General features: G+C 40.7%; 1 protein-coding gene across 1 annotated transcript; it reads left to right on the top strand.

Annotated features, from left to right (window-relative positions):
- Window positions 1-58,589: 58,589 nt before the first annotated feature.
- Window positions 58,590-62,205, top strand: LOC137085252 (uncharacterized). Its single transcript, XM_067451806.1, has 2 exons — window positions 58,590-59,020; window positions 60,275-62,205. The coding sequence occupies exons 1-2, from the start codon at window positions 58,957-58,959 to the stop codon at window positions 62,173-62,175; spliced, it is 1,965 nt and encodes a 654-aa protein (XP_067307907.1). The 5' UTR covers window positions 58,590-58,956; the 3' UTR covers window positions 62,176-62,205.
- Window positions 62,206-72,089: the final 9,884 nt, after the last annotated feature.

Here is a 72,089-nt window from a genome sequence, read left to right as displayed (position 1 = left end):
GAATGAGCTACCACCTGTATTCCTTTACAGTGTACTCAAGCTATAGCAACTCTCTCCCACATATTCTGCTAGTGTGAAAACACGCTACTGGCCTCTCTAAATAATCTTCCAATAGCAATCAAGTGTTTTTCCCCCAAAAAAGTCTCACTTTCTTGTAACTGCAATACAGGCCTCTGAGTAAACAACTAAGAATTGCCTACTTAAAGCATCCTTTAAGGACAATCGAGTGTTTCAAAAAGCAATATCCAATACATGTTACATCTGGGCTAGAACCCACTTAGTTTCGGTTGGAAGCCAGGCTTTGGTACTGTGACGCCACAGTACAACAGATATGTTCAGGCTTGATAAAACGGTCCATATGGAAAGGCAGCAAATTCTGAGGGGCTCAAAATGCCCCTCAGAATGAGCTACCATCTGTATTGCATTAGAGTGTACTCAAACTATAGCAACTTTCTCCCACATATTCTGCTAGTGTGAAAACACCCTATTTGCCTCACTAAATAATCTTCCAATAACAATCAAGTTAAAAAAAAAAAAGTCTCACTTTCATGTAACTGCAATACAAGCCTGTGAGTAAACAACTAAGACTGGCCTACCTAAAGCATCCATTAAAGACAATCGAGTGTTTCAAAAAGCAAAATTGAATTCCTGTCAGATCCGGGCTAGAACCTGCTTAGTTTCGGTGGAAAGACAGGCTTTGGTCATAGGACGCCACAGTAGAACATATATGTTTAGGCTTGATAAAACGGTCCATATGGAAAGGCAGCAAATTCTGAGGGGCTCAAAATGCCCCTCAGAATGAGCTACCACCTGTAATCCATTACAGTGTACTCAAGCTATAGCAACTCTCTCCCACATATTCTGCTAGTGTGAAAACACGCTACTGGCCTCTAAATAATCTTCCAATAGCAATCAAGTTTTTTTTCCCCAAAAAAGTCTCACTTTCTTGTAACTGCAATACAGGCCTCTGAGTAAACAACTAAGACTGGCCTACCTAAAGCATCCTTTAAAGACAATCGAGTGTTTCAAAAAGCAATATCCAATAAATGTTACAACTGGGCTAGAACCCACTTAGTTTTGTTTGGAAGCCAGGCTTTGGTACTGTGACGCCACAGTACAACAGATATGTTTAGGCTTGATAAAACGGTCCATATGGAAAGGCAGCAAATTCTGAGGGGCTCAAAATGCCCCTCAGAATGAGCTACCACCTGTATTCCATTACAGTGTACTCAAGCTATAGCAACTTTCTCCCACATATTCTGCTAGTGTGAAAACACCCTATTGGCCTCACTAAATAATCTTCCAATAACAATCAAGTAAAAAAAAAAAAAAGGTCTCACTTTCATGTAACTGCAATACAAGCCTGTGAGTAAACAACTAAGACTGGCCTACCTAAAGCATCCATTAAGGACAATCGAGTGTTTCAAAAAGCAATATTGAATTCCTGTCAGATCCGGGCTAGAACCTGCTGAGTTTTGGTGGGAAGCCAGGCTTTGGTACTGGGACGCCACAGTAGAACATATATGTTTAGGCTTGATAAGACGGTCCATATGGAAAGGCAGCAAATTCTGAGGGGCTCAAAATGCCCCTCAGAATGAGCTACCACCTGTATTCCATTACAGTGTACTCAAGCTATAGCAACTCTCTCCCACATATTCTGCTAGTGTGAAAACACGCTACTGGCCTCTAAATAATCTTCCTATACCAATCAAGTTTTTTTTTTTTTTTCCCAAAAAAGTCTCACTTTCTTGTAACTGCAATACAGGCCTCTGAGTAAACAACTAAGACTGGCCTACCTAAAGCACCCTTTAAAGACAATCGAGTGTTTCAAAAAGCAATATCCAATACAAGTTACAACTGGGCTAGAACCCACTTATTTTCGGTTGGTAGCCAGGCTTTGGTACTGTGACGCCACAGTACAACAGACATGTTTATGTTTGATAAAACGGTCCTTATGGAAAGGCAGCAAATTCTGAGGGGCTCAAAATGCCCCTCAGAATGAGCTACCATCTTTATTGCATTAGAGTGTACTCAAACTATAGCAACTTTCTCCCACATATTCTGCTAGTGTGAAAACACCCTACTGGCCTCACTAAATAATCTTCCAATAACAATCAAGTTTAAAAAAAAAAAGTCTCACTTTCAGGTAACTGCAATACAAGCCTGTGAGTAAACAACTAAGACTGGCCTACCTAAAGCATCCATTAAAGACAATCGAGTGTTTCAAAAAGCAAAATTGAATTCCTGTCAGATCCGGGCTAGAACTTGCTTAGTTTCGGTGGGAAGCCAGGCTTTGGTCCTAGGACGCCACAGTAGAACATATATGTTTAGGCATGATAAAACGGTCCATATGGAAAGGCAGCAAATTCTGAGGGGCTCAAAATGCCCCTCAGAATGAGCTACCACCTGTATTCCATTACAGCGTACTCAAGCTATAGCAACTCTCTCCCACATATTCTGCTAGTGTGAAAACACGCTACTGGCCTCTCTAAATAATCTTCCAATAGCAATCAAGTTTTTTTTCCCCAAAATAGTCTCACTTACTTGTAACTGCAATACAGGCCTCTGAGTAAACAACTAAGACTTGCCTACCTAAAGCATCCTTTAAGGACAATCGAGTGTTTCAAAAAGCAATATCTAATAGATGTTACAACTGGGCTAGAACCCACTTACTTTCAGTTGGAAGCCAAGCTTTGGTACTGTGACGCCACAGTACAAACAGATATGTTTAGGTTTGATAAAACGGTCCATATGGAAAGGCAGCAAATTCTGAGGGGCTCAAAATGCCCCTCAGAATGAGCTACCACCTGTATTGCATTAGAGTGTACTCAAACTATAGCAACTCTCTCCCACATATTCTGCTAGTGTGAAAACACCCTACTGGACTCACTAAATAATCTTCCAATAACAATCAAGTTTAAAAAAAAAAAAAATCTCACTTTCATGTAACTGCAATACAAGCCTGTGAGTAAACAACTAAGACTGGCCTACCTAAAGCATCCATTAAAGACAATCGAGTGTTTCAAAAAGCAATATTGAATTCCTGTCAGATCCGGGCTAGATCCTGCTTAGTTTCGGTGGGAAGCCAAGCTTTGGTCCTGGGACGCCACAGTAGAACATATGTTTAGGCTTGATAAAATGGTCCATATGGAAAGGCAGCAAATTCCGAGGGGCTCAAAATGCCCCTCAGAATGAGCTACCACCTGTATTCCATTACAGTGTACTCAAGCTATATCAACTCTCTCCCACATTTTCTGCTAGTGTGAAAACACGCTACTGGCCTCTTTAAATAATCTTCCAATAGCAATCAAGTTTTTTTTTTTTCCCAAAAAAGACTCACTTTCTTGTAACTGCAATACAGGCCTCTGAGTAAACAACTAAGACTGGCCTACCTAAAGCATCCTTTAAAGACAATCGAGTGTTTCAAAAAGCAATATCCAATAAATGTTACAACTGGGCTAGAACCCACTTAGTTTTGTTTGGAAGCCAGGCTTTGGTACTGTGACGCCACAGTACAACAGATATGTTTAGGCTTGATAAAACGGTCCATATGGAAAGGCAGCAAATTCTGAGGGGCTCAAAATGCCCCTCAGAATGAGCTACCACCTGTATTCCATTACAGTGTACTCAAGCTATAGCAACTTTCTCCCACATATTCTGCTAGTGTGAAAACACCCTATTGGCCTCACTAAATAATCTTCCAATAACAATCAAGTAAAAAAAAAAAAAAGGTCTCCCTTTCATGTAACTGCAATACAAGCCTGTGAGTAAACAACTAAGACTGGCCTACCTAAAGCATCCATTAAGGACAATCGAGTGTTTCAAAAAGCAATATTGAATTCCTGTCAGATCCGGGCTAGAACCTGCTGAGTTTTGGTGGGAAGCCAGGCTTTGGTACTGGGACGCCACAGTAGAACATATATGTTTAGGCTTGATAAGACGGTCCATATGGAAAGGCAGCAAATTCTGAGGGGCTCAAAATGCCCCTCAGAATGAGCTACCACCTGTATTCCTTTACAGTGTACTCAAGCTATAGCAACTCTCTCCCACATATTCTGCTAGTGTGAAAACACGCTACTGGCCTCTCTAAATAATCTTCCAATAGCAATCAAGTGTTTTTCCCCCAAAAAAGTCTCACTTTCTTGTAACTGCAATACAGGCCTCTGAGTAAACAACTAAGAATTGCCTACTTAAAGCATCCTTTAAGGACAATCGAGTGTTTCAAAAAGCAATATCCAATACATGTTACATCTGGGCTAGAACCCACTTAGTTTCGGTTGGAAGCCAGGCTTTGGTACTGTGACGCCACAGTACAACAGATATGTTCAGGCTTGATAAAACGGTCCATATGGAAAGGCAGCAAATTCTGAGGGGCTCAAAATGCCCCTCAGAATGAGCTACCATCTGTATTGCATTAGAGTGTACTCAAACTATAGCAACTTTCTCCCACATATTCTGCTAGTGTGAAAACACCCTATTTGCCTCACTAAATAATCTTCCAATAACAATCAAGTTAAAAAAAAAAAAGTCTCACTTTCATGTAACTGCAATACAAGCCTGTGAGTAAACAACTAAGACTGGCCTACCTAAAGCATCCATTAAAGACAATCGAGTGTTTCAAAAAGCAAAATTGAATTCCTGTCAGATCCGGGCTAGAACCTGCTTAGTTTCGGTGGGAAGACAGGCTTTGGTCATAGGACGCCACAGTAGAACATATATGTTTAGGCTTGATAAAACGGTCCATATGGAAAGGCAGCAAATTCTGAGGGGCTCAAAATGCCCCTCAGAATGAGCTACCACCTGTAATCCATTACAGTGTACTCAAGCTATAGCAACTCTCTCCCACATATTCTGCTAGTGTGAAAACACGCTACTGGCCTCTAAATAATCTTCCAATAGCAATCAAGTTTTTTTTCCCCAAAAAAGTCTCACTTTCTTGTAACTGCAATACAGGCCTCTGAGTAAACAACTAAGACTGGCCTACCTAAAGCATCCTTTAAAGACAATCGAGTGTTTCAAAAAGCAATATCCAATAAATGTTACAACTGGGCTAGAACCCACTTAGTTTTGTTTGGAAGCCAGGCTTTGGTACTGTGACGCCACAGTACAACAGATATGTTTAGGCTTGATAAAACGGTCCATATGGAAAGGCAGCAAATTCTGAGGGGCTCAAAATGCCCCTCAGAATGAGCTACCACCTGTATTCCATTACAGTGTACTCAAGCTATAGCAACTTTCTCCCACATATTCTGCTAGTGTGAAAACACCCTATTGGCCTCACTAAATAATCTTCCAATAACAATCAAGTAAAAAAAAAAAAAAGGTCTCACTTTCATGTAACTGCAATACAAGCCTGTGAGTAAACAACTAAGACTGGCCTACCTAAAGCATCCATTAAGGACAATCGAGTGTTTCAAAAAGCAATATTGAATTCCTGTCAGATCCGGGCTAGAACCTGCTGAGTTTTGGTGGGAAGCCAGGCTTTGGTACTGGGACGCCACAGTAGAACATATATGTTTAGGCTTGATAAGACGGTCCATATGGAAAGGCAGCAAATTCTGAGGGGCTCAAAATGCCCCTCAGAATGAGCTACCACCTGTATTCCATTACAGTGTACTCAAGCTATAGCAACTCTCTCCCACATATTCTGCTAGTGTGAAAACACGCTACTGGCCTCTCTAAATAATCTTCCAATAGCAATCAAGTGTTTTTCCCCCAAAAAAGTCTCACTTTCTTGTAACTGCAATACAGGCCTCTGAGTAAACAACTAAGAATTGCCTACTTAAAGCATCCTTTAAGGACAATCGAGTGTTTCAAAAAGCAATATCCAATACATGTTACATCTGGGCTAGAACCCACTTAGTTTCGGTTGGAAGCCAGGCTTTGGTACTGTGACGCCACAGTACAACAGATATGTTCAGGCTTGATAAAACGGTCCATATGGAAAGGCAGCAAATTCTGAGGGGCTCAAAATGCCCCTCAGAATGAGCTACCATCTGTATTGCATTAGAGTGTACTCAAACTATAGCAACTTTCTCCCACATATTCTGCTAGTGTGAAAACACCCTATTTGCCTCACTAAATAATCTTCCAATAACAATCAAGTTAAAAAAAAAAAAAGTCTCACTTTCATGTAACTGCAATACAAGCCTGTGAGTAAACAACTAAGACTGGCCTACCTAAAGCATCCATTAAAGACAATCGAGTGTTTCAAAAAGCAAAATTGAATTCCTGTCAGATCCGGGCTAGAACCTGCTTAGTTTCGGTGGGAAGCCAGGTTTTGGTCATAGGACGCCACAGTAGAACATATATGTTTAGGCTTGATAAAACGGTCCATATGGAAAGGCAGCAAATTCTGAGGGGCTCAAAATGCCCCTCAGAATTAGCTACCACCTGTAATCCATTACAGTGTACTCAAGCTATAGCAACTCTCTCCCACATATTCTGCTAGTGTGAAAACACGCTACTGGCCTCTAAATAATCTTCCTATACCAATCAAGTTTTTTTTTTTTTTTCCCAAAAAAGTCTCACTTTCTTGTAACTGCAATACAGGCCTCTGAGTAAACAACTAAGACTGGCCTACCTAAAGCACCCTTTAAAGACAATCGAGTGTTTCAAAAAGCAATATCCAATACAAGTTACAACTGGGCTAGAACCCACTTATTTTCGGTTGGTAGCCAGGCTTTGGTACTGTGACGCCACAGTACAACAGACATGTTTATGTTTGATAAAACGGTCCTTATGGAAAGGCAGCAAATTCTGAGGGGCTCAAAATGCCCCTCAGAATGAGCTACCATCTTTATTGCATTAGAGTGTACTCAAACTATAGCAACTTTCTCCCACATATTCTGCTAGTGTGAAAACACCCTACTGGCCTCACTAAATAATCTTCCAATAACAATCAAGTTTAAAAAAAAAAAGTCTCACTTTCAGGTAACTGCAATACAAGCCTGTGAGTAAACAACTAAGACTGGCCTACCTAAAGCATCCATTAAAGACAATCGAGTGTTTCAAAAAGCAAAATTGAATTCCTGTCAGATCCGGGCTAGAACTTGCTTAGTTTCGGTGGGAAGCCAGGCTTTGGTCCTAGGACGCCACAGTAGAACATATATGTTTAGGCATGATAAAACGGTCCATATGGAAAGGCAGCAAATTCTGAGGGGCTCAAAATGCCCCTCAGAATGAGCTACCACCTGTATTCCATTACAGCGTACTCAAGCTATAGCAACTCTCTCCCACATATTCTGCTAGTGTGAAAACACGCTACTGGCCTCTCTAAATAATCTTCCAATAGCAATCAAGTTTTTTTTCCCCAAAATAGTCTCACTTACTTGTAACTGCAATACAGGCCTCTGAGTAAACAACTAAGACTTGCCTACCTAAAGCATCCTTTAAGGACAATCGAGTGTTTCAAAAAGCAATATCTAATAGATGTTACAACTGGGCTAGAACCCACTTACTTTCAGTTGGAAGCCAAGCTTTGGTACTGTGACGCCACAGTACAAACAGATATGTTTAGGTTTGATAAAACGGTCCATATGGAAAGGCAGCAAATTCTGAGGGGCTCAAAATGCCCCTCAGAATGAGCTACCACCTGTATTGCATTAGAGTGTACTCAAACTATAGCAACTCTCTCCCACATATTCTGCTAGTGTGAAAACACCCTACTGGACTCACTAAATAATCTTCCAATAACAATCAAGTTTAAAAAAAAAAAAAATCTCACTTTCATGTAACTGCAATACAAGCCTGTGAGTAAACAACTAAGACTGGCCTACCTAAAGCATCCATTAAAGACAATCGAGTGTTTCAAAAAGCAATATTGAATTCCTGTCAGATCCGGGCTAGATCCTGCTTAGTTTCGGTGGGAAGCCAAGCTTTGGTCCTGGGACGCCACAGTAGAACATATGTTTAGGCTTGATAAAATGGTCCATATGGAAAGGCAGCAAATTCTGAGGGGCTCAAAATGCCCCTCAGAATGAGCTACCACCTGTATTCCATTACAGTGTACTCAAGCTATATCAACTCTCTCCCACATTTTCTGCTAGTGTGAAAACACGCTACTGGCCTCTTTAAATAATCTTCCAATAGCAATCAAGTTTTTTTTTTTTCCCAAAAAAGACTCACTTTCTTGTAACTGCAATACAGGCCTCTGAGTAAACAACTAAGACTGGCCTACCTAAAGCATCCTTTAAAGACAATCGAGTGTTTCAAAAAGCAATATCCAATAAATGTTACAACTGGGCTAGAACCCACTTAGTTTTGTTTGGAAGCCAGGCTTTGGTACTGTGACGCCACAGTACAACAGATATGTTTAGGCTTGATAAAACGGTCCATATGGAAAGGCAGCAAATTCTGAGGGGCTCAAAATGCCCCTCAGAATGAGCTACCACCTGTATTCCATTCCAGTGTACTCAAGCTATAGCAACTCTATCCCACATATTCTGCTAGTGTGAAAACACGCTACTGGCCTCTCTAAATAATCTTCCAATAGCAATCAAGTGTTTTTCCCCCAAAAAAGTCTCACTTTCTTGTAACTGCAATACAGGCCTCTGAGTAAACAACTAAGAATTGCCTACTTAAAGCATCCTTTAAGGACAATCGAGTGTTTCAAAAAGCAATATCCAATACATGTTACATCTGGGCTAGAACCCACTTAGTTTCGGTTGGAAGCCAGGCTTTGGTACTGTGACGCCACAGTACAACAGATATGTTCAGGCTTGATAAAACGGTCCATATGGAAAGGCAGCAAATTCTGAGGGGCTCAAAATGCCCCTCAGAATGAGCTACCATCTGTATTGCATTAGAGTGTACTCAAACTATAGCAACTTTCTCCCACATATTCTGCTAGTGTGAAAACACCCTATTTGCCTCACTAAATAATCTTCCAATAACAATCAAGTTAAAAAAAAAAAAGTCTCACTTTCATGTAACTGCAATACAAGCCTGTGAGTAAACAACTAAGACTGGCCTACCTAAAGCATCCATTAAAGACAATCGAGTGTTTCAAAAAGCAAAATTGAATTCCTGTCAGATCCGGGCTAGAACCTGCTTAGTTTCGGTGGGAAGCCAGGCTTTGGTCATAGGACGCCACAGTAGAACATATATGTTTAGGCTTGATAAAACGGTCCATATGGAAAGGCAGCAAATTCTGAGGGGCTCAAAATGCCCCTCAGAATGAGCTACCACCTGTAATCCATTACAGTGTACTCAAGCTATAGCAACTCTCTCCCACATATTCTGCTAGTGTGAAAACACGCTACTGGCCTCTAAATAATCTTCCAATACCAATCAAGTTTTTTTTTTTTTTTCCCAAAAAAGTCTCACTTTTTTGTAACTGCAATACAGGCCTCTGAGTAAACAACTAAGACTGGCCTACCTAAAGCACCCTTTAAAGACAATCGAGTGTTTCAAAAAGCAATATCCAATACAAGTTACAACTGGGCTAGAACCCACTTATTTTCGGTTGGTAGCCAGGCTTTGGTACTGTGACGCCACAGTACAACAGACATGTTTATGTTTGATAAAACGGTCCTTATGGAAAGGCAGCAAATTCTGAGGGGCTCAAAATGCCCCTCAGAATGAGCTACCACCTGTATTCCATTACAGTGTACTCAAGCTATAGCAACTTTCTCCCACATATTCTGCTAGTGTGAAAACACCCTATTGGCCTCACTAAATAATCTTCCAATAACAATCAAGTAAAAAAAAAAAAAAGGTCTCCCTTTCATGTAACTGCAATACAAGCCTGTGAGTAAACAACTAAGACTGGCCTACCTAAAGCATCCATTAAGGACAATCGAGTGTTTCAAAAAGCAATATTGAATTCCTGTCAGATCCGGGCTAGAACCTGCTGAGTTTTGGTGGGAAGCCAGGCTTTGGTACTGGGACGCCACAGTAGAACATATATGTTTAGGCTTGATAAGACGGTCCATATGGAAAGGCAGCAAATTCTGAGGGGCTCAAAATGCCCCTCAGAATGAGCTACCACCTGTATTCCTTTACAGTGTACTCAAGCTATAGCAACTCTCTCCCACATATTCTGCTAGTGTGAAAACACGCTACTGGCCTCTCTAAATAATCTTCCAATAGCAATCAAGTGTTTTTCCCCCAAAAAAGTCTCACTTTCTTGTAACTGCAATACAGGCCTCTGAGTAAACAACTAAGAATTGCCTACTTAAAGCATCCTTTAAGGACAATCGAGTGTTTCAAAAAGCAATATCCAATACATGTTACATCTGGGCTAGAACCCACTTAGTTTCGGTTGGAAGCCAGGCTTTGGTACTGTGACGCCACAGTACAACAGATATGTTCAGGCTTGATAAAACGGTCCATATGGAAAGGCAGCAAATTCTGAGGGGCTCAAAATGCCCCTCAGAATGAGCTACCATCTGTATTGCATTAGAGTGTACTCAAACTATAGCAACTTTCTCCCACATATTCTGCTAGTGTGAAAACACCCTATTTGCCTCACTAAATAATCTTCCAATAACAATCAAGTTAAAAAAAAAAAAGTCTCACTTTCATGTAACTGCAATACAAGCCTGTGAGTAAACAACTAAGACTGGCCTACCTAAAGCATCCATTAAAGACAATCGAGTGTTTCAAAAAGCAAAATTGAATTCCTGTCAGATCCGGGCTAGAACCTGCTTAGTTTCGGTGGGAAGACAGGCTTTGGTCATAGGACGCCACAGTAGAACATATATGTTTAGGCTTGATAAAACGGTCCATATGGAAAGGCAGCAAATTCTGAGGGGCTCAAAATGCCCCTCAGAATGAGCTACCACCTGTAATCCATTACAGTGTACTCAAGCTATAGCAACTCTCTCCCACATATTCTGCTAGTGTGAAAACACGCTACTGGCCTCTAAATAATCTTCCAATAGCAATCAAGTTTTTTTTCCCCAAAAAAGTCTCACTTTCTTGTAACTGCAATACAGGCCTCTGAGTAAACAACTAAGACTGGCCTACCTAAAGCATCCTTTAAAGACAATCGAGTGTTTCAAAAAGCAATATCCAATAAATGTTACAACTGGGCTAGAACCCACTTAGTTTTGTTTGGAAGCCAGGCTTTGGTACTGTGACGCCACAGTACAACAGATATGTTTAGGCTTGATAAAACGGTCCATATGGAAAGGCAGCAAATTCTGAGGGGCTCAAAATGCCCCTCAGAATGAGCTACCACCTGTATTCCATTACAGTGTACTCAAGCTATAGCAACTTTCTCCCACATATTCTGCTAGTGTGAAAACACCCTATTGGCCTCACTAAATAATCTTCCAATAACAATCAAGTAAAAAAAAAAAAAAGGTCTCACTTTCATGTAACTGCAATACAAGCCTGTGAGTAAACAACTAAGACTGGCCTACCTAAAGCATCCATTAAGGACAATCGAGTGTTTCAAAAAGCAATATTGAATTCCTGTCAGATCCGGGCTAGAACCTGCTGAGTTTTGGTGGGAAGCCAGGCTTTGGTACTGGGACGCCACAGTAGAACATATATGTTTAGGCTTGATAAGACGGTCCATATGGAAAGGCAGAAATTCTGAGGGGCTCAAAATGCCCCTCAGAATGAGCTACCACCTGTATTCCATTACAGTGTACTCAAGCTATAGCAACTCTCTCCCACATATTCTGCTAGTGTGAAAACACGCTACTGGCCTCTCTAAATAATCTTCCAATAGCAATCAAGTGTTTTTCCCCCAAAAAAGTCTCACTTTCTTGTAACTGCAATACAGGCCTCTGAGTAAACAACTAAGAATTGCCTACTTAAAGCATCCTTTAAGGACAATCGAGTGTTTCAAAAAGCAATATCCAATACATGTTACATCTGGGCTAGAACCCACTTAGTTTCGGTTGGAAGCCAGGCTTTGGTACTGTGACGCCACAGTACAACAGATATGTTCAGGCTTGATAAAACGGTCCATATGGAAAGGCAGCAAATTCTGAGGGGCTCAAAATGCCCCTCAGAATGAGCTACCATCTGTATTGCATTAGAGTGTACTCAAACTATAGCAACTTTCTCCCACATATTCTGCTAGTGTGAAAACACCCTATTTGCCTCACTAAATAATCTTCCAATAACAATCAAGTTAAAAAAAAAAAAAGTCTCACTTTCATGTAACTGCAATACAAGCCTGTGAGTAAACAACTAAGACTGGCCTACCTAAAGCATCCATTAAAGACAATCGAGTGTTTCAAAAAGCAAAATTGAATTCCTGTCAGATCCGGGCTAGAACCTGCTTAGTTTCGGTGGGAAGCCAGGTTTTGGTCATAGGACGCCACAGTAGAACATATATGTTTAGGCTTGATAAAACGGTCCATATGGAAAGGCAGCAAATTCTGAGGGGCTCAAAATGCCCCTCAGAATTAGCTACCACCTGTAATCCATTACAGTGTACTCAAGCTATAGCAACTCTCTCCCACATATTCTGCTAGTGTGAAAACACGCTACTGGCCTCTAAATAATCTTCCTATACCAATCAAGTTTTTTTTTTTTTTTCCCAAAAAAGTCTCACTTTCTTGTAACTGCAATACAGGCCTCTGAGTAAACAACTAAGACTGGCCTACCTAAAGCACCCTTTAAAGACAATCGAGTGTTTCAAAAAGCAATATCCAATACAAGTTACAACTGGGCTAGAACCCACTTATTTTCGGTTGGTAGCCAGGCTTTGGTACTGTGACGCCACAGTACAACAGACATGTTTATGTTTGATAAAACGGTCCTTATGGAAAGGCAGCAAATTCTGAGGGGCTCAAAATGCCCCTCAGAATGAGCTACCATCTTTATTGCATTAGAGTGTACTCAAACTATAGCAACTTTCTCCCACATATTCTGCTAGTGTGAAAACACCCTACTGGCCTCACTAAATAATCTTCCAATAACAATCAAGTTTAAAAAAAAAAAGTCTCACTTTCAGGTAACTGCAATACAAGCCTGTGAGTAAACAACTAAGACTGGCCTACCTAAAGCATCCATTAAAGACAATCGAGTGTTTCAAAAAGCAAAATTGAATTCCTGTCAGATCCGGGCTAGAACTTGCTTAGTTTCGGTGGGAAGCCAGGCTTTGGTCCTAGGACGCCACAGTAGAACATATATGTTTAGGCATGATAAAACGGTCCATATGGAAAGGCAGCAAATTCTGAGGGGCTCAAAATGCCCCTCAGAATGAGCTACCACCTGTATTCCATTACAGCGTACTCAAGCTATAGCAACTCTCTCCCACATATTCTGCTAGTGTGAAAACACGCTACTGGCCTCTCTAAATAATCTTCCAATAGCAATCAAGTTTTTTTTCCCCAAAATAGTCTCACTTACTTGTAACTGCAATACAGGCCTCTGAGTAAACAACTAAGACTTGCCTACCTAAAGCATCCTTTAAGGACAATCGAGTGTTTCAAAAAGCAATATCTAATAGATGTTACAACTGGGCTAGAACCCACTTACTTTCAGTTGGAAGCCAAGCTTTGGTACTGTGACGCCACAGTACAAACAGATATGTTTAGGTTTGATAAAACGGTCCATATGGAAAGGCAGCAAATTCTGAGGGGCTCAAAATGCCCCTCAGAATGAGCTACCACCTGTATTGCATTAGAGTGTACTCAAACTATAGCAACTCTCTCCCACATATTCTGCTAGTGTGAAAACACCCTACTGGACTCACTAAATAATCTTCCAATAACAATCAAGTTTAAAAAAAAAAAAAATCTCACTTTCATGTAACTGCAATACAAGCCTGTGAGTAAACAACTAAGACTGGCCTACCTAAAGCATCCATTAAAGACAATCGAGTGTTTCAAAAAGCAATATTGAATTCCTGTCAGATCCGGGCTAGATCCTGCTTAGTTTCGGTGGGAAGCCAAGCTTTGGTCCTGGGACGCCACAGTAGAACATATGTTTAGGCTTGATAAAATGGTCCATATGGAAAGGCAGCAAATTCTGAGGGGCTCAAAATGCCCCTCAGAATGAGCTACCACCTGTATTCCATTACAGTGTACTCAAGCTATATCAACTCTCTCCCACATTTTCTGCTAGTGTGAAAACACGCTACTGGCCTCTTTAAATAATCTTCCAATAGCAATCAAGTTTTTTTTTTTTTCCCAAAAAAGACTCACTTTCTTGTAACTGCAATACAGGCCTCTGAGTAAACAACTAAGACTGGCCTACCTAAAGCATCCTTTAAAGACAATCGAGTGTTTCAAAAAGCAATATCCAATAAATGTTACAACTGGGCTAGAACCCACTTAGTTTTGTTTGGAAGCCAGGCTTTGGTACTGTGACGCCACAGTACAACAGATATGTTTAGGCTTGATAAAACGGTCCATATGGAAAGGCAGCAAATTCTGAGGGGCTCAAAATGCCCCTCAGAATGAGCTACCACCTGTATTCCATTACAGTGTACTCAAGCTATAGCAACTTTCTCCCACATATTCTGCTAGTGTGAAAACACCCTATTGGCCTCACTAAATAATCTTCCAATAACAATCAAGTAAAAAAAAAAAAAAGGTCTCCCTTTCATGTAACTGCAATACAAGCCTGTGAGTAAACAACTAAGACTGGCCTACCTAAAGCATCCATTAAGGACAATCGAGTGTTTCAAAAAGCAATATTGAATTCCTGTCAGATCCGGGCTAGAACCTGCTGAGTTTTGGTGGGAAGCCAGGCTTTGGTACTGGGACGCCACAGTAGAACATATATGTTTAGGCTTGATAAGACGGTCCATATGGAAAGGCAGCAAATTCTGAGGGGCTCAAAATGCCCCTCAGAATGAGCTACCACCTGTATTCCATTCCAGTGTACTCAAGCTATAGCAACTCTCTCCCACATATTCTGCTAGTGTGAAAACACGCTACTGGCCTCTCTAAATAATCTTCCAATAGCAATCAAGTGTTTTTCCCCCAAAAAAGTCTCACTTTCTTGTAACTGCAATACAGGCCTCTGAGTAAACAACTAAGAATTGCCTACTTAAAGCATCCTTTAAGGACAATCGAGTGTTTCAAAAAGCAATATCCAATACATGTTACATCTGGGCTAGAACCCACTTAGTTTCGGTTGGAAGCCAGGCTTTGGTACTGTGACGCCACAGTACAACAGATATGTTCAGGCTTGATAAAACGGTCCATATGGAAAGGCAGCAAATTCTGAGGGGCTCAAAATGCCCCTCAGAATGAGCTACCATCTGTATTGCATTAGAGTGTACTCAAACTATAGCAACTTTCTCCCACATATTCTGCTAGTGTGAAAACACCCTATTTGCCTCACTAAATAATCTTCCAATAACAATCAAGTTAAAAAAAAAAAAAGTCTCACTTTCATGTAACTGCAATACAAGCCTGTGAGTAAACAACTAAGACTGGCCTACCTAAAGCATCCATTAAAGACAATCGAGTGTTTCAAAAAGCAAAATTGAATTCCTGTCAGATCCGGGCTAGAACCTGCTTAGTTTCGGTGGGAAGCCAGGCTTTGGTCATAGGACGCCACAGTAGAACATATATGTTTAGGCTTGATAAAACGGTCCATATGGAAAGGCAGCAAATTCTGAGGGGCTCAAAATGCCCCTCAGAATGAGCTACCACCTGTAATCCATTACAGTGTACTCAAGCTATAGCAACTCTCTCCCACATATTCTGCTAGTGTGAAAACACGCTACTGGCCTCTAAATAATCTTCCAATACCAATCAAGTTTTTTTTTTTTTTTCCCAAAAAAGTCTCACTTTTTTGTAACTGCAATACAGGCCTCTGAGTAAACAACTAAGACTGGCCTACCTAAAGCACCCTTTAAAGACAATCGAGTGTTTCAAAAAGCAATATCCAATACAAGTTACAACTGGGCTAGAACCCACTTATTTTCGGTTGGTAGCCAGGCTTTGGTACTGTGACGCCACAGTACAACAGACATGTTTATGTTTGATAAAACGGTCCTTATGGAAAGGCAGCAAATTCTGAGGGGCTCAAAATGCCCCTCAGAATGAGCTACCATCTTTATTGCATTAGAGTGTACTCAAACTATAGCAACTTTCTCCCACATATTCTGCTAGTGTGAAAACACCCTACTGGCCTCACTAAATAATCTTCCAATAACAATCAAGTTTAAAAAAAAAAAGTCTCACTTTCAGGTAACTGCAATACAAGCCTGTGAGTAAACAACTAAGACTGGCCTACCTAAAGCATCCATTAAAGACAATCGAGTGTTTCAAAAAGCAAAATTGAATTCCTGTCAGATCCGGGCTAGAACTTGCTTAGTTTCGGTGGGAAGCCAGGCTTTGGTCCTAGGACGCCACAGTAGAACATATATGTTTAGGCTTGATAAAACGGTCCATATGGAAAGGCAGCAAATTCTGAGGGGCTCAAAATGCCCCTCAGAATGAGCTACCACCTGTATTCCATTACAGCGTACTCAAGCTATAGCAACTCTCTCCCACATATTCTGCTAGTGTGAAAACACGCTACTGGCCTCTCTAAATAATCTTCCAATAGCAATCAAGTTTTTTTTCCCCAAAATAGTCTCACTTACTTGTAACTGCAATACAGGCCTCTGAGTAAACAACTAAGACTTGCCTACCTAAAGCATCCTTTAAGGACAATCGAGTGTTTCAAAAAGCAATATCTAATAGATGTTACAACTGGGCTAGAACCCACTTACTTTCAGTTGGAAGCCAAGCTTTGGTACTGTGACGCCACAGTACAAACAGATATGTTTAGGTTTGATAAAACGGTCCATATGGAAAGGCAGCAAATTCTGAGGGGCTCAAAATGCCCCTCAGAATGAGCTACCACCTGTATTGCATTAGAGTGTACTCAAACTATAGCAACTCTCTCCCACATATTCTGCTAGTGTGAAAACACCCTACTGGACTCACTAAATAATCTTCCAATAACAATCAAGTTTAAAAAAAAAAAAAATCTCACTTTCATGTAACTGCAATACAAGCCTGTGAGTAAACAACTAAGACTGGCCTACCTAAAGCATCCATTAAAGACAATCGAGTGTTTCAAAAACCAATATTGAATTCCTGTCAGATCCGGGCTAGATCCTGCTTAGTTTCGGTGGGAAGCCAAGCTTTGGTCCTGGGACGCCACAGTAGAACATATGTTTAGGCTTGATAAAATGGTCCATATGGAAAGGCAGCAAATTCCGAGGGGCTCAAAATGCCCCTCAGAATGAGCTACCACCTGTATTCCATTACAGTGTACTCAAGCTATATCAACTCTCTCCCACATTTTCTGCTAGTGTGAAAACACGCTACTGGCCTCTTTAAATAATCTTCCAATAGCAATCAAGTTTTTTTTTTTCCCAAAAAAGACTCACTTTCTTGTAACTGCAATACAGGCCTCTGAGTAAACAACTAAGACTGGCCTACCTAAAGCATCCTTTAAAGACAATCGAGTGTTTCAAAAAGCAATATCCAATAAATGTTACAACTGGGCTAGAACCCACTTAGTTTTGTTTGGAAGCCAGGCTTTGGTACTGTGACGCCACAGTACAACAGATATGTTTAGGCTTGATAAAACGGTCCATATGGAAAGGCAGCAAATTCTGAGGGGCTCAAAATGCCCCTCAGAATGAGCTACCACCTGTATTCCATTACAGTGTACTCAAGCTATAGCAACTTTCTCCCACATATTCTGCTAGTGTGAAAACACCCTATTGGCCTCACTAAATAATCTTCCAATAACAATCAAGTAAAAAAAAAAAAAAGGTCTCCCTTTCATGTAACTGCAATACAAGCCTGTGAGTAAACAACTAAGACTGGCCTACCTAAAGCATCCATTAAGGACAATCGAGTGTTTCAAAAAGCAATATTGAATTCCTGTCAGATCCGGGCTAGAACCTACTCAGTTTCGGTGGGAAGCCAGGCTTTTGTCCTGGGACGCCACAGTAGAACATATATGTTTAGGCTTGATAAAACGGTCCATATGGAAAGGCAGCAAATTCTGAGGGGCTCAAAATGCCCCTCAGAATGAGCTACCATCTTTATTGCATTAGAGTGTACTCAAACTATAGCAACTTTCTCCCACATATTCTGCTAGTGTGAAAACACCCTACTGGCCTCACTAAATAATCTTCCAATAACAATCAAGTTTAAAAAAAAAAAAGTCTCACTTTCAGGTAACTGCAATACAAGCCTGTGAGTAAACAACTAAGACTAGCCTACCTAAAGCATCCATTAAAGACAATCGAGTGTTTCAAAAAGCAAAATTGAATTCCTGTCAGATCCGGGCTAGAACCTGCTTAGTTTCGGTGGGAAGCCAGGCTTTGGTCCTAGGACGCCACATGTGGAACATATATGTTTAGGCTTGATAAAACGGTCCATATGGAAAGGCAGCAAATTCTGAGGGGCTCAAAATGCCCCTCAGAATGAGCTACCACCTGTATTTCATTACAGCGTACTCAAGCTATAGCAACTCTCTCCCACATATTCTGCTAGTGTGAAAACACGCTACTGGCCTCTCTAAATAATCTTCCAATAGCAATCAAGTTTTTTTTCCCCAAAATAGTCTCACTTACTTGTAACTGCAATACAGGCCTCTGAGTAAACAACTAAGACTTGCCTACCTAAAGCATCCTTTAAGCACAATCGAGTGTTTCAAAAAGCAATATCTAATAGATGTTACAACTGGGCTAGAACCCACTTACTTTCGGTTGGAAGCCAAGCTTTGGTACTGTGATGACACAGTACAAACAGATATGTTTAGGTTTGATAAAACGGTCCATATGGAAAGGCAGCAAATTCTGAGGGGCTCAAAATGCCTCTCAGAATGAGCTACCACCTGTATTGCATTAGAGTGTACTCAAACTATAGCAACTCTCTCCCACATATTCTGCTAGTGTGAAAACACCCTACTGGACTCACTAAATAATCTTCCAATAACAATCAAGTTTAAAAAAAAAAAAAAAAAATCTCACTTTCATGTAACTGCAATACAAGCCTGTGAGTAAACAACTAAGACTGGCCTACCTAAAGCATCCATTAAAGACAATCGAGTGTTTCAAAAAGCAATATTAAATTCCTGTGAGATCCGGGCTAGAACCTGCTTAGTTTCGGTGGGAAGCCAAGCTTTGGTCCTGGGACGCCACAGTAGAACATATATGTTTAGGCTTGATAAAATGGTCCAAATGGAAAGGCAGCATATTCTGAGGGGCTCAAAATGCCCCTCAGAATGAGCTACCACCTGTATTCCATTACAGTGTACTCAAGCTATAGCAACTCTCTCCCACATTTTCTGCTAGTGTGAAAACACGCTACTGGCCTCTTTAAATAATCTTCCAATAGCAATCAAGTTTTTTTTTCCCCAAAAAAGACTCACTTTCTTGTAACTGCAATACAGGCCTCTGAGTAAACAACTAAGACTGGCCTACCTAAAGCATCCATTAAAGACAATCGAGTGTTTCGAAAAGCAATATCCAATAAATGTTATAACTGGGCTAGAACCCACTTAGTTTCGGTTGGAAGCCAGGCTTTGGTACTGTGACGCCACAGTACAACAGATATGTTTAGGCTTGATAAAACGGTCCATATGGAAAGGCAGCAAATTCTGAGGGGCTCAAAATGCCCCTCAGAATGAGCTACCACCTGTATTCCATTACAGTGTACTCAAGCTATAGCAACTTTCTCCCACATATTCTGCTAGTGTGAAAACACCCTATTGGCCTCACTAAATAATCTTCCAATAACAATCAAGTTAAAAAAAAAAAGGTCTCACTTTCATGTAACTGCAATACACGCCTGTGAGTAAACAACTAAGAATGGCCTACCTAAAGCATCCATTAAAGACAATCGAGTGTTTCAAAAAGCAAAATTGAATTCCTGTCAGGTACGGGCTAGAACCTGCTTAGTTTCGGTGGGAAGCCAGGCTTTGGTCCTAGGACTCCACAGTAGAACATATATGTTTAGGCTTGATAAAACGGTGCATATGGAAAGGCAGCAAATTCTGAGGGGCTCAAAATGCCCCTCAGAATGAGCTACCACCTGTATTCCATTACAGTGTACTCAAGCTATAGCAACTCTCTCCCACATATTCTGCTAGTGTGAAAACACGCTACTGGCCTCTAAATAATCTTCCATTACCAATCAAGTTTTTTTTTTTTTTTCCAAAAAAAGTCTCACTTTCTTGTAACTGCAATACAGGCCTCTGAGTAAACAACTAAGACTGGCCTACCTAAAGCATCCTTTAAAGACAATCGAGTGTTTCAAAAAGCAATATTGAATTCCTGTCAGATCCGGGCTAGAACCTGCTCAGTTTCGGTGGGAAGCCAGGCTTTTGTCCTGGGACACCAAAGTAGAACATATATGTTTAGGCTTGATAAAACGGTCCATATGGAAAGGCAGCAAATTCTGAGGGGCTCAAAATGCCCCTCAGAATGAGCTACCATCTGTATTGCATTAGAGTGTACTCAAACTATAGCAACTTTCTCCCACATATTCTGCTAGTGTGAAAACACCCTATTGGCCTCACTAAATAATCTTCCAATAACAATCAAGTTAAAAAAAAAAAGGTCTCACTTTCATGTAACTGCAATACAAGCCTGTGAGTAAACAACTAAGACTGGCCTACCTAAAGCATCCATTAAGGAAAATCGTGTGTTTCAAAAAGCAATATTGAATTCCTGTCAGATCCGGGCTAGAACCTGCTGAGTTTCGGTGGGAAGCCAGGCTTTGGTACTGGGATGCCACAGTAGAACATATATGTTTAGGCTTGATAAAACGGTCCATATGGAAAGGCAGCAAATTCTGAGGGGCTCAAAATGCCCCTCAGAATGAGCTACCATCTGTATTCCATTACAGTGTACTCAAGCTATAGCAACTCTCTCCCACATATTCTGCTAGTGTGAAAACACGCTACTGGCCTCTAAATAATCTTCCAATACCAATCAAGTTTTTTTTTTTTTCCCAAAAAAGTCTCACTTTCTTGTAACTGCAATACAGGCCTCTGAGTAAACAAGTAAGACTGGCCTACCTAAAGCATCCTTTAAAGACAATCGAGTGTTTCAAAAAGCAATATTGAATTCCTGTCAGATCCGGGCTAGAACCTACTCAGTTTCGGTGGGAAGCCAGGCTTTTGTCCTGGGACGCCACAGTAGAACATATATGTTTAGGCTTGATAAAACGGTCCATATGGAAAGGCAGCAAATTCTGAGGGGCTCAAAATGCCCCTCAGAATGAGCTACCACCTGTATTCCAATACAGTGTACTCAAGCTATAGCAACTCTCTCCCACATATTCTGCTAGTGTGAAAACACGCTACTGGCCTCTCTAAATAATCTTCCAATAGAAATCAAGTGTTTTTCCCCAAAAAAAGTCTCACTTTCTTGTAACTGCAATACAGGCCTCTGAGTAAACAACTAAGACTTGCCTACCTAAAGCATCCTTTAAGGACAATCGAGTGTTTCAAAAAGCAATATCCAATACATGTTACATCTGGGCTAGAACCCACTTAGGTTCGGTTGGAAGCCAGGCTTTGGTACTGTGACGCCACAGTACAACAGATTGTTAAGGCTTGATAAAACGGTCCATATGGAAAGGCAGCAAACTCTGAGGGGCTCAAAATGCCCCTCAGAATGAGCTACCATCTGTATTTCATTAGAGTGTACTCAAACTATAGCAAATTTCTCCCACATATTCTGCTAGTGTGAAAACACCCTACTGGCCTCACTAAATAATCTTCCAATAACAATCAAGTTTAAAAAAAATAAAATAAAAAAAAAAGTCTCACTTTCATGTAACTGCAATACAAGCCTATGAGTAAACAACTAAGACTGGCCTACCTAAAGCATCCATTAAAGACAATCGAGTGTTTCAAAAAGCAAAATTGAATTCCTGTCAGGTACGGGCTAGAACCTGCTTAGTTTCGGTGGGAAGCCAGGCTTTGGTCCTAGGACGCCACAGTAGAACATATATGTTTAGGCTTGATAAAACGGTCCATATGGAAAGGCAGCAAATTCTGAGGGGCTCAAAATGCCCCTCAGAATGAGCTACCACCTGTATTCCATTACAGTGTACTCAAGCTATAGCAAATCTCTCCCACATTTTCTGCTAGTGTGAAAACACGCTATTGGCCTCTCTAAATAATCTTCCAATAGCAATCAAGTGTTTTTCCGCCAAAAAAGTCTCAATTTCTTGTAACTGCAATACAGGCCTCTGAGTAAACAACTAAGACTGGCCTACCTAAAGCATCCTTTAAAGACAATCGAGTGTTTCAAAAAGCAATATCCAATACATGTTACAACTGGGCTCGAACCCACTTAGTTTTGGTTGAAAGCCAGGCTTTGGTACTGTGACGCCACAGTACCACAGATATGTTCCGGCATGATAAAACGGTCCAAATGGAAAGGCAGCAAATTGTGAGGGGCTCAAAATGCCCCTCAGAATGAGCTACCACCTGTATTCCATTACAGTGTACTCAAGCTATAGCAACTCTCTCCCACATATTCTGCTAGTGTGAAAACACGCTACTGGCCTCTCTAAATAATCTTCCAATAGCAATCAAGTGTTTTTCCCCCAAAAAAGTCTCACTTTCTTGTTTACTCAGAGGCCTGTATTGCAGTTACAACTAAGACTTGCCTACCTAAAGCATCCTTTAAGGACAATCGAGTGTTTCAAAAAGCAATATCCAATACATGTTACAACTGGGCTAGAACCCACTTAGTTTCGGTTGGAAGCCAGGCTTTGGTACTGTGACACCACAGTACAACAGATATGTTCAGGCTTGATAAAACGGTCCATATGGAAAGGCAGCAAATTCTGAGGGGCTCAAAATGCCCCTCAGAATGAGCTACCATCTGTATTGCATTAGAGTGTACTCAAACTATAGCAACTTTCTCCCACATATTCTGCTAGTGTGAAAACACCCTATTGGCCTCACTAAATAATCTTCCAATAACAATCAAGTAAAAAAAAAAAAAAAAGTCTCACTTTCATGTAACTGCAATACAAGCCTGTGAGTAAACAACTAAGACTGGCCTACCTAAAGCATCCATTAAGGACAATCGAGTGTTTCAAAAAGCAATATTGAATTCCTGTCAGATCCAGGCTAGAACCTGCTGAGTTTCAGTGGGAAGCCAGGCTTTGGTACTGCGACGCCACAGTACAACAGATATGTTTAGGCTTGATAAAACGGTCCATATGGAAAGGCAGCAAATTCTGAGGGGCTCAAAATGCCCCTCAGAATGAGCTACCACCTGTATTCCATTACAGTGTACTCAAGCTATAGCAACTCTCTCCCACATATTCTGCTAGTGTGAAAACACGCTACTGGCCTCTAAATTATCTTCCAATACCAATCAAGTGTTTTTCCCCCAAAAAAGTCTCACTTTCTTGTAACTGCAATACAGGCCTCTGAGTAAACAACTAAGACTGGCCTACCTAAAGCATCCTTTAAAGACAATTGAGTGTTTCAAAAAGCAATATCCAATACATGTTACAAGTGGGCTAGAACCCACTTAGTTTAGCTTGGAAGCCAGGCTTTGGTACTGTGACGCCACAGTACAAAAGATATGTTCAGGCTTGATAAAACGGTCCATATGGAAAGGCAGCAAATTCTGAGGGGCTCAAAATGCCCCTCAGAATGAGCTACCACCTGTATTCCATTACAGTGTACTCAAGCTATAGCAACTCTCTCCCACATATTCTGCTAGTGTGAAAACACGCTACTGGCCTCTAAATAATCTTCCAATACCAATCAAGTTTTTTTTTTTTTTTCCCAAAAAAGTCTCACTTTCTTGTAACTGCAATACAGGCCTCTGAGTAAACAACTAAGACTGGCCTACCTAAAGCATCCTTTAAAGACAATCGAGTGTTTCAAAAAGCAATATCCAATACATGTTACAAGTGGGCTAGAACCCACTTAGTTTAGCTTGGAAGCCAGGCTTTGGTACTGTGACGCCACAGTACAAAAGATATGTTCAGGCTTCATAAAACGGTCCAAATGGAAAGGCAGCAAATTCTGAGGGGCTCAAAATGCCCCTCAGAATGAGCTACCATCTGTATTCCATTACAGTGTACTCAAGCTATAGCAACTCTCTCCCACATATTCTGCTAGTGTGAAAACACGCTACTGGCCTCTAAATAATCTTCCAATACCAATCAAGTTTTTTTTTTTTTCCCAAAAAAGTCTCACTTTCTTGTAACTGCAATACAGGCCTCTGAGTAAACAAGTAAGACTGGCCTACCTAAAGCATCCTTTAAAGACAATCGAGTGTTTCAAAAAGCAATATTGAATTCCTGTCAGATCCGGGCTAGAACCTGCTCAGTTTCGGTGGGAAGCCAGGCTTTTGTCCTGGGACGCCACAGTAGAACATATATGTTTAGGCTTGATAAAACGGTCCATATGGAAAGGCAGCAAATTCTGAGGGGCTCAAAATGCCCCTCAGAATGAGCTACCACCTGTATTCCAATACAGTGTACTCAAGCTATAGCAACTCTCTCCCACATATTCTGCTAGTGTGAAAACACGCTACTGGCCTCTCTAAATAATCTTCCAATAGAAATAAAGTGTTTTTCCCCAAAAAAAGTCTCACTTTCTTGTAACTGCAATACAGGCCTCTGAGTAAACAACTAAGACTTGCCTACCTAAAGCATCCTTTAAGGACAATCGAGTGTTTCAAAAAGCAATATCCAATACATGTTACATCTGGGCTAGAACCCACTTAGGTTCGGTTGGAAGCCAGGCTTTGGTACTGTGACGCCACAGTACAACAGATATGTTAAGGCTTGATAAAACGGTCCATATGGAAAGGCAGCAAATTCTGAGGGGCTCAAAATGCCCCTCAGAATGAGCTACCATCTGTATTGCATTAGAGTGTACTCAAACTATAGCAAATTTCTCCCACATATTCTGCTAGTGTGAAAACACCCTACTGGCCTCACTAAATAATCTTCCAATAACAATCAAGTTTTAAAAAAATAAAATAAAAAAAAAAGTCTCACTTTCATGTAACTGCAATACAAGCCTGTGAGTAAACAACTAAGACTGGCCTACCTAAAGCATCCATTAAAGACAATCGAGTGTTTCAAAAAGCAAAATTGAATTCCTGTCAGGTACGGGCTAGAACCTGCTTAGTTTCGGTGGGAAGCCAGGCTTTGGTCCTAGGACGCCACAGTAGAACATATATGTTTAGGCTTGATAAAACGGTCCATATGGAAAGGCAGCAAATTCTGAGGGGCTCAAAATGCCCCTCAGAATGAGCTACCACCTGTATTGCATTAGAGTGTACTCAAACTATAGCAACTCTCTCCCACATATTCTGCTAGTGTGAAAACACGCTACTGGCCTCTAAATAATCTTCCAATACCAATCAAGTGTTTTTCCCCCAAAAAAGTCTCACTTTCTTGTAACTGCAATACAGGCCTCTGAGTAAACAACTAAGACTGGCCTACCTAAAGCATCCTTTAAAGACAATCGAGTGTTTCAAAAAGCAATATCCAATACATGTTACAAGTGGGCTAGAACCCACTTAGTTTAGCTTGGAAGCCAGGCTTTGGTACTGTGACGCCACAGTACAAAAGATATGTTCAGGTTTGATAAAACGGTCCATATGGAAAGGCAGCAAATTCTGAGGGGCTCAAAATGCCCCTCAGAATGAGCTACCACCTGTATTGCATTAGAGTGTACTCAAACTATAGCAACTCTCTCCCACATATTCTGCTAGTGTGAAAACACGCTACTGGCCTCTAAATAATCTTCCAAAACCAATCAAGTTTTTTTTTTTTTTTTTCAAAAAAGTCTCACTTTCTTGTAACTGCAATACAGGCCTCTGAGTAAACAACTAAGACTGGCCTACCTAAAGCATCCTTTAAAGACAATCGAGTGTTTCAAAAAGCAATATCCAATACATGTTACAACTGGGCTCGAACCCACTTAGTTTTAGTTGGAAGCCAGGCTTTGGTACTGTGACGCCACAGTACAACAGATATGTTCAGGCTTGATAAAACGGTCCATATGGAAAGGCAGCAAATTCTGAGGGGCTCAAAATGCCCCTCAGAATGAGCTACCATCTGTATTGCATTAGAGTGTACTCAAACTATAGCAACTTTCTCCCACATATTCTGCTAGTGTGAAAACACCCTATTGGCCTCACTAAATAATCTTCCAATAACAATCAAGTAAAAAAAAAAAAAAAAGTGTCACTTTCATGTAACTGCAATACAAGCCTGTGAGTAAACAACTAAGACTGGCCTACCTAAAGCATCCATTAAAGACAATCGAGTGTTTCAAAAAGCAATATTGAATTCCTGTCAGATCCGGGCTAGAACCTACTCAGTTTCGGTGGGAAGCCAGCCTTTTGTCCTGGGACGCCACAGTAGAACATATATGTTTAGGCTTGATAAAACGGTCCATATGGAAAGGCAGCAAATTCTGAGGGGCTCAAAATGCCCCTCAGAATGAGCTACCACCTGTATTCCATTACAGTGTACTCAAGCTATAGCAACTCTCTCCCACATTTTCTGCTAGTGTGAAAACACCCTACTGATCTCTCTAAATAATCTTCCAATAGCAATCAAGTTTTTTTTTTCCCAAAAAAGTCTCACTTTCTTGTAACTGCAATACAGGCCTCTGAGTAAACAACTAAGACGGGCCTACCTAAAGCATCCTTTAAAGACAATCGAGTGTTTCAAAAAGCAATATCCAATACATGATACAAATGGGCTAGAACTCACTTAGTTTTGCTTGGAAGCCAGGCTTTGGTACTGTGACGCCACAGTACAACAGATATGTTCAGGCTTGATAAAACGGTCCAAATGGAAAGGCAGCAAATTCTGAGGGGCTCAAAATGCCCCTCAGAATGAGCTACCATCTGTATTGCATTAGAGTGTACTCAAACTATAGCAAATTTCTCCCACATATTCTGCTAGTGTGAAAACACCCTATTGGCCTCACTAAATAATCTTCCAATAACAATCAAGTAAAAAAAAAAAAAAAAGTCTCACTTTCATGTAACTGCAATACAAGCCTGTGAGTAAACAACTAAGACTGGCCTACCTAAAGCATCCATTAAAGACAATCGAGTGTTTCAAAAAGCAATATTGAATTCCTGTCAGATCCGGGCTAGAACCTGCTTAGTTTCGGTGGGAAGCCAGGCTTTGGTCCTGGGACACCACAGTAGAACATATATTTTTAGGCTTGATAAAATGGTCCATATGGAAAGGCAGCAAATTCTGAGGGGCTCAAAATGCCCCTCAGAATGAGCTACCACCTGTATTCCATTACAGTGTACTCAAGCTATAGCAACTCTCTCCCACATTTTCTGCTAGTGTGAAAACACGCTACTGGCCTCTCTAAATAATCTTCCAATAGCAATCAAGTATTTTTTTCCCCAAAAAAGTCTCACTTTCTTGTAACTGCAATACAGGCCTCTGAGTAAACAACTAAGACTGGCCTACCTAAAGCATCCATTAAAGACAATCGAGTGTTTCAAAAAGCAATATTGAATTCCTGTCAGATCCGGGCTAGAACCTGCTCAGTTTCGGTGGGAAGCCAGGCTTTTGTCCTCGGACGCCACAGTAGAACATATATGTTTAGGCTTGATAAAACGGTCCATTTGGAAAGGCAGCAAATTCTGAGGGGCTCAAAATGCCCCTCAGAATGAGCTACCACCTGTATTCCATTACAGTGTACTCAAGCTATAGCAAATCTCTCCCACATTTTCTGCTAGTGTGAAAACACGCTATTGGCCTCTCTAAATAATCTTCCAATAGCAATCAAGTGTTTTTCCGCCAAAAAAGTCTCAATTTCTTGTAACTGCAATACAGGCCACTGAGTAAACAACTAAGACTGGCCTACCTAAAGCATCCTTTAAAGACATTCGAGTGTTTCAAAAAGCAATATCCAATACATGTTACAACTGGGCTAGAATCCACTTACTTTCGGTTGGTAGCCAGGTTTTGGTACTGTGACGCCACAGCACAACAGATATGTTTAAGTTTGATAAAACAGTCCATATGGAAAGGCAGCAAATTCTGAGGGGCTCAAAATGCCCCTCAGGATACCATCTGTATTGCATTAGAGTGTACTCAAACTATAGCAACTTTCTCCCACATACTCTGGAAGTGTGAAAACACCCTACTGGCCTCACTAAATAATCTTCCAATAACAATCAAGTTTTAAAAAAAAAAGTCTCACTTTCATGTAACTGCAATACAAGCCTGTGAGTAAACAACTAAGACTGGCCTACCTAAAGCATCCATTAAAGACAATCGAGTGTTTCAAAAAGCAACATTGAATTCCTGTCAGATCCGGGCTAGAACCTGCTCAGTTTCTGTGGGAAGCCAGGCTTTTGTCCTGGGACGCCACAGTAGAACATATATGTTTCGGCTTGATAAAACGGTCCATATGGAAAGGCGGCAAATTCTGAGGGGCTCAAAATGCCCCTCAGAATGAGCTACCACCTGTATTCCATTACAGTGTACTCAAGCTATAGCAACTCTCTCCCACATTTTCTGCTAGTGTGAAAACACGCTACTGGCCTCTCTAAATAATCTTCCAATAGCAATCAAGTATTTTTTTCCCCAAAAAAGTCTCACTTTCTTGTAACTGCAATACAGGCCTCTGAGTAAACAACTAAGACTGGCCTACCTAAAGCATCCATTAAAGACAATCGAGTGTTTCAAAAAGCAATATTGAATTCCTGTCAGATCCGGGCTAGAACCTGCTCAGTTTCAGTGGGAAGCCAGGCTTTTGTCCTGGGACGCCACAGTAGAACATATATGTTTAAGCTTGATAAAACGGTCCATATGGAAAGGCAGCAAATTCTGAGGGGCTCAAAATGCCCCTCAGAATGAGCTACCACCTGTATTGCATTAGAGTGTACTCAAACTATAGCAACTCTCTCCCACATATTCTGCTAGTGTGAAAACACGCTACTGGCCTCTAAATAATCTTCCAATACCAATCAAGTTTTTTTTTTTTTTTTCAAAAAAGTCTCACTTTCTTGTAACTGCAATACAGGCCTCTGAGTAAACAACTAAGACTGGCCTACCTAAAGCATCCTTTAAAGACAATCGAGTGTTTCAAAAAGCAATATTGAATTCCTGTCAGATCCGGGCTAGAACCTGCTCAGTTTCGGTGAGAAGCCAGGCTTTTGTCCTGGGACGCCACAGTAGAAAATATATGTTTAGGCTTGATAAAACGGTCCATATGGAAAGGCAGCAAATTCTGAGGGGCTCAAAATGCCCCTCAGAATGAGCTACCACCTGTATTCCATTACAGTGTACTCAAGCTATAGCAACTCTCTCCCACATTTTCTGCTAGTGTGAAAACACCCTACTGGCCTCTCTAAATAATCTTCCAATAGCAATCAAGTTTTTTTCCCCAAAAAAAGTCTCAATTTCTTGTAACTGCAATAGAGGCCTCTGAGTAAACAACTAAGACTGGCCTACCTAAAGCATCCATTAAAGACAATCGAGTGTTTCAAAAAGCAATATCCAACACATGTTACAAGTGGGCTAGAACCCACTTAGTTTTGCTTGGAAGCCAGGCTTTGGTACTGTGACGCCACAGTACAACAGATATGTTCAGGCTTGATAAAACGGTCCAAATGGAAAGGCAGCAAATTCTGAGGGGCTCAAAATGCCCCTCAGAATGAGCTACCATCTGTATTGCATTAGAGTGTACTCAAACTATAGCAACTTTCTCCCACATATTCTGCTAGTGTGAAAACACCCTACTGGCCTCACTAAATAATCTTCCAATAACAATCAAATTAAAAAAAAAAAAAGTCTCACTTTCATGTAACTGCAATACAAGCCTGTGAGTAAACAACTAAGACTGGCCTACCTAAAGCATCCATTAAAGACAATCGAGTGTTTCAAAAAGCAATATTGAACTCCTGTCAGATCCGGGCTAGAACCTACTCAGTTTCGGTGGGAAGCCAGGCTTTTGTCCTCGGACGCCACAGTAGAACATATATGTTTAGGCTTGATAAAACGGTCCATATGGAAAGGCAGCAAATTCTTAGGGGCTCAAAATGCCCCTCAGAATGAGCTACCACCTGTATTCCATTACAGTGTACTCAAGCTATAGCAACTCTCTCCCACATATTCTGCTAGTGTGAAAACACGCTACTGGCCTCTCTAAATAATCTTCCAATAGTAAACAAGTTTTTTTTTTCCAAAAAAAGTCTCACTTTCTTGTAACTGCAATACAGGCCTCTGAGTAAACAACTAAGACTGGCCTACCTAAAGCATCCTTTAAAGACAATCGAGTGTTTCAAAAAGCAATATCTAATACATGTTGCAACTGGGCTAGAACCCACTTACTTTCGGTTGGAAGCCAGGCTTTGGTACTGTGACGCCACAGTACAAACAGATATGTTTAGGTTTGATAAAACGGTCCATATGGAAAGGCAGCAAATTCTGAGGGGCTCAAAATGCCCCTCAGAATGAGCTACCACCTGTATTGCATTATAGTGTACTCAAACTATAGCAACTCTCTCCCACATATTCTGCTAGTGTGAAAACACCCTACTGGACTCACTAAATAATCTTCCAATGACAATCAAGTTTAAAAAAAAAAAAAAAAAGTCTCACTTTCATGAAACTGCAATACAAGCCTGTGAGTAAACAACTAAGACTGGCCTGCCTAAAGCATCCATTAAAGACAATCGAGTGTTTCAAAAAGCAAAATTGAATTCCTTTCAGATCCGGGCTAGAACCTGCTTATTTTCGGGGGGAAGCCAGGCTTTGGTCCTAGGACGCCACAGTAGAACATATATGTTTAGGCTTGATAAAACAGTCCATATGGAAAGGCAGCAAATTCTGAGGGGCTTAAAATGCCCCTCAGAATGAGCTACCACCTGTATTCCATTACAGTGTACTCAAGCTATAGCAACTCTCTCCCACATATTCTGCTAGTGTGAAAACACGCTACTGGCCTCTAAATAATCTTCCAATACCAATCAAGTTTTTTTTTTTTCCCAAAAAAGTCTCACTTTCTTGTAACTGCAATACAGGACTCTGAGTAAACAACTAAGAGTGGCCTACCTAAAGCATCCTTTAAAAACAATCGAGTGTTTCAAAAAGCAATATCCAATACATGTTACAACTGGGCTAGAACCCACTTACTTTCGGTTGGTAGCCAGGCTTTGGTACTGTGACGCCACAGTACAACAGACATGTTTAGGTTTGATAAAACGGTCCATATGGAAAGGCAGCAAATTCTGAGGGGCTCAAAATGCCCCTCAGAATGAGCTACCATCTTTATTGCATTAGAGTGTACTCAAACTATAGCAACTTTCTCCCACATATTCTGCTAGTGTGAAAACACCCTACTGGCCTCACTAAATAATCTTCCAATAACAATCAAGTTTAAAAAAAAAAAAGTCTCACTTTCAGGTAACTGCAATACAAGCCTGTGAGTAAACAACTAAGACTGGCCTACCTAAAGCATCCATTAAAGACAATCGAGTGTTTCAAAAAGCAAAATTGAATTCCTGTCAGATCCGGGCTAGAACCTGCTTAGTTTCGGTGGGAAGCCAGGCTTTGGTCCTAGGACGCCACATGTGGAACATATATGTTTAGGCTTGATAAAACGGTCCATATGGAAAGGCAGCAAATTCTGAGGGGCTCAAAATGCCCCTCAGAATGAGCTACCACCTGTATTTCATTACAGCGTACTCAAGCTATAGCAACTCTCTCCCACATATTCTGCTAGTGTGAAAACACGCTACTGGCCTCTCTAAATAATCTTCCAATAGCAATCAAGTTTTTTTTCCCCAAAATAGTCTCACTTACTTGTAACTGCAATACAGGCCTCTGAGTAAACAACTAAGACTTGCCTACCTAAAGCATCCTTTAAGGACAATCGAGTGTTTCAAAAAGCAATATCTAATAGATGTTACAACTGGGCTAGAACCCACTTACTTTCGGTTGGAAGCCAAGCTTTGGTACTGTGACGACACAGTACAAACAGATATGTTTAGGTTTGATAAAACGGTCCATATGGAAAGGCAGCAAATTCTGAGGGGCTCAAAATGCCTCTCAGAATGAGCTACCACCTGTATTGCATTAGAGTGTACTCAAACTATAGCAACTCTCTCCCACATATTCTGCTAGTGTGAAAACACCCTACTGGACTCACTAAATAATCTTCCAATAACAATCAAGTTTAAAAAAAAAAAAAAAAAATCTCACTTTCATGTAACTGCAATACAAGCCTGTGAGTAAACAACTAAGACTGGCCTACCTAAAGCATCCATTAAAGACAATCGAGTGTTTCAAAAAGCAATATTAAATTCCTGTCAGATCCGGGCTAGAACCTGCTTAGTTTCGGTGGGAAGCCAAGCTTTGGTCCTGGGACGCCACAGTAGAACATATATGTTTAGGCTTGATAAAATGGTCCATATGGAAAGGCAGCAAATTCTGAGGGGCTCAAAATGCCCCTCAGAATGAGCTACCACCTGTATTCCATTACAGTGTACTCAAGCTATAGCAACTCTCTCCCACATTTTCTGCTAGTGTGAAAACACGCTACTGGCCTCTTTAAATAATCTTCCAATAGCAATCAAGTTTTTTTTTTCCCCAAAAAAGACTCACTTTCTTGTAACTGCAATACAGGCCTCTGAGTAAACAACTAAGACTGGCCTACCTAAAGCATCCATTAAAGACAATCGAGTGTTTCGAAAAGCAATATTGAATTCCTGTCAGATCCGGGCTAGAACCTGCTCAGTTTCGGTGGGAAGCCAGGCTTTTGTAATGGGACGCCACAGTAGAACATATATGTTTAGACTTGATAAAACGGTCCATATGGAAAGGCAGCAAATTCTGAGGGGCTCAAAATGCCCCTCAGAATGAGCTACCACCTGTATTCCATTACAGTGTACTCAAGCTATAGCAACTCTCTCCCACATATTCTGCTAGTGTGAAAACACGCTACTGGCCTCTAAATAATCTTCCAATACCAATCAAGTTTTTTTTCCCCCAAAAAAGTCTCACTTTCTTGTAACTGCAATACAGGACTCTGAGTAAACAACTAAGAGTGGCCTACCTAAAGCATCCTTTAAAGACAATCGAGTGTTTCAAAAAGCAATATCCAATACATGTTACAAGTGGGCTAGAACCCACTTAGTTTCGGTTGGAAGCCAGGCTTTGGTACTGTGACGCCACAGTACAACAGATATGTTTAGGCTTGATAAAACGGTCCATATGGAAAGGCAGCAAATTCTGAGGGGCTCAAAATGCCCCTAAGAATGAGCTACCACCTGTATTCCATTACAGTGTACTCAAGCTATAGCAACTTTCTCCCACATATTCTGCTAGTGTGAAAACACCCTATTGGCCTCACTAAATAATCTTCCAATAACAATCAAGTTAAAAAAAAAAGGTCTCACTTTCATGTAACTGCAATACACGCCTGTGAGTAAACAACTAAGAATGGCCTACCTAAAGCATCCATTAAAGACAATCGAGTGTTTCAAAAAGCAAAATTGAATTCCTGTCAGGTACGGGCTAGAACCTGCTTAGTTTCGGTGGGAAGCCAGGCTTTGGTCCTAGGACGCCACAGTAGAACATATATGTTTAGGCTTGATAAAACGGTCCATATGGAAAGGCAGCAAATTCTGAGGGGCTCAAAATGCCCCTCAGAATGAGCTACCACCTGTATTCCATTACAGTGTACTCAAGCTATAGCAACTCTCTCCCACATATTCTGCTAGTGTGAAAACACGCTACTGGCCTCTAAATAATCTTCCATTACCAATCAAGTTTTTTTTTTTTTTCCAAAAAAAGTCTCACTTTCTTGTAACTGCAATACAGGCCTCTGAGTAAACAACTAAGACTGGCCTACCTAAAGCATCCTTTAAAGACAATCGAGTGTTTCAAAAAGCAATATTGAATTCCTGTCAGATCCGGGCTAGAACCTGCTCAGTTTCGGTGGGAAGCCAGGCTTTTGTCCTGGGACACCAAAGTAGAACATATATGTTTAGGCTTGATAAAACGGTCCATATGGAAAGGCAGCAAATTCTGAGGGGCTCAAAATGCCCCTCAGAATGAGCTACCATCTGTATTGCATTAGAGTGTACTCAAACTATAGCAACTTTCTCCCACATATTCTGCTAGTGTGAAAACACCCTATTGGCCTCACTAAATAATCTTCCAATAACAATCAAGTTAAAAAAAAAAAAGGTCTCACTTTCATGTAACTGCAATACAAGCCTCTGAGTAAACAACTAAGACTTGCCTACCTAAAGCATCCTTTAAGGACAATCGAGTGTTTCAAAAAGCAATATCCAATACATGTTACATCTGGGCTAGAACCCACTTAGGTTCGGTTGGAAGCCAGGCTTTGGTACTGTGACGCCACAGTACAACAGATATGTTAAGGCTTGATAAAACGGTCCATATGGAAAGGCAGCAAATTCTGAGGGGCTCAAAATGCCCCTCAGAATGAGCTACCATCTGTATTGCATTAGAGTGTACTCAAACTATAGCAAATTTCTCCCACATATTCTGCTAGTGTGAAAACACCCTACTGGCCTCACTAAATAATCTTCCAATAACAATCAAGTTTAAAAAAAATAAAATAAAAAAAAAAAGTCTCACTTTCATGTAACTGCAATACAAGCCTATGAGTAAACAACTAAGACTGGCCTACCTAAAGCATCCATTAAAGACAATCGAGTGTTTCAAAAAGCAAAATTGAATTCCTGTCAGGTACGGGCTAGAACCTGCTTAGTTTCGGTGGGAAGCCAGGCTTTGGTCCTAGGACGCCACAGTAGAACATATATGTTTAGGCTTGATAAAACGGTCCATATGGAAAGGCAGCAAATTCTGAGGGGCTCAAAATGCCCCTCAGAATGAGCTACCACCTGTATTCCATTACAGTGTACTCAAGCTATAGCAAATCTCTCCCACATTTTCTGCTAGTGTGAAAACACGCTATTGGCCTCTCTAAATAATCTTCCAATAGCAATCAAGTGTTTTTCCGCCAAAAAAGTCTCAATTTCTTGTAACTGCAATACAGGCCTCTGAGTAAACAACTAAGACTGGCCTACCTAAAGCATCCTTTAAAGACAATCGAGTGTTTCAAAAAGCAATATCCAATACATGTTACAACTGGGCTCGAACCCACTTAGTTTTGGTTGAAAGCCAGGCTTTGTTACTGTGACGCAACAGTACCACAGATATGTTCCGGCATGATAAAACGGTCCAAATGGAAAGGCAGCAAATTGTGAGGGGCTCAAAATGCCCCTCAGAATGAGCTACCACCTGTATTCCATTACAGTGTACTCAAGCTATAGCAACTCTCTCCCACATATTCTGCTAGTGTGAAAACACGCTACTGGCCTCTCTAAATAATCTTCCAATAGCAATCAAGTGTTTTTCCCCCAAAAAAGTCTCACTTTCTTGTTTACTCAGAGGCCTGTATTGCAGTTACAACTAAGACTTGCCTACCTAAAGCATCCTTTAAGGACAATCGAGTGTTTCAAAAAGCAATATCCAATACATGTTACAACTGGGCTAGAACCCACTTAGTTTCGGTTGAAAGCCAGGCTTTGGTACTGTGACACCACAGTACAACAGATATGTTCAGGCTTGATAAAACGGTCCATATGGAAAGGCAGCAAATTCTGAGGGGCTCAAAATGCCCCTCAGAATGAGCTACCATCTGTATTGCATTAGAGTGTACTCAAACTATAGCAACTTTCTCCCACATATTCTGCTAGTGTGAAAACACCCTATTGGCCTCACTAAATAATCTTCCAATAACAATCAAGTAAAAAAAAAAAAAAAAGTCTCACTTTCATGTAACTGCAATACAAGCCTGTGAGTAAACAACTAAGACTGGCCTACCTAAAGCATCCATTAAGGACAATCGAGTGTTTCAAAAAGCAATATTGAATTCCTGTCAGATCCAGGCTAGAACCTGCTGAGTTTCAGTGGGAAGCCAGGCTTTGGTACTGCGACGCCACAGTACAACAGATATGTTTAGGCTTGATAAAACGGTCCATATGGAAAGGCAGCAAATTCTGAGGGGCTCAAAATGCCCCTCAGAATGAGCTACCACCTGTATTCCATTACAGTGTACTCAAGCTATAGCAACTCTCTCCCACATATTCTGCTAGTGTGAAAACACGCTACTGGCCTCTAAATAATCTTCCAATACCAATCAAGTGTTTTTCCCCCAAAAAAGTCTCACTTTCTTGTAACTGCAATACAGGCCTCTGAGTAAACAACTAAGACTGGCCTACCTAAAGCATCCTTTAAAGACAATCGAGTGTTTCAAAAAGCAATATCCAATACATGTTACAAGTGGGCTAGAACCCACTTAGTTTAGCTTGTAAGCCAGGCTTTGGTACTGTGACGCCACAGTACAAAAGATATGTTCAGGCTTGATAAAACAGTCCATATGGAAAGGCAGCAAATTCTGAGGGGCTCAAAATGCCCCTCAGAATGAGCTACCACCTGTATTCCATTACAGTGTACTCAAGCTATAGCAACTCTCTCCCACATATTCTGCTAGTGTGAAAACACGCTACTGGCCTCTAAATAATCTTCCAATACCAATCAAGTTTTTTTTTTTTTTTCCCAAAAAAGTCTCACTTTCTTGTAACTGCAATACAGGCCTCTGAGTAAACAACTAAGACTGGCCTACCTAAAGCATCCTTTAAAGACAATCGAGTGTTTCAAAAAGCAATATCCAATACATGTTACAAGTGGGCTAGAACCCACTTAGTTTAGCTTGGAAGCCAGGCTTTGGTACTGTGACGCCACAGTACAAAAGATATGTTCAGGCTTGATAAAACGGTCCAAATGGAAAGGCAGCAAATTCTGAGGGGCTCAAAATGCCCCTCAGAATGAGCTACCATCTGTATTCCATTACAGTGTACTCAAGCTATAGCAACTCTCTCCCACATATTCTGCTAGTGTGAAAACACGCTACTGGCCTCTAAATAATCTTCCAATACCAATCAAGTTTTTTTTTTTTTCCCAAAAAAGTCTCACTTTCTTGTAACTGCAATACAGGCCTCTGAGTAAACAAGTAAGACTGGCCTACCTAAAGCATCCTTTAAAGACAATCGAGTGTTTCAAAAAGCAATATTGAATTCCTGTCAGATCCGGGCTAGAACCTGCTCAGTTTCGGTGGGAAGCCAGGCTTTTGTCCTGGGACGCCACAGTAGAACATATATGTTTAGGCTTGATAAAACGGTCCATATGGAAAGGCAGCAAATTCTGAGGGGCTCAAAATGCCCCTCAGAATGAGCTACCACCTGTATTCCAATACAGTGTACTCAAGCTATAGCAACTCTCTCCCACATATTCTGCTAGTGTGAAAACACGCTACTGGCCTCTCTAAATAATCTTCCAATAGAAATCAAGTGTTTTTCCCCAAAAAAAGTCTCACTTTCTTGTAACTGCAATACAGGCCTCTGAGTAAACAACTAAGACTTGCCTACCTAAAGCATCCTTTAAGGACAATCGAGTGTTTCAAAAAGCAATATCCAATACATGTTACATCTGGGCTAGAACCCACTTAGGTTCGGTTGGAAGCCAGGCTTTGGTAATGTGACGCCACAGTACAACAGATATGTTAAGGCTTGATAAAACGGTCCATATGGAAAGGCAGCAAATTCTGAGGGGCTCAAAATGCCCCTCAGAATGAGCTACCTTCTGTATTGCATTAGAGTGTACTCAAACTATAGCAAATTTCTCCCACATATTCTGCTAGTGTGAAAACACCCTACTGGCCTCACTAAATAATCTTCCAATAACAATCAAGTTTAAAAAAAAATAAAAAAAAAAAAAAAGTCTCACTTTCATGTAACTGCAATACAAGCCTGTGAGTAAACAACTAAGACTGGCCTACCTAAAGCATCCATTAAAGACAATCGAGTGTTTCAAAAAGCAATATTGAATTCCTGTCAGATCCGGGCTAGAACCTGCTCAGTTTCTGTGGGAAGCCAGGCTTTTGTCCTGGGACGCCACAGTAGAACATATATGTTTAGGCTTGATAAAACGGTCCATATGGAAAGGCGGCAAATTCTGAGGGGCTCAAAATGCCCCTCAGAATTAGCTACCACCTGTATTCCATTACAGTGTACTCAAGCTATAGCAACTCTCTCCCACATTTTCTGCTAGTGTGAAAACACGCTACTGGCCTCTCTAAATAATCTTCCAATAGCAATCAAGTATTTTTTTCCCCAAAAAAGTCTCACTTTCTTGTAACTGCAATACAGGCCTCTGAGTAAACAACTAAGACTGGCCTACCTAAAGCATCCATTAAAGACAATCGAGTGTTTCAAAAAGCAATATTGAATTCCTGTCAGATCCGGGCTAGAACCTGCTCAGTTTCAGTGGGAAGCCAGGCTTTTGTCCTGGGACGCCACAGTAGAACATATATGTTTAAGCTTGATAAAACGGTCCATATGGAAAGGCAGCAAATTCTGAGGGGCTCAAAATGCCCCTCAGAATGAGCTACCACCTGTATTGCATTAGAGTGTACTCAAACTATAGCAACTCTCTCCCACATATTCTGCTAGTGTGAAAACACCCTACTGGACTCACTAAATAATCTTCCAATAACAATCAAGTTTTTTTTTTTCCCAAAAAAGTCTCACTTTCTTGTAACTGCAATACAGGCCTCTGAGTAAACAACTAAGACTGGCCTACCTAAAGCATCCTTTAAAGACAATCGAGTGTTTCAAAAAGCAATATCCAATACATGTTACAACTGGGCTAGAACCCACTTACTTTCGGTTGGTAGCCAGGTTTTTGTACTGTGACGCCACAGTACAACAGATATGTTTAAGTTTGATACAACGGTCCATATGGAAAGGCAGCAAATTCTGAGGGGCTCAAAATGCCCCTCAGAATGAGCTACCATCTGTATTGCATTAGAGTGTACTCAAACTATAGCAACTTTCTCCCACATATTCTGCTAGTGTGAAAACACCCTATTGGCCTCACTAAATAATCTTCCAATAACAATCAAGTAAAAAAAAAAAAAAAAAGTGTCACTTTCATGTAACTGCAATACAAGCCTGTGAGTAAACAACTAAGACTGGCCTACCTAAAGCATCCATTAAAGACAATCGAGTGTTTCAAAAAGCAATATTGAATTCCTGTCAGATCCGGGCTAGAACCTACTCAGTTTCGGTGGGAAGCCAGCCTTTTGTCCTGGGACGCCACAGTAGAACATATATGTTTAGGCTTGATAAAACGGTCCATATGGAAAGGCAGCAAATTCTGAGGGGCTCAAAATGCCCCTCAGAATGAGCTACCACCTGTATTCCATTACAGTGTACTCAAGCTATAGCAACTCTCTCCCACATTTTCTGCTAGTGTGAAAACACCCTACTGATCTCTCTAAATAATCTTCCAATAGCAATCAAGTTTTTTTTTCCCAAAAAAGTCTCACTTTCTTGTAACTGCAATACAGGCCTCTGAGTAAACAACTAAGACGGGCCTACCTAAAGCATCCTTTAAAGACAATCGAGTGTTTCAAAAAGCAATATCCAATACATGATACAAATGGGCTAGAACTCACTTAGTTTTGCTTGGAAGCCAGGCTTTGGTACTGTGACGCCACAGTACAACAGATATGTTCAGGCTTGATAAAACGGTCCAAATGGAAAGGCAGCAAATTCTGAGGGGCTCAAAATGCCCCTCAGAATGAGCTACCATCTGTATTGCATTAGAGTGTACTCAAACTATAGCAAATTTCTCCCACATATTCTGCTAGTGTGAAAACACCCTATTGGCTTCACTAAATAATCTTCCAATAACAATCAAGTAAAAAAAAAAAAAAAAGTCTCACTTTCATGTAACTGCAATACAAGCCTGTGAGTAAACAACTAAGACTGGCCTACCTAAAGCATCCATTAAAGACAATCGAGTGTTTCAAAAAGCAATATTGAATTCCTGTCAGATCCAGGGCTAGAACCTGCTTAGTTTCGGTGGGAAGCCAGGCTTTGGTCCTGGGACACCACAGTAGAACATATATTTTTAGGCTTGATAAAATGGTCCATATGGAAAGGCAGCAAATTCTGAGGGGCTCAAAATGCCCCTCAGAATGAGCTACCACCTGTATTCCATTACAGTGTACTCAAGCTATAGCAACTCTCTCCCACATTTTCTGCTAGTGTGAAAACACGCTACTGGCCTCTCTAAATAATCTTCCAATAGCAATCAAGTATTTTTTTCCCCAAAAAAGTCTCACTTTCTTGTAACTGCAATACAGGCCTCTGAGTAAACAACTAAGACTGGCCTACCTAAAGCATCCATTAAAGACAATCGAGTGTTTCAAAAAGCAATATTGAATTCCTGTCAGATCCGGGCTAGAACCTGCTCAGTTTCGGTGGGAAGCCAGGCTTTTGTCCTCGGACGCCACAGTAGAACATATATGTTTAGGCTTGATAAAACGGTCCATTTGGAAAGGCAGCAAATTCTGAGGGGCTCAAAATGCCCCTCAGAATGAGCTACCACCTGTATTCCATTACAGTGTACTCAAGCTATAGCAAATCTCTCCCACATTTTCTGCTAGTGTGAAAACACGCTATTGGCCTCTCTAAATAATCTTCCAATAGCAATCAAGTGTTTTTCCGCCAAAAAAGTCTCAATTTCTTGTAACTGCAATACAGGCCACTGAGTAAACAACTAAGACTGGCCTACCTAAAGCATCCTTTAAAGACATTCGAGTGTTTCAAAAAGCAATATCCAATACATGTTACAACTGGGCTAGAACCCACTTACTTTCGGTTGGTAGCCAGGTTTTGGTACTGTGACGCCACAGCACAACAGATATGTTTAAGTTTGATAAAACAGTCCATATGGAAAGGCAGCAAATTCTGAGGGGCTCAAAATGCCCCTCAGGATACCATCTGTATTGCATTAGAGTGTACTCAAACTATAGCAACTTTCTCCCACATACTCTGGAAGTGTGAAAACACCCTACTGGCCTCACTAAATAATCTTCCAATAACAATCAAGTTTAAAAAAAAAAGTCTCACTTTCATGTAACTGCAATACAAGCCTGTGAGTAAACAACTAAGACTGGCCTACCTAAAGCATCCATTAAAGACAATCGAGTGTTTCAAAAAGCAACATTGAATTCCTGTCAGATCCGGGCTAGAACCTGCTCAGTTTCTGTGGGAAGCCAGGCTTTTGTCCTGGGACGCCACAGTAGAACATATATGTTTAGGCTTGATAAAACGGTCCATATGGAAAGGCGGCAAATTCTGAGGGGCTCAAAATGCCCCTCAGAATGAGCTACCACCTGTATTCCATTACAGTGTACTCAAGCTATAGCAACTCTCTCCCACATTTTCTGCTAGTGTGAAAACACGCTACTGGCCTCTCTAAATAATCTTCCAATAGCAATCAAGTATTTTTTTCCCCAAAAAAGTCTCACTTTCTTGTAACTGCAATACAGGCCTCTGAGTAAACAACTAAGACTGGCCTACCTAAAGCATCCATTAAAGACAATCGAGTGTTTCAAAAAGCAATATTGAATTCCTGTCAGATCCGGGCTAGAACCTGCTCAGTTTCAGTGGGAAGCCAGGCTTTTGTCATGGGACGCCACAGTAGAACATATATGTTTAAGCTTGATAAAACGGTCCATATGGAAAGGCAGCAAATTCTGAGGGGCTCAAAATGCCCCTCAGAATGAGCTACCACCTGTATTGCATTAGAGTGTACTCAAACTATAGCAACTCTCTCCCACATATTCTGCTAGTGTGAAAACACGCTACTGGCCTCTAAATAATCTTCCAATACCAATCAAGTTTTTTTTTTTTTTTTCAAAAAAGTCTCACTTTCTTGTAACTGCAATACAGGCCTCTGAGTAAACAACTAAGACTGGCCTACCTAAAGCATCCTTTAAAGACAATCGAGTGTTTCAAAAAGCAATATTGAATTCCTGTCAGATCCGGGCTAGAACCTGCTCAGTTTCGGTGAGAAGCCAGGCTTTTGTCCTGGGACGCCACAGTAGAAAATATATGTTTAGGCTTGATAAAACGGTCCATATGGAAAGGCAGCAAATTCTGAGGGGCTCAAAATGCCCCTCAGAATGAGCTACCACCTGTATTCCATTACAGTGTACTCAAGCTATAGCAACTCTCTCCCACATATTCTGCTAGTGTGAAAACACGCTACTGGCCTTTCTAAATAATCTTCCAATAGCAATCAAGTTTTTTTTTTTCCCCAAAAAGTCTCACTTTCTTGTAACTGCAATACAGGCATCTGAGTAAACAACTAAGACTGGCCTACCTAAAGCATCCTTTAAAGACAATCAAGTGTTTCAAAAAGCAATATCTAATACATGTTACAACTGGGCTAGAACCCACTTACTTTCGGTTGGAAGCCAGGCTTTGGTACTGTGACGCCACAGTACAAACAGATATGTTTAGGTTTGATAAAACGGTCCATATGGAAAGGCAGCAAATTCTGAGGGGCTCAAAATGCCCCTCAGAATGAGCTACCACCTGTATTGCATTAGAGTGTACTCAAACTATAGCAACTTTCTCCCACATATTCTGCTAGTGTGAAAACACCCTACTGGCCTCTAAATAATCTTCCAATACCAATTAAGTTTTTTTTTTTTTTTCCCAAAAAAGTCTCACTTTCTTGTAACTGCAATACAGGCCTCTGAGTAAACAACTAAGACTGGCCTACCTAAAGCATCCTTTAAAGACAATCGAGTGTTTCAAAAAGCAATATCCAATACATGTTACACCTGGGCTAGAACCCACTTACTTTCGGTTGGTAGCCAGGCTTTGGTACTGTGACGCCACAGTACAACAGATATGTTTAGGTTTGATAAAATGGTCCATATGGAAAGGCAGCAAATTCTGAGGGGCTCAAAATGCCCCTCAGAATGAGCTACCATCTGTATTGCATTAGAGTGTACTCAAACTATAGCAACTTTCTCCCACATATTCTGCTAGTGTGAAAACACCCTACTGGCCTCACTAAATAATCTTCCAATAACAATCAAGTTTAAAAAAAAAAAAGTCTCACTTTCATGTAACTGCAATACAAGCCTGTGAGTAAACAACTAAGACTGGCCTACCTAAAGCTTCCATTAAAGACAATCGAGTGTTTCAAAAAGCAATATTGAATTCCTGTCAGATCCGGGCTAGAACCTGCTCAGTTTCGGTGGGAAGCCAGGCTTTTGTCCTGGGACGCCACAGTAGAACATATATATTTAGGTTTGATAAAACGGTCCATATGGAAAGGCAGCAAATTCTGAGGGGCTCAAAATGCCCCTCAGAATGAGCTACCACCTGTATTCCATTACAGTGTACTCAAGCTATAGCAACTCTCTCCCACATTTTCTGCTAGTGTGAAAACACCCTACTGGCCTCTCTAAATAATCTTCCAATAGCAATCAAGTTTTTTTCCCCCAAAAAAAGTCTCAATTTCTTGTAACTGCAATACAGGCCTCTGAGTAAACAACTAAGACTGGCCTACCTAAAGCATCCATTAAAGACAATCGAGTGTTTCAAAAAGCAATATCCAACACATGTTACAAGTGGGCTAGAACCCACTTAGTTTTGCTTGGAAGCCAGGCTTTGGTACTGTGACGCCACAGTACAACAGATATGTTCAGGCTTGATAAAACGGTCCAAATGGAAAGGCAGCAAATTCTGAGGGGCTCAAAATGCCCCTCAGAATGAGCTACCATCTGTATTGCATTAGAGTGTACTCAAACTATAGCAACTTTCTCCCACATATTCTGCTAGTGTGAAAACACCCTACTGGCCTCACTAAATAATCTTCCAATAACAATCAAATTAAAAAAAAAAAAAGTCTCACTTTCATGTAACTGCAATACAAGCCTGTGAGTAAACAACTAAGACTGGCCTACCTAAAGCATCCATTAAAGACAATTGAGTGTTTCAAAAAGCAATATTGAACTCATGTCAGATCCGGGCTAGAACCTACTCAGTTTCGGTGGGAAGCCAGGCTTTTGTCCTCGGACGCCACAGTAGAACATATATGTTTAGGCTTGATAAAACGGTCCATATGGAAAGGCAGCAAATTCTTAGGGGCTCAAAATGCCCCTCAGAATGAGCTACCACCTGTATTCCATTACAGTGTACTCAAGCTATAGCAACTCTCTCCCACATATTCTGCTAGTGTGAAAACACGCTACTGGCCTCTCTAAATAATCTTCCAATAGTAAACAAGTTTTTTTTTTCCAAAAAAAGTCTCACTTTCTTGTAACTGCAATACAGGCCTCTGAGTAAACAACTAAGACTGGCCTACCTAAAGCATCCTTTAAAGACAATCGAGTGTTTCAAAAAGCAATATCTAATACATGTTGCAACTGGGCTAGAACCCACTTACTTTCGGTTGGAAGCCAGGCTTTGGTACTGTGACGCCACAGTACAAACAGATATGTTTAGGTTTGATAAAACGGTCCATATGGAAAGGCAGCAAATTCTGAGGGGCTCAAAATGCCCCTCAGAATGAGCTACCACCTGTATTGCATTAGAGTGTACTCAAACTATAGCAACTCTCTCCCACATATTCTGCTAGTGTGAAAACACCCTACTGGACTCACTAAATAATCTTCCAATGACAATCAAGTTAAAAAAAAAAAAAAAAAAAGTCTCACTTTCATGAAACTGCAATACAAGCCTGTGAGTAAACAACTAAGACTGGCCTGTCTAAAGCATCCATTAAAGACAATCGAGTGTTTCAAAAAGCAAAATTGAACTCCTTTCAGATCCGGGCTAGAACCTGCTTATTTTCGGGGGGAAGCCAGGCTTTGGTCCTAGGACGCCACAGTAGAACATATATGTTTAGGCTTGATAAAACAGTCCATATGGAAAGGCAGCAAATTCTGAGGGGCTCAAAATGCCCCTCAGAATGAGCTACCATCTTTATTGCATTAGAGTGTACTCAAACTATAGCAACTTTCTCCCACATATTCTGCTAGTGTGAAAACACCCTACTGGCCTCACTAAATAATCTTCCAATAACAATCAAGTTTAAAAAAAAAAAAGTCTCACTTTCAGGTTAATGCAATACAAGCCTGTGAGTAAACAACTAAGACTGGCCTACCTAAAGCATCCATTAAAGACAATCGAGTGTTTCAAAAAGCAAAATTGAATTCCTGTCAGATCCGGGCTAGAACCTGCTTAGTTTCGGTGGGAAGCCAGGCTTTGGTCCTAGGACGCCACATGTGGAACATATATGTTTAGGCTTGATAAAACGGTCCATATGGAAAGGCAGCAAATTCTGAGGGGCTCAAAATGCCCCTCAGAATGAGCTACCACCTGTATTCCATTACAGTGTACTCAAGCTATAGCAACTCTCTCCCACATTTTCTGCTAGTGTGAAAACACGCTACTGGCCTCTCTAAATAATCTTCCAATAGCAATCAAGTATTTTTTTCCCCAAAAAAGTCTCACTTTCTTGTAACTGCAATACAGGCCTCTGAGTAAACAACTAAGACTGGCCTACCTAAAGCATCCATTAAAGACAATCGAGTGTTTCAAAAAGCAATATTGAATTCCTGTCAGATCCGGGCTAGAACCTGCTCAGTTTCAGTGGGAAGCCAGGCTTTTGTCCTGGGACGCCACAGTAGAACATATATGTTTAAGCTTGATAAAACGGTCCATATGGAAAGGCAGCAAATTCTGAGGGGCTCAAAATGCCCCTCAGAATGAGCTACCACCTGTATTGCATTAGAGTGTACTCAAACTATAGCAACTCTCTCCCACATATTCTGCTAGTGTGAAAACACCCTACTGGACTCACTAAATAATCTTCCAATAACAATCAAGTTTTTTTTTTTCCCAAAAAAGTCTCACTTTCTTGTAACTGCAATACAGGCCTCTGAGTAAACAACTAAGACTGGCCTACCTAAAGCATCCTTTAAAGACAATCGAGTGTTTCAAAAAGCAATATCCAATACATGTTACAACTGGGCTAGAAACCACTTACTTTCGGTTGGTAGCCAGGTTTTTGTACTGTGACGCCACAGTACAACAGATATGTTTAAGTTTGATACAACGGTCCATATGGAAAGGCAGCAAATTCTGAGGGGCTCAAAATGCCCCTCAGAATGAGCTACCATCTGTATTGCATTAGAGTGTACTCAAACTATAGCAACTTTCTCCCACATATTCTGCTAGTGTGAAAACACCCTATTGGCCTCACTAAATAATCTTCCAATAACAATCAAGTAAAAAAAAAAAAAAAAAGTGTCACTTTCATGTAACTGCAATACAAGCCTGTGAGTAAACAACTAAGACTGGCCTACCTAAAGCATCCATTAAAGACAATCGAGTGTTTCAAAAAGCAATATTGAATTCCTGTCAGATCCGGGCTAGAACCTACTCAGTTTCGGTGGGAAGCCAGCCTTTTGTCCTGGGACGCCACAGTAGAACATATATGTTTAGGCTTGATAAAACGGTCCATATGGAAAGGCAGCAAATTCTGAGGGGCTCAAAATGCCCCTCAGAATGAGCTACCACCTGTATTCCATTACAGTGTACTCAAGCTATAGCAACTCTCTCCCACATTTTCTGCTAGTGTGAAAACACCCTACTGATCTCTCTAAATAATCTTCCAATAGCAATCAAGTTTTTTTTTCCCAAAAAAGTCTCACTTTCTTGTAACTGCAATACAGGCCTCTGAGTAAACAACTAAGACGGGCCTACCTAAAGCATCCTTTAAAGACAATCGAGTGTTTCAAAAAGCAATATCCAATACATGATACAAATGGGCTAGAACTCACTTAGTTTTGCTTGGAAGCCAGGCTTTGGTACTGTGACGCCACAGTACAACAGATATGTTCAGGCTTGATAAAACGGTCCAAATGGAAAGGCAGCAAATTCTGAGGGGGTCAAAATGCCCCTCAGAATGAGCTACCATCTGTATTGCATTAGAGTGTACTCAAACTATAGCAAATTTCTCCCACATATTCTGCTAGTGTGAAAACACCCTATTGGCCTCACTAAATAATCTTCCAATAACAATCAAGTAAAAAAAAAAAAAAAAGTCTCACTTTCATGTAACTGCAATACAAGCCTGTGAGTAAACAACTAAGACTGGCCTACCTAAAGCATCCATTAAAGACAATCGAGTGTTTCAAAAAGCAATATTGAATTCCTGTCAGATCCAGGGCTAGAACCTGCTTAGTTTCGGTGGGAAGCCAGGCTTTGGTCCTGGGACACCACAGTAGAACATATATTTTTAGGCTTGATAAAATGGTCCATATGGAAAGGCAGCAAATTCTGAGGGGCTCAAAATGCCCCTCAGAATGAGCTACCACCTGTATTCCATTACAGTGTACTCAAGCTATAGCAACTCTCTCCCACATTTTCTGCTAGTGTGAAAACACGCTACTGGCCTCTCTAAATAATCTTCCAATAGCAATCAAGTATTTTTTTCCCCAAAAAAGTCTCACTTTCTTGTAACTGCAATACAGGCCTCTGAGTAAACAACTAAGACTGGCCTACCTAAAGCATCCATTAAAGACAATCGAGTGTTTCAAAAAGCAATATTGAATTCCTGTCAGATCCGGGCTAGAACCTGCTCAGTTTCGGTGGGAAGCCAGGCTTTTGTCCTCGGACGCCACAGTAGAACATATATGTTTAGGCTTGATAAAACGGTCCATTTGGAAAGGCAGCAAATTCTGAGGGGCTCAAAATGCCCCTCAGAATGAGCTACCACCTGTATTCCATTACAGTGTACTCAAGCTATAGCAAATCTCTCCCACATTTTCTGCTAGTGTGAAAACACGCTATTGGCCTCTCTAAATAATCTTCCAATAGCAATCAAGTGTTTTTCCGCCAAAAAAGTCTCAATTTCTTGTAACTGCAATACAGGCCACTGAGTAAACAACTAAGACTGGCCTACCTAAAGCATCCTTTAAAGACATTCGAGTGTTTCAAAAAGCAATATCCAATACATGTTACAACTGGGCTAGAACCCACTTACTTTCGGTTGGTAGCCAGGTTTTGGTACTGTGACGCCACAGCACAACAGATATGTTTAAGTTTGATAAAACAGTCCATATGGAAAGGCAGCAAATTCTGAGGGGCTCAAAATGCCCCTCAGGATACCATCTGTATTGCATTAGAGTGTACTCAAACTATAGCAACTTTCTCCCACATACTCTGGAAGTGTGAAAACACCCTACTGGCCTCACTAAATAATCTTCCAATAACAATCAAGTTTAAAAAAAAAAGTCTCACTTTCATGTAACTGCAATACAAGCCTGTGAGTAAACAACTAAGACTGGCCTACCTAAAGCATCCATTAAAGACAATCGAGTGTTTCAAAAAGCAACATTGAATTCCTGTCAGATCCGGGCTAGAACCTGCTCAGTTTCTGTGGGAAGCCAGGCTTTTGTCCTGGGACGCCACAGTAGAACATATATGTTTAGGCTTGATAAAACGGTCCATATGGAAAGGCGGCAAATTCTGAGGGGCTCAAAATGCCCCTCAGAATGAGCTACCACCTGTATTCCATTACAGTGTACTCAAGCTATAGCAACTCTCTCCCACATTTTCTGCTAGTGTGAAAACACGCTACTGGCCTCTCTAAATAATCTTCCAATAGCAATCAAGTATTTTTTTCCCCAAAAAAGTCTCACTTTCTTGTAACTGCAATACAGGCCTCTGAGTAAACAACTAAGACTAACCTACCTAAAGCATCCATTAAAGACAATCGAGTGTTTCAAAAAGCAATATTGAATTCCTGTCAGATCCGGGCTAGAACCTGCTCAGTTTCAGTGGGAAGCCAGGGTTTTGTCCTGGGACGCCACAGTAGAACATATATGTTTAAGCTTGATAAAACGGTCCATATGGAAAGGCAGCAAATTCTGAGGGGCTCAAAATGCCCCTCAGAATGAGCTACCACCTGTATTGCATTAGAGTGTACTCAAACTATAGCAACTCTCTCCCACATATTCTGCTAGTGTGAAAACACGCTACTGGCCTCTAAATAATCTTCCAATACCAATCAAGTTTTTTTTTTTTTTTTCAAAAAAGTCTCACTTTCTTGTAACTGCAATACAGGCCTCTGAGTAAACAACTAAGACTGGCCTACCTAAAGCATCCTTTAAAGACAATCGAGTGTTTCAAAAAGCAATATTGAATTCCTGTCAGATCCGGGCTAGAACCTGCTCAGTTTCGGTGAGAAGCCAGGCTTTTGTCCTGGGACGCCACAGTAGAAAATATATGTTTAGGCTTGATAAAACGGTCCATATGGAAAGGCAGCAAATTCTGAGGGGCTCAAAATGCCCCTCAGAATGAGCTACCACCTGTATTCCATTACAGTGTACTTAAGCTATAGCAACTCTCTCCCACATATTCTGCTAGTGTGAAAACACGCTACTGGCCTTTCTAAATAATCTTCCAATAGCAATCAAGTTTTTTTTTTTCCCCAAAAAGTCTCACTTTCTTGTAACTGCAATACAGGCATCTGAGTAAACAACTAAGACTGGCCTACCTAAAGCATCCTTTAAAGACAATCAAGTGTTTCAAAAAGCAATATCTAATACATGTTACAACTGGGCTAGAACCCACTTACTTTTGGTTGGAAGCCAGGCTTTGGTACTGTGACGCCACAGTACAAACAGATATGTTTAGGTTTGATAAAACGGTCCATATGGAAAGGCAGCAAATTCTGAGGGGCTCAAAATGCCCCTCAGAATGAGCTACCACCTGTATTGCATTAGAGTGTACTCAAACTATAGCAACTTTCTCCCACATATTCTGCTAGTGTGAAAACACCCTACTGGCCTCTAAATAATCTTCCAATACCAATTAAGTTTTTTTTTTTTTTTTTCCCAAAAAAGTCTCACTTTCTTGTAACTGCAATACAGGCCTCTGAGTAAACAACTAAGACTGGCCTACCTAAAGCATCCTTTAAAGACAATCGAGTGTTTCAAAAAGCAATATCCAATACATGTTACACCTGGGCTAGAACCCACTTACTTTCGGTTGGTAGCCAGGCTTTGGTACTGTGACGCCACAGTACAACAGATATGTTTAGGTTTGATAAAATGGTCCATATGGAAAGGCAGCAAATTCTGAGGGGCTCAAAATGCCCCTCAGAATGAGCTACCATCTGTATTGCATTAGAGTGTACTCAAACTATAGCAACTTTCTCCCACATATTCTGCTAGTGTGAAAACACCCTACTGGCCTCACTAAATAATCTTCCAATAACAATCAAGTTTAAAAAAAAAAAGTCTCACTTTCATGTAACTGCAATACAAGCCTGTGAGTAAACAACTAAGACTGGCCTACCTAAAGCTTCCATTAAAGACAATCGAGTGTTTCAAAAAGCAATATTGAATTCCTGTCAGATCCGGGCTAGAACCTGCTCAGTTTCGGTGGGAAGCCAGGCTTTTGTCCTGGGACGCCACAGTAGAACATATATATTTAGGTTTGATAAAACGGTCCATATGGAAAGGCAGCAAATTCTGAGGGGCTCAAAATGCCCCTCAGAATGAGCTACCACCTGTATTCCATTACAGTGTACTCAAGCTATAGCAACTCTCTCCCACATTTTCTGCTAGTGTGAAAACACCCTACTGGCCTCTCTAAATAATCTTCCAATAGCAATCAAGTTTTTTTCCCCCAAAAAAAGTCTCAATTTCTTGTAACTGCAATACAGGCCTCTGAGTAAACAACTAAGACTGGCCTACCTAAAGCATCCATTAAAGACAATCGAGTGTTTCAAAAAGCAATATCCAACACATGTTACAAGTGGGCTAGAACCCACTTAGTTTTGCTTGGAAGCCAGGCTTTGGTACTGTGACGCCACAGTACAACAGATATGTTCAGGCTTGATAAAACGGTCCAAATGGAAAGGCAGCAAATTCTGAGGGGCTCAAAATGCCCCTCAGAATGAGCTACCATCTGTATTGCATTAGAGTGTACTCAAACTATAGCAACTTTCTCCCACATATTCTGCTAGTGTGAAAACACCCTACTGGCCTCACTAAATAATCTTCCAATAACAATCAAATTAAAAAAAAAAAAAGTCTCACTTTCATGTAACTGCAATACAAGCCTGTGAGTAAACAACTAAGACTGGCCTACCTAAAGCATCCATTAAAGACAATCGAGTGTTTCAAAAAGCAATATTGAACTCCTGTCAGATCCGGGCTAGAACCTACTCAGTTTCGGTGGGAAGCCAGGCTTTTGTCCTCGGACGCCACAGTAGAACATATATGTTTAGGCTTGATAAAACGGTCCATATGGAAAGGCAGCAAATTCTTAGGGGCTCAAAATGCCCCTCAGAATGAGCTACCACCTGTATTCCATTACAGTGTACTCAAGCTATAGCAACTCTCTCCCACATATTCTGCTAGTGTGAAAACACGCTACTGGCCTCTCTAAATAATCTTCCAATAGTAAACAAGTTTTTTTTTTCCAAAAAAAGTCTCACTTTCTTGTAACTGCAATACAGGCCTCTGAGTAAACAACTAAGACTGGCCTACCTAAAGCATCCTTTAAAGACAATCGAGTGTTTCAAAAAGCAATATCTAATACATGTTGCAACTGGGCTAGAACCCACTTACTTTCGGTTGGAAGCCAGGCTTTGGTACTGTGACGCCACAGTACAAACAGATATGTTTAGGTTTGATAAAACGGTCCATATGGAAAGGCAGCAAATTCTGAGGGGCTCAAAATGCCCCTCAGAATGAGCTACCACCTGTATTGCATTAGAGTGTACTCAAACTATAGCAACTCTCTCCCACATATTCTGCTAGTGTGAAAACACCCTACTGGACTCACTAAATAATCTTCCAATGACAATCAAGTTAAAAAAAAAAAAAAAAAAAAGTCTCACTTTCATGAAACTGCAATACAAGCCTGTGAGTAAACAACTAAGACTGGCCTGTCTAAAGCATCCATTAAAGACAATCGAGTGTTTCAAAAAGCAAAATTGAACTTCTTTCAGATCCGGGCTAGAACCTGCTTATTTTCAGGGGGAAGCCAGGCTTTGGTCCTAGGACGCCACAGTAGAACATATATGTTTAGGCTTGATAAAACAGTCCATATGGAAAGGCAGCAAATTCTGAGGGGCTCAAAATGCCCCTCAGAATGAGCTACCATCTTTATTGCATTAGAGTGTACTCAAACTATAGCAACTTTCTCCCACATATTCTGCTAGTGTGAAAACACCCTACTGGCCTCACTAAATAATCTTCCAATAACAATCAAGTTTAAAAAAAAAAAAGTCTCACTTTCAGGTTAATGCAATACAAGCCTGTGAGTAAACAACTAAGACTGGCCTACCTAAAGCATCCATTAAAGACAATCGAGTGTTTCAAAAAGCAAAATTGAATTCCTGTCAGATCCGGGCTAGAACCTGCTTAGTTTCGGTGGGAAGCCAGGCTTTGGTCCTAGGACGCCACATGTGGAACATATATGTTTAGGCTTGATAAAACGGTCCATATGGAAAGGCAGCAAATTCTGAGGGGCTCAAAATGCCCCTCAGAATGAGCTACCACCTGTATTTCATTACAGCGTACTCAAGCTATAGCAACTCTCTCCCACATATTCTGCTAGTGTGAAAACACGCTACTGGCCTCTCTAAATAATCTTCCAATAGCAATCAAGTTTTTTTTCCCCAAAATAGTCTCACTTACTTGTAACTGCAATACAGGCCTCTGAGTAAACAACTAAGACTTGCCTACCTAAAGCATCCTTTAAGGACAATCGAGTGTTTCAAAAAGCAATATCTAATAGATGTTACAACTGGGCTAGAACCCACTTACTTTCGGTTGGAAGCCAAGCTTTGGTACTGTGACGACACAGTACAAACAGATATGTTTAGGTTTGATAAAACGGTCCATATGGAAAGGCAGCAAATTCTGAGGGGCTCAAAATGCCTCTCAGAATGAGCTACCACCTGTATTGCATTAGAGTGTACTCAAACTATAGCAACTCTCTCCCACATATTCTGCTAGTGTGAAAACACCCTACTGGACTCACTAAATAATCTTCCAATAACAATCAAGTTTAAAAAAAAAAAAAAAAATCTCACTTTCATGTAACTGCAATACAAGCCTGTGAGTAAACAACTAAGACTGGCCTACCTAAAGCATCCATTAAAGACAATCGAGTGTTTCAAAAAGCAATATTAAATTCCTGTCAGATCCGGGCTAGAACCTGCTTAGTTTCGGTGGGAAGCCAAGCTTTGGTCCTGGGACGCCACAGTAGAACATATATGATTAGGCTTGATAAAATGGTCCATATGGAAAGGCAGCAAATTCTGAGGGGCTCAAAATGCCCCTCAGAATGAGCTACCACCTGTATTCCATTACAGTGTACTCAAGCTATAGCAACTCTCTCCCACATTTTCTGCTAGTGTGAAAACACGCTACTGGCCTCTTTAAATAATCTTCCAATAGCAATCAAGTTTTTTTTTCCCCAAAAAAGACTCACTTTCTTGTAACTGCAATACAGGCCTCTGAGTAAACAACTAAGACTGGCCTACCTAAAGCATCCATTAAAGACAATCGAGTGTTTCGAAAAGCAATATTGAATTCCTGTCAGATCCGGGCTAGAACCTGCTCAGTTTCGGTGGGAAGCCAGGCTTTTGTAATGGGACGCCACAGTAGAACATATATGTTTAGACTTGATAAAACGGTCCATATGGAAAGGCAGCAAATTCTGAGGGGCTCAAAATGCCCCTCAGAATGAGCTACCACCTGTATTCCATTACAGTGTACTCAAGCTATAGCAACTCTCTCCCACATATTCTGCTAGTGTGAAAACACGCTACTGGCCTCTAAATAATCTTCCAATACCAATCAAGTTTTTTTTTCCCCAAAAAAGTCTCACTTTCTTGTAACTGCAATACAGGACTCTGAGTAAACAACTAAGAGTGGCCTACCTAAAGCATCCTTTAAAGACAATCGAGTGTTTCAAAAAGCAATATCCAATACATGTTACAAGTGGGCTAGAACCCACTTACTTTCGGTTGGTAGCCAGGCTTTGGTACTGTGACGCCACAGTACAACAGACATGTTTAGGTTTGATAAAACGGTCCATATGGAAAGGCAGCAAATTCTGAGGGGCTCAAAATGCCCCTCAGAATGAGCTACCATCTTTATTGCATTAGAGTGTACTCAAACTATAGCAACTTTCTCCCACATATTCTGCTAGTGTGAAAACACCCTACTGGCCTCACTAAATAATCTTCCAATAACAATCAAGTTTAAAAAAAAAAAAGTCTCACTTTCAGGTAACTGCAATACAAGCCTGTGAGTAAACAACTAAGACTGGCCTACCTAAAGCATCCATTAAAGACAATCGAGTGTTTCAAAAAGCAAAATTGAATTCCTGTCAGATCCGGGCTAGAACCTGCTTAGTTTCGGTGGGAAGCCAGGCTTTGGTCCTAGGACGCCACATGTGGAACATATATGTTTAGGCTTGATAAAACGGTCCATATGGAAAGGCAGCAAATTCTGAGGGGCTCAAAATGCCCCTCAGAATGAGCTACCACCTGTATTTCATTACAGCGTACTCAAGCTATAGCAACTCTCTCCCACATATTCTGCTAGTGTGAAAACACGCTACTGGCCTCTCTAAATAATCTTCCAATAGCAATCAAGTTTTTTTTCCCCAAAATAGTCTCACTTACTTGTAACTGCAATACAGGCCTCTGAGTAAACAACTAAGACTTGCCTACCTAAAGCATCCTTTAAGGACAATTGAGTGTTTCAAAAAGCAATATCTAATAGATGTTACAACTGGGCTAGAACCCACTTACTTTCGGTTGGAAGCCAAGCTTTGGTACTGTGACGACACAGTACAAACAGATATGTTTAGGTTTGATAAAACGGTCCATATGGAAAGGCAGCAAATTCTGAGGGGCTCAAAATGCCTCTCAGAATGAGCTACCACCTGTATTGCATTAGAGTGTACTCAAACTATAGCAACTCTCTCCCACATATTCTGCTAGTGTGAAAACACCCTACTGGACTCACTAAATAATCTTCCAATAACAATCAAGTTTAAAAAAAAAAAAAAAAATCTCACTTTCATGTAACTGCAATACAAGCCTGTGAGTAAACAACTAAGACTGGCCTACCTAAAGCATCCATTAAAGACAATCGAGTGTTTCAAAAAGCAATATTAAATTCCTGTCAGATCCGGGCTAGAACCTGCTTAGTTTCGGTGGGAAGCCAAGCTTTGGTCCTGGGACGCCACAGTAGAACATATATGTTTAGGCTTGATAAAATGGTCCATATGGAAAGGCAGCAAATTCTGAGGGGCTCAAAATGCCCCTCAGAATGAGCTACCACCTGTATTCCATTACAGTGTACTCAAGCTATAGCAACTCTCTCCCACATTTTCTGCTAGTGTGAAAACACGCTACTGGCCTCTTTAAATAATCTTCCAATAGCAATCAAGTTTTTTTTCCCCCAAAAAAGACTCACTTTCTTGTAACTGCAATACAGGCCTCTGAGTAAACAACTAAGACTGGCCTACCTAAAGCATCCATTAAAGACAATCGAGTGTTTCGAAAAGCAATATTGAATTCCTGTCAGATCCGGGCTAGAACCTGCTCAGTTTCGGTGGGAAGCCAGGCTTTTGTAATGGGACGCCACAGTAGAACATATATGTTTAGACTTGATAAAACGGTCCATATGGAAAGGCAGCAAATTCTGAGGGGCTCAAAATGCCCCTCAGAATGAGCTACCACCTGTATTCCATTACAGTGTACTCAAGCTATAGCAACTCTCTCCCACATTTTCTGCTAGTGTGAAAACACGCTACTGGCCTCTCTAAATAATCTTCCAATAGCAATCAAGTTTTTTTTTCCCCAAAAAAGTCTCACTTTCTTGTAACTGCAATACAGGCCTCTGAGTAAACAACTAAGACTGGCCTACCTAAAGCATCCTTTAAGGACAATCGAGTGTTTCAAAAAGCAATATCCAATAAATGTTATAACTGGGCTAGAACCCACTTAGTTTCGGTTGGAAGCCAGGCTTTGGTACTGTGACGCCACAGTACAACAGATATGTTTAGGCTTGATAAAACGGTCCATATGGAAAGGCAGCAAATTCTGAGGGGCTCAAAATGCCCCTAAGAATGAGCTACCACCTGTATTCCATTACAGTGTACTCAAGCTATAGCAACTTTCTCCCACATATTCTGCTAGTGTGAAAACACCCTATTGGCCTCACTAAATAATCTTCCAATAACAATCAAGTTAAAAAAAAAAGGTCTCACTTTCATGTAACTGCAATACACGCCTGTGAGTAAACAACTAAGAATGGCCTACCTAAAGCATCCATTAAAGACAATCGAGTGTTTCAAAAAGCAAAATTGAATTCCTGTCAGGTACGGGCTAGAACCTGCTTAGTTTCGGTGGGAAGCCAGGCTTTGGTCCTAGGACGCCACAGTAGAACATATATGTTTAGGCTTGATAAAACGGTCCATATGGAAAGGCAGCAAATTCTGAGGGGCTCAAAATGCCCCTCAGAATGAGCTACCACCTGTATTCCATTACAGTGTACTCAAGCTATAGCAACTCTCTCCCACATATTCTGCTAGTGTGAAAACACGCTACTGGCCTCTAAATAATCTTCCATTACCAATCAAGTTTTTTTTTTTTTTCCAAAAAAAGTCTCACTTTCTTGTAACTGCAATACAGGCCTCTGAGTAAACAACTAAGACTGGCCTACCTAAAGCATCCTTTAAAGACAATCGAGTGTTTCAAAAAGCAATATTGAATTCCTGTCAGATCCGGGCTAGAACCTGCTCAGTTTCGGTGGGAAGCCAGGCTTTTGTCCTGGGACACCAAAGTAGAACATATATGTTTAGGCTTGATAAAACGGTCCATATGGAAAGGCAGCAAATTCTGAGGGGCTCAAAATGCCCCTCAGAATGAGCTACCATCTGTATTGCATTAGAGTGTACTCAAACTATAGCAACTTTCTCCCACATATTCTGCTAGTGTGAAAACACCCTATTGGCCTCACTAAATAATCTTCCAATAACAATCAAGTTAAAAAAAAAAAAAAGGTCTCACTTTCATGTAACTGCAATACAAGCCTGTGAGTAAACAACTAAGACTGGCCTACCTAAAGCATCCATTAAGGAAAATCGTGTGTTTCAAAAAGCAATATTGAATTCCTGTCAGATCCGGGCTAGAACCTGCTGAGTTTCGGTGGGAAGCCAGGCTTTGGTACTGGGATGCCACAGTAGAACATATATGTTTAGGCTTGATAAAACGGTCCATATGGAAAGGCAGCAAATTCTGAGGGGCTCAAAATGCCCCTCAGAATGAGCTACCATCTGTATTCCATTACAGTGTACTCAAGCCATAGCAACTTTCTCCCACATATTCTGCTAGTGTGAAAACACCCTATTGGCCTCACTAAATAATCTTCCAATAACAATCAAGTTAAAAAAAAAAAAGGTCTCACTTTCATGTAACTGCAATACAAGCCTCTGAGTAAACAACTAAGACTTGCCTACCTAAAGCATCCTTTAAGGACAATCGAGTGTTTCAAAAAGCAATATCCAATACATGTTACATCTGGGCTAGAACCCACTTAGGTTCGGTTGGAAGCCAGGCTTTGGTACTGTGACGCCACAGTACAACAGATATGTTAAGGCTTGATAAAACGGTCCATATGGAAAGGCAGCAAATTCTGAGGGGCTCAAAATGCCCCTCAGAATGAGCTACCATCTGTATTGCATTAGAGTGTACTCAAACTATAGCAAATTTCTCCCACATATTCTGCTAGTGTGAAAACACCCTACTGGCCTCACTAAATAATCTTGCAATAACAATCAAGTTTAAAAAAAATAAAATAAAAAAAAAAGTCTCACTTTCATGTAACTGCAATACAAGCCTATGAGTAAACAACTAAGACTGGCCTACCTAAAGCATCCATTAAAGACAATCGAGTGTTTCAAAAAGCAAAATTGAATTCCTGTCAGGTACGGGCTAGAACCTGCTTAGTTTCGGTGGGAAGCCAGGCTTTGGTCCTAGGACGCCACAGTAGAACATATATGTTTAGGCTTGATAAAACGGTCCATATGGAAAGGCAGCAAATTCTGAGGGGCTCAAAATGCCCCTCAGAATGAGCTACCACCTGTATTCCATTACAGTGTACTCAAGCTATAGCAAATCTCTCCCACATTTTCTGCTAGTGTGAAAACACGCTATTGGCCTCTCTAAATAATCTTCCAATAGCAATCAAGTGTTTTTCCGCCAAAAAAGTCTCAATTTCTTGTAACTGCAATACAGGCCTCTGAGTAAACAACTAAGACTGGCCTACCTAAAGCATCCTTTAAAGACAATCGAGTGTTTCAAAAAGCAATATCCAATACATGTTACAACTGGGCTCGAACCCACTTAGTTTTGGTTGAAAGCCAGGCTTTGTTACTGTGACGCAACAGTACCACAGATATGTTCCGGCATGATAAAACGGTCCAAATGGAAAGGCAGCAAATTGTGAGGGGCTCAAAATGCCCCTCAGAATGAGCTACCACCTGTATTCCATTACAGTGTACTCAAGCTATAGCAACTCTCTCCCACATATTCTGCTAGTGTGAAAACACGCTACTGGCCTCTCTAAATAATCTTCCAATAGCAATCAAGTGTTTTTCCCCCAAAAAAGTCTCACTTTCTTGTTTACTCAGAGGCCTGTATTCTGCCCTACAAAACAAAAAGGCAGTAACTGCATTTTTGGTCAAAAATGAGTTATTATCATTTTCATGACATTCAAGGCATCCTTTGTTATGTGACAAAAAATATTATCTCAAATGTGTGTCGTTTTGGTGAAAAATGGTAGTCGTTTGTACAGTAACTGCAAAAAGGCCTAGTGAAACAAAGCATGAGTACAGTAACATCCATTACTGTATTCTTGTTTTGTTTTACCCAACAAAAAATAACCGTGTTGCTACGCAGCGCAGTTACTGTTTCCATGGTGAACACACACAGCTGATTTAGCGGCATCCTCACGAGACGGTTTTAACATTTGCGATTTCACCCTTCTAACTTCCCACAAATTTTGTTTGAGATGGCACAAAGCAGGGGAAAGAAGATGGTCGAACTGGCGTTGAAAAGAAAATACCCGGAGAATGGTAAGTAACAGTGACAGATTAAACATTTAGAGGCTAGGCTATCACAATATAAACACCTGTCAGCCGCCAGGGCGGGACTTCCTCTCAGAGGTCCATTCAGAAAGCATTATGCTAATTAACAGGCGATGTTTCAAATAGCTTTGCTTACCTCCCCCTGATCCTCCCTGCTCCTAGCTGTAACTTTATCCTCTGTAACTTCACATCATCGCCGATGCCATGTCATCATTTTGTTGTTCATGACACAAAGTTATAATCCAATCAGCGGTGGAAAAATATTCAATAACTAGAAAAGCACTCGGAGAGCATAATAACCGCGGTCAATGTAGCATTACAAATTCCAAATGTCCCGTGTTCCGGATCACCACCAAAATGTAGTCATCTGTTCCTTGTCCTAATACCCATGTTGTCCGAAAATGTCATCCAAATCCGTACAGTACTTTTCGAATTATCTTACTAACGAACAGACAGAGAAACGGCAACAGGTGTCTGTTCAACTTAAAACGCACTCTCTTCGCGTCCGCTGTTTGAAGACTATGTCCGCTGTTTAAAGACTATGTCCGCTGTTTAAAGAAATTAGTGAGTTGTGAGCAAAACTGACACCTTTCTCTTTACTGTAAGCATCATGCTTTCAACAAAAACAAACTTCTGCAGAGCGAGTCGGCAGTTATTTACGACCCCCCTTAGCGCTCAGGCTCAACACATTGGTTCCTGTTCCTAAGCATTTATTTATTGCACGGTTTGTTCTTCTAAATATAAAATTATATATTTAATTTGGATTCCCCTTAATTATATTAACCTATGAAAATGTTTCCCTCTGCATTACTGCAAGCTTCTGTTTTATCCTATTATTGTAGGATAATACAACTTACAACCTAATGTAACTTATAAAGCCAGGCTGCGTTTTTTGTATGTTGGCTTTTCTTTCTTCATTTTCATTAAGGGTTAAAAATTATTAATTTATTATTGTGTTAGTCATTATTTAGGCATTTATTAATTAATTAAACTTTATTAAAATTATTCCCTGTACAATTAAATATTATGATATACAGACATCGATATATAGCCTACATATGTTGATCAGAGTGAAGATGTTGTCCTGTAGGTCCATATAATAATAATTAATAATAAATACTAATAATACTAATAATAATAATAATAATAATTTGTTGCAGTAGCCTACACAGACAGACAGACAGACACAGACAGATGTGGATTTACATTCATGCCACTAATTTTCTCTCTTTTTCATTTAAGATACACATGTAGGTATTCCATCAAAGAGGCAGCAAGTCCTGCCCCCCGCTGAAACAATGGAGTGGACCATCCTGGACACTTTCCTGGATACCACCAGCGTGGACAGCTTATATGATGACATTACAGACCTAGATTATGTCCCAACCCCTACGATGGCACAGACTGAAGTGGAACTTGGAGACCCAGGAGAACAAGTGCAAGAGCCCCAGCCAGAGCCCCAGCCAGAGCCCCAGCCAGAGCCACAGCCAGGGCCACAGCCTGATGTTGAATCACGTCGACCACCAATGAGAGAGCCATGTGGTGCCAAATGTCGAAGAAGGTGTACAGACCATATTTCAGAGGAAAGACGGAGGGAGATATGGAGTCAGTACTGGGAGATGACCTACACAGAAAGACGATCATGGATGTTTTACTCAGTTACCCCAATGCCAACCAAAAGAATAACAACCGGCCCAGAAAGTCGCCGTGGCCGCTCATTTATCTACCGCCTGCAAAACCAGAAAGGAGAGCCAAGACAGGTCTGCAAAATGTTTTTCCTGTCATCATTGGGCTACCACCCTAAAAATGACAGTCTCGTTATTTCCATGATGGGGAAGTCGAACACCAGGCCACTGGTTCCATCCAAGGACCAGAGAGGAAGGCAGGCTGCAGTCAACAAGATAGACGTGAAGACCCTTGATGACCACATTGAGTCCTTCCATCCTTGTGTGAGCCATTACAGACGGGAGCATGCCCCAAATCGACGGTACCTGCCAAGTGACATCACAATTAAGATGATGCATTCAGACTACCTGGATAAAGGAAACGCCTGCTCCTATGAAGCATACAGGAAGATGGTAAAAGACAAAAAAATCAGCTTTGCCAAACTTGGGGAGGAGCAATGTGAGGACTGTTTGGAACATGCAGAACATGTGAACTGCCACACAGGGGAGACTGAAAGCTCAGATTGCCCAGAGTGCCTAAGGTGGAACAAACATAAGCAGTCTGCCCTAGAGAGCCGCCAAAGCTACCAGGCAGATGCAGAGAGGGACTGGCCGGACATGACATCAGTTCGGAGTGTGGACCTCCAGAAGGTGATAATGCTGCCACGGATGCCAGGAGTCAAGTCAGCAGTATTTACTCGTCGCATCGTGGCATACCACGAAACATTTGCCTCAGTGGGGAAAAAAACAAACAAAAAAAACACCATCTCTGTATTGTGGCACGAGGGAATGGCTGGGCGAAGTGCCGCGGAAATTACATCAGCATATACAACTGCATTGGAGAAGGAGCGGGATGTACGCCACACCATATTCTGGGTGGACAACTGCAGTGCACAGAATAAGAACTGGTGCCTTCTATCCTCACTTGTCACTCTTGTGAACAGTGACACCATTTCACAGGAGGACATCACACTAAAGTTTTTTGAGAGGGGACACACGTTCATGAGCGCAGACAGTTTCCACCATGGTGTCGAGCAGCAAATGAGGAGCCGTCCAGGTGGTGTGGTCTACGACTTTGAGGACTTTGTGAGTGTTGTGGCAAGCTCCAACTCCAGGAAGGTGGATGTTATCAAATTGGAGAATGCCAATGTGCTAGATTGGAGGGATGGCCACTCCACCGTCAAGGTCAAGAAAGCGCAAGCACCAAAGCTTGGGGAGATGGCGGAGATACAGGTGCGGCGTGGCTCCAAGAGCCTCTTTTACAAGCTGTCCCATACGGAGAATGAATTTATGGAATTGGACTTCCTCATGAAGAAATTCTCGCTGAAGGTGCCCACTCTTTTGCGACCACAGAATAGAGGGGTTGAGGAGGTCAAGAAGAGAGACATCCTCTGTAATCTTTGTCACCTCATGCCACCAAACAGGAGGGTGTTCTGGTATTCCCTGCCTGTGAGCAATGTTTTGGAGGATGAGGAGTAATAACCATATGAAATGTGGTGTTCATCAATTATTTGTATTATTATTATCATCATTATTTATTTATTTATTCATTCATTCATTCATTCATTCATTTATTTATTTATTTATTTATTTATTTATTTATTTATTTATATATATATATATACACACACACAATCTATTATTAAATGTATGTTTACTAATTTGAAATATCTGTCCCATGTATTCATTTCATTCAGTACTTTATGTTTATAAACCTACTGAAACAGATACTGCACCATATAAAATCATCAACTTGTTTATCTTAGTTATCATCATAAGAGTACAAAAAGCGTTAGAAACACTTAGGCAACATGATTTTGTTTTGCTCTGTTGAATTGGAGTTTAACTTGCCTATATTGCTCCAAAGAAAAGTTGTTTTGCAATGCTTTAACATGAATGTGATTTGTAGGTATAGCAGATACTACATTACAGATTGAGAAACACCCCCAGAGACACATTAATCTAATACTCACACATAATAATGTGGTCCTATTCAAAATAAATTGTCCCCATTTGGGCCTTGATACAGCTTAGCAATGTGAGACTTTAAGCAGCCGTTTCAGCACCAGAACAGCTTCCGGGTGGAAAATATTGACCTACAATGGTCAAATTAATTTGGGTTTGGTATATCCATGTTCAGAAAAACAAATGGTTCCAATTATTTCAAATACAGTAAAATACAGTAATATATCTAACACACCCAGAGCCCAAGTTGTGGCAAAATAGTTCTTGGAGAATCTGTAGTTACTGCCTTTTTCCTTGGCATGGTGCCACGTTTTTGGTAAGTAATACAAAGCAAGAATACAGTAACTGCAAAATAGGGGTAAAATACCAAATTAAAAATGAGGATTGATATGTACAAAAATAAAACTAATATAAAGTAACAAAAAAGCCACATGTCCAATAATCTACCTACAACTACTTAGGCTGGATGACAGGATAACTTTAAAGTCATTTTTCTCAGTTCTGCACTCTGCGTAGTTACTGCCTTTTTGCTTTGTAGGGCAGTATTGCAGTTACAACTAAGACTTGCCTACCTAAAGCATCCTTTAAGGACAATCGAGTGTTTCAAAAAGCAATATCCAATACATGTTACAACTGGGCTAGAACCCACTTAGTTTCGGTTGGAAGCCAGGCTTTGGTACTGTGACACCACAGTACAACAGATATGTTCAGGCTTGATAAAACGGTCCATATGGAAAGGCAGCAAATTCTGAGGGGCTCAAAATGCCCCTCAGAATGAGCTACCATCTGTATTGCATTAGAGTGTACTCAAACTATAGCAACTTTCTCCCACATATTCTGCTAGTGTGAAAACACCCTATTGGCCTCACTAAATAATCTTCCAATAACAATCAAGTAAAAAAAAAAAAAAAAGTCTCACTTTCATGTAACTGCAATACAAGCCTGTGAGTAAACAACTAAGACTGGCCTACCTAAAGCATCCATTAAGGACAATCGAGTGTTTCAAAAAGCAATATTGAATTCCTGTCAGATCCAGGCTAGAACCTGCTGAGTTTCAGTGGGAAGCCAGGCTTTGGTACTGCGACGCCACAGTACAACAGATATGTTTAGGCTTGATAAAACGGTCCATATGGAAAGGCAGCAAATTCTGAGGGGCTCAAAATGCCCCTCAGAATGAGCTACCACCTGTATTCCATTACAGTGTACTCAAGCTATAGCAACTCTCTCCCACATATTCTGCTAGTGTGAAAACACGCTACTGGCCTCTAAATAATCTTCCAATACCAATCAAGTGTTTTTCCCCCAAAAAAGTCTCACTTTCTTGTAACTGCAATACAGGCCTCTGAGTAAACAACTAAGACTGGCCTACCTAAAGCATCCTTTAAAGACAATCGAGTGTTTCAAAAAGCAATATCCAATACATGTTACAAGTGGGCTAGAACCCACTTAGTTTAGCTTGTAAGCCAGGCTTTGGTACTGTGACGCCACAGTACAAAAGATATGTTCAGGCTTGATAAAACGGTCCATATGGAAAGGCAGCAAATTCTGAGGGGCTCAAAATGCCCCTCAGAATGAGCTACCACCTGTATTCCATTACAGTGTACTCAAGCTATAGCAACTCTCTCCCACATATTCTGCTAGTGTGAAAACACGCTACTGGCCTCTAAATAATCTTCCAATACCAATCAAGTTTTTTTTTTTTTTTTCCCAAAAAAGTCTCACTTTCTTGTAACTGCAATACAGGCCTCTGAGTAAACAACTAAGACTGGCCTACCTAAAGCATCCTTTAAAGACAATCGAGTGTTTCAAAAAGCAATATCCAATACATGTTACAAGTGGGCTAGAACCCACTTAGTTTAGCTTGGAAGCCAGGCTTTGGTACTGTGACGCCACAGTACAAAAGATATGTTCAGGCTTGATAAAACGGTCCAAATGGAAAGGCAGCAAATTCTGAGGGGCTCAAAATGCCCCTCAGAATGAGCTACCATCTGTATTCCATTACAGTGTACTCAAGCTATAGCAACTCTCTCCCACATATTCTGCTAGTGTGAAAACACGCTACTGGCCTCTAAATAATCTTCCAATACCAATCAAGTTTTTTTTTTTTTCCCAAAAAAGTCTCACTTTCTTGTAACTGCAATACAGGCCTCTGAGTAAACAAGTAAGACTGGCCTACCTAAAGCATCCTTTAAAGACAATCGAGTGTTTCAAAAAGCAATATTGAATTCCTGTCAGATCCGGGCTAGAACCTGCTCAGTTTCGGTGGGAAGCCAGGCTTTTGTCCTGGGACGCCACAGTAGAACATATATGTTTAGGCTTGATAAAACGGTCCATATGGAAAGGCAGCAAATTCTGAGGGGCTCAAAATGCCCCTCAGAATGAGCTACCACCTGTATTCCAATACAGTGTACTCAAGCTATAGCAACTCTCTCCCACATATTCTGCTAGTGTGAAAACACGCTACTGGCCTCTCTAAATAATCTTCCAATAGAAATCAAGTGTTTTTCCCCAAAAAAAGTCTCACTTTCTTGTAACTGCAATACAGGCCTCTGAGTAAACAACTAAGACTTGCTTACCTAAAGCATCCTTTAAGGACAATCGAGTGTTTCAAAAAGCAATATCCAATACATGTTACATCTGGGCTAGAACCCACTTAGGTTCGGTTGGAAGCCAGGCTTTGGTACTGTGACGCCACAGTACAACAGATATGTTAAGGCTTGATAAAACGGTCCATATGGAAAGGCAGCAAATTCTGAGGGGCTCAAAATGCCCCTCAGAATGAGCTACCTTCTGTATTGCATTAGAGTGTACTCAAACTATAGCAAATTTCTCCCACATATTCTGCTAGTGTGAAAACACCCTACTGGCCTCACTAAATAATCTTCCAATAACAATCAAGTTTAAAAAAAAATAAATAAAAAAAAAAAGTCTCACTTTCATGTAACTGCAATACAAGCCTGTGAGTAAACAACTAAGACTGGCCTACCTAAAGCATCCATTAAAGACAATCGAGTGTTTCAAAAAGCAAAATTGAATTCCTGTCAGGTACGGGCTAGAACCTGCTTAGTTTCGGTGGGAAGCCAGGCTTTGGTCCTAGGACGCCACAGTAGAACATATATGTTTAGGCTTGATAAAACGGTCCATATGGAAAGGCAGCAAATTCTGAGGGGCTCAAAATGCCCCTCAGAATGAGCTACCACCTGTATTCCATTACAGTGTACTCAAGCTATAGCAACTCTCTCCCACATATTCTGCTAGTGTGAAAACACGCTACTGGCCTCTAAATAATCTTCCAATACCAATCAAGTGTTTTTCCCCCAAAAAAGTCTCACTTTCTTGTAACTGCAATACAGGCCTCTGAGTAAACAACTAAGACTGGCCTACCTAAAGCATCCTTTAAAGACAATCGAGTGTTTCAAAAAGCAATATCCAATACATGTTACAAGTGGGCTAGAACCCACTTAGTTTAGCTTGGAAGCCAGGCTTTGGTACTGTGACGCCACAGTACAAAAGATATGTTCAGGTTTGATAAAACGGTCCATATGGAAAGGCAGCAAATTCTGAGGGGCTCAAAATGCCCCTCAGAATGAGCTACCACCTGTATTGCATTAGAGTGTACTCAAACTATAGCAACTCTCTCCCACATATTCTGCTAGTGTGAAAACACGCTACTGGCCTCTAAATAATCTTCCAAAACCAATCAAGTTTTTTTTTTTTTTTTCAAAAAAGTCTCACTTTCTTGTAACTGCAATACAGGCCTCTGAGTAAACAACTAAGACTGGCCTACCTAAAGCATCCTTTAAAGACAATCGAGTGTTTCAAAAAGCAATATCCGATACATGTTACAACTGGGCTCGAACCCACTTAGTTTTGGTTGGAAGCCAGGCTTTGGTACTGTGACGCCACAGTACAACAGATATGTTCAGGCTTGATAAAACGGTCCACATGGAAAGGCAGCAAATTCTGAGGGGCTCAAAATGCCCCTCAGAATGAGCTACCATCTGTATTGCATTAGAGTGTACTCAAACTATAGCAACTTTCTCCCACATATTCTGCTAGTGTGAAAACACCCTATTGGCCTCACTAAATAATCTTCCAATAACAATCAAGTAAAAAAAAAAAAAAAAGTCTCACTTTCATGTAACTGCAATACAAGCCTGTGAGTAAACAACTAAGACTGGCCTACCTAAAGCATCCATTAAAGACAATCGAGTGTTTCAAAAAGCAATATTGAATTCCTGTCAGATCCGGGCTAGAACCTGCTCAGTTTCTGTGGGAAGCCAGGCTTTTGTCCTGGGACGCCACAGTAGAACATATATGTTTAGGCTTGATAAAACGGTCCATATGGAAAGGCGGCAAATTCTGAGGGGCTCAAAATGCCCCTCAGAATTAGCTACCACCTGTATTCCATTACAGTGTACTCAAGCTATAGCAACTCTCTCCCACATTTTCTGCTAGTGTGAAAACACGCTACTGGCCTCTCTAAATAATCTTCCAATAGCAATCAAGTATTTTTTTCCCCAAAAAAGTCTCACTTTCTTGTAACTGCAATACAGGCCTCTGAGTAAACAACTAAGACTGGCCTACCTAAAGCATCCATTAAAGACAATCGAGTGTTTCAAAAAGCAATATTGAATTCCTGTCAGATCCGGGCTAGAACCTGCTCAGTTTCTGTGGGAAGCCAGGCTTTTGTCCTGGGACGCCACAGTAGAACATATATGTTTAAGCTTGATAAAACGGTCCATATGGAAAGGCAGCAAATTCTGAGGGGCTCAAAATGCCCCTCAGAATGAGCTACCACCTGTATTGCATTAGAGTGTACTCAAACTATAGCAACTCTCTCCCACATATTCTGCTAGTGTGAAAACACCCTACTGGACTCACTAAATAATCTTCCAATAACAATCAAGTTTTTTTTTTTCCCAAAAAAGTCTCACTTTCTTGTAACTGCAATACAGGCCTCTGAGTAAACAACTAAGACTGGCCTACCTAAAGCATCTTTTAAAGACAATCGAGTGTTTCAAACAGCAATACCCAATACATGTTACAACTGGGCTAGAACCCACTTAGATTCGGTTGGAAGCCAGGCTTAGGTACTGTGATGCCACAGTACAACAGATATGTTTAGGCTTGATAAAACGGTCCATATGGAAAGGCAGCAAATTCTGAGGGGCTCAAAATGCCCCTCAGAATGAGCTACCATCTGTATTGCATTAGAGTGTACTCAAACTATAGCAAATTTCTCCCACATATTCTGCTAGTGTGAAAACACCCTACTGGCCTCACTAAATAATCTACCAATAACAATCAAGTTAAAAAAAAAAAAAAAGTCTCACTTTCATGTAACTGCAATACAAGCCTGTGAGTAAACAACTAAGACTGGCCTACCTAAAGCATCCATTAAAGACAATCGAGTGTTTCAAAAAGCAATATCCAATACATGTTACAACTGGGCTAGAATCCACTTACTTTCGGTTGGTAGCCAGGTTTTGGTACTGTGACGCCACAGTACAACAGATATGTTTAAGTTTGATAAAACGGTCCATATGGAAAGGCAGCAAATTCTGAGGGGCTCAAAATGCCCCTCAGGATACCATCTGTATTGCATTAGAGTGTACTCAAACTATAGCAACTTTCTCCCACATATTCTGCTAGTGTGAAAACACCCTACTGGCCTCTCTAAATAATCTTCCAATAGCAATCAAGTATTTTTTTCCCCAAAAAAGTCTCAGTGACTACGTTTACATGGACAACAATACTCCGATATTAATCTGATTAAGACAATACTCTGATTAAGAGGCTACCATGTAGACAGCGATTTCTAATGACCTTAATCTGATTAAAGTCATAATCTAACTACACATAAATCAGATTAAGACATGTGGAGTATGCCTATTTTAGTCGCATTATCGGAGACATGTACACACCTTAATCTAACTATTAATGTCATATCGGAGATTTCACCGCATTTTGTGACAGGACACACAACGTTACACACAACAGGGAAGTGCAGAGGGGAGGCTTTGGGGGTTCGAGCCTCTGCAGTTTTTGAAAATTAATCAAAAGTGCCCCTTTCAACAATCATCGATAATATTGTGGCCAATAAAACATAATTGGAATTATACTTAATATAACAACGTCTACAAAAAACAGTAACAAATGGCGTTACAGTCCCGTTTATCTTTTACGTATCTGTAGGTCTGAAATGTCGTTGCCATAACGCGTTGCTATGGGCGGTGTGTGTTTCGCTTGACTGTTCATTGTGAACACTGCGTCCTCTCTCTATATTTTTATTTTTGTTGTAATTATTATGCTCATTGTAAAAGTAAAATACAATAAGTTTGTATCTGTAATCGCAAACCAGATGGGTCATTCAGTGAACGCCTGTGGCTCGACGGCAGGAAAAACAATCCAAACAGTCACGATTTTTAAACCTTTTTCATCATTAAATCAAAGCTATTATTATAAATGTAGTCTGTCGATAAGGAGGAAAGAGGGGCAGTGTCTCTTCAAATAAACAGAAAGAGACAATACATAATATTACAAAAATAAACCAACGTAAATGTAGATATAAAACATTATAAAAACGCATGTTTTGTTATACTTCTTAATGTAAAGTAACACTGTCCAACAGCGACACCCGCAGGTGAAGTTACAGCGGGTTTCCTGAGCCCATAAAATTAACACACCTGCCAAAGTCGCGCTATGATTGGATGTTGGAGAACGTAGTGTGGCGTGGGGTCGTAATGACGTGCCATAATCGATCTATGTTCTGTCACATGTAAAACGGGAACATGAACGGAGTACTCTAAAAGCAACTCATGTAAACACCTTAATCAGAATATTGTCTTAGTTAGAATAAGGTCAATAATTAGATTACTGCTGTCCATGTAAACGTAGTCACTTTCTTGTAACTGCAATACAAGCCTGTGAGTAAACAACTAAGACTGGCCTACCTAAAGCATCCATTAAAGACAATTGAGTGTTTCAAAAAGCAATATTGAATTCCTGTCAGATCCGGGCTAGAACCTGCTTAGTTTCGGTGGGAAGCCAGGCTTTGGTCCTGGGACCGCACAGTAGAACAATTATGTTTAGGCTTGATAAAATGGTCCATATGGAAAGGCAGCAAATTCTGAGGGGCTCAAAATGCCCCTCAGAATGAGCTACCACCTGTATTCCAATACAGTGTACTCAAGCTATAGCAACTCTTTCCCACATTTTCTGCTAGTGTGAAAACACGCTACTGGCCTCTCTAAATAATCTTCCAATAGCAATCAAGTTTTTTTCCCCCAAAAAAGTCTCACTTTCTTGTAACTGCAATACAGGCCTCTGAGTAAACAACTAAGACTGGCCTACCTAAAGCATCCATTAAAGACAATCGAGTGTTTCAAAAAGCAAAATTGAATTCCTGTCAGATCCGGGCTAGAACCTGCTTAGTTTCGGTGGGAAGCCAGGCTTTGGTTCTAGGACGCCACAGTAGAACATATATGTTTAGGCTTGATAAAACGGTCCATATGGAAAGGCAGCAAATTCTGAGGGGCTCAAAATGCCCCTCAGAATGAGCTACCACCTGTATTGCATTAGAGTGTACTCAAACTATAGCAACTCTCTCCCACATATTCTGCTAGTGTGAAAACACCCTACTGGACTCACTAAATAATCTTCCAATAACAATCAAGTTTAAAAAAAAAAAGTCTCACTTTCATGTAACTGCAATACAAGCCTGTGAGTAAACAACTAAGACTGTCCTACCTAAAGCATCCATTAAAAACATTCGAGTGTTTCAAAAAGCAAAATTGAATTCCTGTCAGATCCGGGCTAGAACCTGCTTAGTTTCGGTGGGAAGCCAGGCTTTGGTCCTGGGACGCCACAGTAGAACATATATGTTTAGTCTTGATAAAACGGTTCATATGTAAAGGCAGCAAATTCTGAGGGGATCAAAATGCCCCTCAGAATGAGCTACCACCTGTATTCCATTACAGTGTACTCAAGCTATAGCAACTCTCTCCCACATATTCTCCTAGTGTGAAAACACGCTACTGGCCTCTCTAAATAATCTTCCAATAGCAATCAAGTTTTTTTTTTTCAAAAAAAGTCTCACTTTCTTGAAACTGCAATACAGGCCTCTGAGTAAACAACTAAGACTTGCCTACCTAAAGCATCCTTTAAGGACAATCGAGTGTTTCAAAAAGCAATATCCAATACATGTTACAACTGGGCTAGAACCCACTTAGTTTCAGTTGGAAGCCAGGCTTTGGTACTGTGACGCCACAGTACAACAGATATGTTCAGGCTTGATAAAACGGTCCATATGGAAAGGCAGCAAATTCTGAGGGGCTCAAAATGCCCCTCAGAATGAGCTACCATCTGTATTGCATTAGAGTGTACTCAAACTATAGCAATTTTCTCCCACATATTCTGCTAGTGTGAAAACACCCTACTGGCCTCACTAAATAATCTTCCAATAACAATCAAGTTTTTTTTTTTTTTTTTTTTTTTTTCAAAAAAGTCTCACTTTCATGTAACTGCAATACAAGCCTGTGAGTAAACAACTAAGACTGTCCTACCTAAAGCATCCATTAAAAACATTCGAGTGTTTCAAAAAGCAATATTGAATTCCTGTCAGATCCGGGCTAGAACCTGCTTAGTTTCGGTGGGAAGCCAGGCTTTGGTCCTGGCACGCCACAGTAGAACATATATGTTTAGGCTTGATAAAACGGTCCATATGTAAAGGCAGCAAATTCTGAGGGGATCAAAATGCCCCTCAGAATGAGCTACCACCTGTATTCCATTACAGTGTACTCAAGCTATAGCAACTCTCTCCCACATATTCTGCTAGTGTGAAAACACGCTACTGGCCTCTCTAAATAATCTTCCAATAGCAATCAAGTTTTTTTTCCCCAAAAAAGTCTCACTTTCTTGTAACTGCAATACAGGCCTCTGAGTAAACAACTAAAACTGGCCTACCTAAAGCATCCTTTAAAGACAATCGAGTGTTTCAAAAAGCAATATCCAATACATGTTACAACTGGGCTAGAACCCACTTACTTTCGGTTGGAAGCCAGGCTTTGGTACTGTGACGCCACAGTACAACAGATATGTTTAGGTTTGATAAAACGGTCCATATGGAAAGGCAGCAAATTCTGAGGGGCTCAAAATGCCCCTCAGAATGAGCTACCACCTGTATTGCATTAGAGTGTACTCAAACTATAGCAACTCTCTCCCACATATTCTGCTAGTGTGAAAACACCCTACTGGACTCACTAAATAATCTTCCAATAACAATCAAGTTTTAAAAAAAAAAAAGTCTCACTTTCATGTAACTGCAATACAAGCCTGTGAGTAAACAACTAAGACTGGCCTACCTAAAGCATCTATTAAAAACAATCGAGTGTTTCAAAAAGCAATATTGAATTCCTGTCAGATCC

This window comes from Pseudorasbora parva, chromosome 8 (assembly GCF_024679245.1).
Source record: "Pseudorasbora parva isolate DD20220531a chromosome 8, ASM2467924v1, whole genome shotgun sequence".
NCBI lineage: Eukaryota > Metazoa > Chordata > Actinopteri > Cypriniformes > Gobionidae > Pseudorasbora > Pseudorasbora parva.
Note: the sequence above shows the minus strand (reverse complement) of the source record. Positions and strands in the feature narration are given on the sequence as shown.

Bases quoted from the DNA above. Each gene is read 5' to 3' on its own strand.
- LOC137085252 (XM_067451806.1), top strand. From the start codon at position 58,957: ATGGCACAAAGCAGGGGAAAGAAGATGGTCGAACTGGCGTTGAAAAGA. The intron at 59,021-60,274 runs GTAAGTAACAGT...TTTTCATTTAAG, and splicing joins AAGAAAATACCCGGAGAATG to ATACACATGTAGGTATTCCA.